The sequence below is a fragment of the Megalops cyprinoides genome, chromosome 5, assembly GCF_013368585.1.
Source record: "Megalops cyprinoides isolate fMegCyp1 chromosome 5, fMegCyp1.pri, whole genome shotgun sequence".
NCBI lineage: Eukaryota > Metazoa > Chordata > Actinopteri > Elopiformes > Megalopidae > Megalops > Megalops cyprinoides.
This window is the reverse complement of record NC_050587.1, coordinates 17,606,726-17,672,143: the sequence shown is the minus strand read 5'-3', so window position 1 is coordinate 17,672,143 and position 65,418 is coordinate 17,606,726. Positions and strand designations below refer to the sequence as shown.

Below are 65,418 nucleotides of genomic sequence, written 5' to 3'. Positions count from 1 at the left end.
ATATAATGACATCAAAATATGTTGCTAACAACCTATTGGCATGGTGTTTACATTGCCAGCTATGCAAAGCCATATCCCATTAGAAATGTTTATGGTGATTGTGATGTGGCTGGATGTAAACGATGCCTAATCCACCATTATTGTTCAATTTACTTTAATTAATATAATTAATATATGTATGACTAAATAACTAATTAACTTGAGAACCCATTAATTAAACAATTTAGTCAAAAATATAATAATAATCATCATCATAATCATAACACTCCTGTTTCTGTTGAGTTCTATTAAATGCTTTCTGCTGAAAGACATACTGAGGGCTGAGGAGCTGAGGAAGATCTAACAGTTTATTTAAGTGTGTTTTCTCAACCAAAGGATTTATTTTACTGAGGAAAAGCGTGTTGGTGATAAACATTCAGTCGGCCCTATTCAGTGTTTTGAATTGCAAACAGCTTTGTGGCAAACGCAGGCAAGCTGAATGTTCACCTCTAATACCACAGACAGGCCGAGGTGGAGGTTTCTCCCGAATGTAAACGCTCATTACGGGAGTGCGAGCCTGACAGAGGTGAATGGGTTTATGCGCCAGGGGAAGGTGTCCTAGGGTAGAAATCTGAAGCATGAGAAGAACTTTTCTTTTTCTTTCTTTTTTTTTGGGGTGTTGGTTGATGGTGGTGGTGGTGGTGGTGGTGATGGTGGAGGGGGTTTTGTTTGAATAAGCGTTGGTGGGTGATGCATTTCACAAGTTCCCCTCATGTCACCGGGCATTACGGGATAGCCAGTGTGAGAATTCTCAGCTTGTTCACAAAAGTAAAAGAATCGGTGAATAGAGGGAAAAAATGAAAAGCTCCAGTCTGAAAGCCCCTCGCAGCACCAAGGATAGTCATTATGAAAACTCTGAAAACATTGAACAGATTAATGGTTTAAGGGGCCCTGGGGTTCAATACAGAAGGAATTCTAAAAAGGTAGATTAAACATTTACTGCAGCACCAGAAAGGGGCCCGCTGTCACGTACCTGGAGATTTCATTCTGTCTCAGAGAAACACAAAACTGCCACTGCTCTGGCGGCCAGCACACACCGCGCACTGCTCACATTGCATTGCTATGTGGACAGCAAATTGCAAAAAATAACAAGCAACACATAAAGGTAAATAGGAAAGTTTGTTCATCTAACATCTAACATTTCTAACTAAAAAAAAATTTAAAACTAAAAATTTTAAGGTATGTTCTACTCTAAAAACAAATCTACTGTATAATTTAGGAGTTTGACTGTGGTCAGACTTTGTTAATGGCTAAGTATAAAGAGAAAGAGCTGTAGGGGCTTATTTTCTGGGTATAACGATATACGTTTGTGATATTTTAAAATCTCTGCATATGACCAGTAGAATGTAAAGTATTACTTGTAATTTCTAATTAGTCCACCATGCGTACGAACAATGAAAGTTAGATTTTCCTTAGATGCATATTTATATGTAACTACATATTTTAGGTGCAGTGTACCATGTTTTCCCAAGCTACTCTTAAGAAAGGTTAAGGTTGAGCATGTTCAGTCTGTGTGAACACATCCAGACTGTGTAACAGTATCTGGTTTTGCACAGGTGTGTGTCTTCCAAGAGCGGTGGCATGAATGGGGTTGAATTCCTCACCAACGGTCAGTTTTAATTTGTTTTTTTTTTTTTTCCTTTTTTGGGTGGTAGTTGCTTGGTTGGTTTCCCCTTTCATGGTGCTGTTGTAGGGGCATACATTAGCAGTAGTATCCTCTTATTGACATAAAGGTAAATTGTATGCCGGTTGCATGTGCACACCATTTTATGGCCTTCGGTGGTTTACCATGATCACATTTGAGGCCTGTCTCAGACTGTGGCAAAAAAAAAAAAACTTGTAACAGACGTTCATCAAGTGAAGGACCTGCATGAAAGTGAAAAAATTAACTGAACCTTGGCCTTTAACGCCTCCATTGGACCTGGCCCAATGTCAATGCTAATGCATGTAACAGAGAGAAAGAGGGAGGGAGAGAGAAAAGTATTCTACCATCCCCTGATGGGAAAGCACAACATGTTGATACCTCCCTGTGGCCAGGTTTAAGTAACTGAGTAACAATATCTGATCGCGCACAGGTGTGTGTTGGCCAAGAGTAACACTGCATGAATGGGGTTGAATTCCTCACCGGCAAAGATGTGAGAAGAGAAGAAAAGAGAAAAAAGGAACACAATCCAGGGACATTGTGCTTGTGTAAGTTAAGACTAAAAGGAAGGCCCCAGACTGTCGTGCACTTCCCTCTTGAAGTTTAAATAGAGGCTGATTGTGCAAGCCAAAAAGAACATTTGGATATGCAGGAAATAACGTTAACCATTGACTGCTACAAGAATTTTCTTCATATCCCTTTTGATTCGTATGTACGTATGTCTATCCGTCTCTCTGTAAACAGGATAACTGAAAAACCCATGGACGGATTTGATTGATGGTTGATGAAAGGATTGCTTATGGGACAAGTGAAAAATAATTTGATTTTAAGGTGGCCATGACAACTTTTAAGTTTGTTTCAGAGATGCGCATTTTTGTGGCCAACTCTAGTTTTAAGCTCCAGTGTTACCACTTTGTTAATTGTTATGAATTCATCACGAATGCTTTTTCCTTCCTCTTAAGCCCCATGTCATCTGCCACATTCTTCTTTATGCTTTATGTTAATCCACTATTTTTATGTACTCTATATAACCCTCTCGCCTGCCATCAGTCTAAAATATGTTACCAAAAACATGTCAGTGCTGCACAAAATGAAATTCAGGGTGAAGTTCAGTCCAGGGTCTAACATATTCAACAAAATGTGAAATGTATGCAAGTGATGAATGGAATCCAGGACTTATGATTTGGCGGGGCTAACCCAAATCTTACCTCTCTGCCCTAACACATGTCGGCCCACGTGCTGTAGTAAGTGTAATACAGGGTGGTGGTTTTCTAAGTCATCAAACGCAGTCACGTGTGGAATTAAAAGAAATGTACAAGACAAGTCTGCACATATTTCTCAGTAAGAGATTCCACTGAAATTCCACTGAAAAAGATATGCAATTAATGCAAGACAGAATTATCTCTGCAGTATTGCATTTGCACTGCCAGAGGAGCCAATAGCTGAGGTGTGAATTTCATTGGCCCTGCCACATAAACGCTAAAGAACCCTTAGACACAGACAGGAAATGGAATTCATTCAAGGCTGGGCTGTGCTGTCTGAAAACAGCAGTGGACTTTAGACAGCCCTTAGGCTAAAACATTCATGCAGCTACTGGCAAGATGTTAGTAAGGGATATGCAGCCTCACTCTGTCGGGGACAATGCTGGCTTCACACAACTGCTACAACTGCATGAACCAAGGTTTAAAATCCCATCACATTTCTTTCTGACACAATAGTAACTGCCATGCTAAAACATAGTTTGGGAGTGTTACTTTTAACATTATTTTGTTCTTCATGTAACCATAATGCATTATGCTATGTTACTATAATATGTGTGACAGTATAACATAGCAGGTAACAGTTGTCGATCATTTGCTGAGTATGGTTTTTAGCAAATATCCTCTACAGACGAATACTGTCTGAAATATAAGTAACGCAAGTCCTTACATTGAGCCTGAAGAAGATGATCTATATCTATGATGCAGACCTGATAAGCCATACTCCCTTGGGTGTGACACACAACTGTACACTATCTCGCTTTCACACACACTGTGTTTAAACATCAGGCATTTCAGCAAAGAGGATAGATTAGCTTTTGTTGATCGTAAAATTATAGTGTGCTATTGTTAGATTAACAAATGCAATACCGTTGGATCTTTTCAGGTAATTATTTATTCAGGTAACACCTGTGATTGTGAAAAAACAGCTTGTAATTTGCTTTAACTGGTAATCATGGATGCTGAAATTGCACAAAACATCAGAGTACTGCCAGGATAACTCAGTGTTGAAGTCAGTATGCCAACAGAAATCAGCAGTAAGTCTGCTGACCCTTGGAAGAGTGAACAACATGTAAGTTCATATGCCAGTATGAGGCCAAAAACCCACTATTCATTGCATAATGTATCAATAAGACTTATCCTGTGCCTATCAAGGTAAAAACTGCAAGCAATCAACAAACACGTGTGGTTATTTTCATAGGTTATCTGAGCCTAGACTGCTAAATGTAGTTTATGAGTAGATTTTGTTTACCATGTAACAGTTGGAATGTAATTCATTTCTAACTGTAAAACTTTCAAGCGAAATATTCTGGTGTACACAATTATCATCAGATTCGATACTGTCACTTCTAGACAACACAATTGGCTGCCATGTTCCTCCTTACTGTGTGCCTTGAAAAAAGAAATGGTGCTGCATGTTGCAAAGCCTAGTTAGTTAAGGAGCCTGGATGATGTGTTTGAACTTGTGGTGGTATGGCAAGAGGAAGATAGGAGATTTTCATAGATGCAAACCTCTGGACATGTTATCATACCATTTCAACATAATCTCCAAAGTATTTTACTGAACTTTATGGACATATTTGCCCAGCTAACACAGAGAGCCTACAGTATGCTGGTACATTCAGTTCAAGAGATAAAATAAGATAAGATAAGATAAGATAGCAAATAGATGGATAAGCCCTTCATATAATGACAATAAAGAGTTTATTCAAAGAGAAATAATATGCTATAAAAGCAGAGCGAGGCAGCAGAGATGACTGACAGGAAGGCTATAGCATGAAGATAAGGTTCAAAATGAAGGGCATGCCAAAACGGGGGGGCGGGGGGGGCGGGGTTGGGGGATGTTGCAGGTTTTTTTTCACATGCAGGGTCTAAAGCCAATTGAATGATCCTGTACATATCGAATGATGAATCTGATTTTTCCATCATATCGGGCAGTGTGTTATACTGTAGTTTGCAATGTGATTTTGCATGATCGTCCAATGGATTTTTCATCAGGGCCCAAGGATTCAGCACATTGATGAACATAAAAGCCATCTCATAGTAAGTCACACTAAGCAGTATGTCCCATACATTCCTCATCCTATTCTCATCCATTTCTCATCCTGTTCTCGTCCATTTCTCCTCCACACCAGCCACACATATGCTCTGCCTGCAGCCAGCGATATTCTTTGCCTTTTTTTTAGCCTATTTGCACACTGGAGACTTTTCTGAAACACATTTCAACAAGAACATGACTCTAAGGCTTTGCTTGCTTTTGTGAAGCCCTAGAAATGTGTATAATGGAATGGGGAGACATTCCTTGCTGTGTCGTACCTTTCAGGCTTTACTTCTGTCATATGTCTACCTGTACATGCCACACAATGTTTGTTACATAATGACAGAATTGCATAATGATCAAAAGTAGTGCCCAATAGACACATATTAGCTATCAATACCCAATAGCTGATAATGCAGTTATTTTCAGTTATTATGAACAAACAGTTAAAGCATTACATTTTTCTTTCTCATCTTGCCCTCAAAGTTATTCTCAGGACTCATTGCTCAACAGGCTACACTGCTTGTTGAAACATATGTGCAGGTTACCCCATCAGTCCATGAGCTTGAGTGCATTTGAATCAATCAGCTCATATAACCTTTTTATATAGTCCCTAGGGCCAATTGTTGTAACTGAACCAGAGGCAGTGCATTGCTGCTAAGGAGAGCGTTGACTGGCAGCTCTGATAACAAAAGGCCTCCCCCCATGGGCCACATTTTGACAACATTTTGAGTGGTGTACTGGTTAAAGAATTAATTGATTGAGGGTGAAAGGGCATTAAAGATCTTTCAGGATATTCTTGCATTTATGTGTGGAACAGCAAGGTAATTTTAAGTTGACATTAAGAACATACAGGCCTTCTTATACAGGCCTTATACATTCTTATACATGTTTAAACCTTGTCATTGTAAATTTAAAAGACACAGACCTGTCCTGCTTTGCTGTAGTTATTCATGTTTTTCATTTTTCCTCAGATTTTCAATTACTGACAGGAGGTTCATAATGTACAACCAAGTGAAGAGAATTTTCAAAATATTAAGAGGCAAGCAATTTAGAGCTCAACTGAAACAACAAAACGGGGGTAATCACAGACCACACTTGCTCTGGCTCTTAAACCTCTTTGTTTTTTGGGCAGTTACAAATCTCCAGTCAGTATGGCTCTTGTGAGAGAAGGCTTTTCTCAAATTATAAGTCTGCACAAAATACCAGCTGTGGGTAACTCAAGGATTACATTGGTGATACCAAGGTAACTCTATATTGTATTTTCAAAGACATATAGAATTAGATGCTTTATTTTTGTCAGAATTCTCTAGATATCCATGATTAATCATGATGAATGATGCTTATTTATACTCTTAAGCCATGGGAATGACTGACATAGCAGTAGAGCCAGAGGAGCTGTTATGTGGTTGGTTGCAACAAAAATACATCTGGTTAGTAAATTGCTGCATGGAGATTTATAACACGTGCATGTATGTCATATTTCCTCATCATCGTTCCCTGACAGCCACACATACACACAAAAGTAAATGTTTTGACATAGGAGAGGCATAAAAATGTAAATATAATTATGAAATACCATCTTACTATACCATCTTGTCATTGGACAGCATCATTTTAATGATAAACAGTGCTGCATAACACAGAATATCTTATATATTCTTGGTTATATAAATCTGATGAATAACCACTGTAAGGTTTTTGATGGTGACCTCAGATAATACTATGCTATGAACAGGTCACAGTGCTGGAGATTTCCTGAGTAAAACCCTTGGTCCAGACAAAGACCAAAACTACTGCAGTTGCACTGCTTTGTGAAAAATATTTTTAGTCAGACATTTAAGGTGTATGTTTGAATTTACTGACGTAAGAGTCAGTAAAGAGAGAGTAAGAGTTTTATTACATTTCGACATATGCAATAAGAGCTTGATGTACTGAAGCATGATTTCCTCATTCTAGTACTTACTTGATAATGTAACCATCTTGTGCACTTTAAGCACACTGATAATGGTGGTTGGTAAATGGGACAACAACAACAGTGCCGCTACTAATTATAACCAAAGGAGTTTTTTGAAAATATACACCTTAGCTCACTGTTGCTAAAACAAAGAGCTCGCCAACCCAAACACTCAGACCCAAAGCCCCTCCTGGCAGCAGGCTACATAATGTATACGTTAAAAGCCTTGGGGGTGCCTTTCTGTGAATCCAGCAAGACAAGTCATCCATGTCCCAGATATGGATGGAACCTGACACAGGGTTAGCTAATGGGATTTTCAGTTGCGGGATCTGATTCTCTTATAAAAATCACTTCTGACGTGCATGGGAGGATAATTTTCTTTCCCCAAATGGAATTAACTCAATTTCTTTTAAGAGTCCACTTTAGAACGTTGCTGGAACTTTTGTGTGGCCGCGTCGCAATCTGGAGCACAAAGCTCGTAATCTGGGATCTGCCGTCTGCTCCGGATCCTGGGGAGACAGTTTAGTTGTGATGAAAGGCACATTGTGTTATTTTACACTCAAAAATAGACACTGGGTATATCATGGCACTTATATCAGTCTTAGACTGGTTTTGTGAGCTCCCATTTTGGATACACAAAAAGCAGGGGTGGCTGTGTGTACTTAGGTATATGGTGAATCTGTATTCAACACCAGTGGAGCCTGTGATTTTCCTCAATTACCCCTTCTGTATTCATATTCTCTGGGTCTTCTATATAACTGAGTAGCATCATAGCGCTGCCTCTATATAACACCCTGTACCATGTCAACAAATACAGTATGGTGTGATAATTTCAGAAATCTTTTCAATATACAATGGTTAATTTTATGTTATGTGTATGAAAAATGAAATAACCGTAAACAGAACACAGTTTTATATGGCTACTATCCCCATGATTAATATCCAAACCTTTTTTATGTCACACTTTGTTTGGTTTCAAGTCAGATAAAAAGAAAATGTCCATGTTTATGTTACAACACATGTTATAAATCCACAGTGGGCACTAATGATTCTCCTATGATCCTCTGATGTAGGATAGGAACTTTACCATATTCCTGTTCCTAAATTATATATTAAAATGCTAATGCTTAAATGCTGACTTAACACATGCATGCAGCCATACTCCCTTTTTCAGACTGGCCATGTGATGTCACCAGTTAGTGGTCAAGAGCGCTCACATAAACGACCAGCTCAGCAGACAGAGGAGATCCTGCAGGACAGATGATGTTGTGGTCAGCTTGTAGAGCCCCAGTATGTAGCTGCCAACTTTATGGAAGATCGGAAGCCACTTTCAGAGATTGCCATCTAAAACAGTTCAACAGTTAAATGAACAGGCTATTGCGGTAAAACAAGCAGGACCTCCATTTTAAGCAGGAGCATGTTTCTGCAGTGCCCATCTCACTGTGTAGAAGACTAAGGCCATAAAATGGAGAAAGAAGTGCTAGAGGTGAACACAGGTGAATTTTTAATCAGTGAGTTTCAGAATGGAAGCATGTCCATCACTATCTGATTTCTCATTGTGCAGTTTTGTTTGCACAGGTAGACTGAACAAAAAGTTTAGTGGTACATCTGCTACTCGCTGTCAGTTGGAGGCCACAAAGGCTAGCTAACCAGGCTAAGGATGTAAAGATGCTGATATTCCTTGTAGCTCCTGACAGCTCTAGTTCAACAGGAATGTTCAGATATTTTACAGCAGTGAATTGTGCATAAATGGTACAGCGATTGTGGCAATGTCAACATATTCATCGGGGATCAACACTGCAGCAGCAAACCTTTATTTCATGTGTGTTCATTTTGCAGTGAGCACTTACATGTATTTGATAAGGTCAGCGAGCTTGCAATTACAAAGACAGGTCTCTTTCACCCATCAGTCATAATAATAAACAGTTAATTATATTAATTTTCACCTTCACACATTCACATACTTTTGTTCTGGATGCTTTTCCCCTCTCTGGTTGTTACCACTATTTATCACCATGTTTGTCTTTTTTTTGTCATCATAAAATATCACCATTCTCATTTAGTATAACAAAATATTCAAAGTACATCCTTCGATGATGTGAGAATATGACTTTTTCAGCTTACCCCATCTGTTGCCATGAATATGAGGAAGGCTTTCTCAAAATGCCTTTTTAATAATACATAACCCAGGGCGGCTTGCACCCCTACTGTATATTAATGCCAATGATAAAATTACATGTGCGTCCTCTATCGGAAACCTCAGTTCAGTAGTCAGTGTAGCTCTGCCTAATATTCAAAAGTGTGTTGATAAATCATAGTTACTAAAGCCATTCACCATTTAGTCCTACGTTTCTGATCATGCCTTTTAGACTTCAGTCTAATCCACATTCATCTGCATTCTGACCTTCTTTGACCGAAACAAACTGGGCAGAAGTTTGTCCACATACTCTTGTAAATACAGTCTGGCCAATTTATCACCCTTCTGCTATGGCTGAGCCATTGCAACTTGCCTAACAAAGCCTTGCAAATGGGAATAACTTAATGGTTTATTTCAGGGATGGCAGATGGGTCACCACTGCCTGATTCACTATTTAATCGAGGGATGAATGTAGGGATTATATGGTCTAGTGGTTCAAACATTCGTTTTCATCAACGGGGATAGAACTCCAAATCCCACTTCTGCCTTTCAATTAGTTTCCAACCCAATTTTCCTTCCTCCCTGTGTATTTTGAATTTGAATGAATTAAAGTTTTCTGGCTGAGTGCAACAGTATATGGGCGAATGTCTTACTTTGACCATAGACCGCAACACATCCAAGCCCAACAAAAGAGAAAAGAATCACATCAGATACTGTAATGGGTTTAGCTACTTGGAACCGCTTTTTCAAACCATTTCAATTTCAAACTGCACCCCTATGAGCAAATACCATGGCCCTTACAAAAAGTAGTGTATTTGTCAACTCAAAGAGTAAATGCCTAAAGACAAGATTTTGTTAAAAAAAATTACTTACCATGGATGTTACTATGACAAAGCTTCAGTTTTCAGATTTTACATCCTTTTTTATTTTATAGGAAGAATAGCTCCTACAAATTAAGAATTTTCCACTGACTATAAGTCTATAGGTGGATAGATATATACAGTAGATGGAAATGTATGTGTGTGTGTGTGTGTGTGTGTGAGAGAGAGAGAGAGAGAGTGAGTTAGAGAGAGAGAGAGTGCAGTAATCAGGTTTTGAGTCAAAGTTGACCAAATGAGTGCTTTGACGTGCAAGCATTGAATTCGTGTTGGTATTGCAAATTCTCTCTCAATTACCATAGAGCGCTCCCTCACTAATGTCTGTTTTTCTCTGCTTTCCTCCCCTGAAAGGTGGTGTCTTTTGATTTCTCCATGATAGTGTATTTGAAACGCCAAGCACTACACACAGCTGCTCACAGCTACTTTAGACAGTTTGGACTGTATGCTTGCCAGGGGATTTCTGCGGGGTAACTTCCCCCCCATAATTAGGCCACCCACAATCGCGGTCATGTGACTGGACTGTGCATTCTACAGGATTCCTGCATACTCCATATTGAATGCTGCCATACAGAATGTTACGGAGATTAAGCAGTGAGTCTGTCGCTGAATGCCTCTATTGAGTCTGTACTATTTAAATTGCACCTGGAAACTTGTATTGCTAGTTACTGTTGAAATAGTAATTACATCTGAAAGTGGAACGTTCTTCAAGGGCTTTTGCAGCCTCCTATTAGCACAAGTATCTGTCTGCCTGATTAACTGTTGCAGGGCTGTGAATAGCATATATATTTTTTAAAAGGTATCAAACGGAATAACCAGCTTTGCTTCCGTTTGTTGTAATTCACTGTATAAAAATATTAAGAAAAGAACCAACAATTTGAGAGTAGAGTACAGTAAATGTGAGAGGGGGTGAGGCAATTGACACTTGAAGCATGGGTACATTTTTTGCTGCACAAATGGACCTCAAATCTCAAAATCATTTTTTAAAAAGGAGTTAATGCTCTGCTCTTTTTAATTACATCTCACCAATCGGGCTAAAGGACAAGGAGGAGTCTGAGTCTGGCATTACCCTGACGTGCAACAAGAAAACAAGGTAATCTATTGATGTGATCCGTTGCTTCTCCAGACTAGTAATATATTGAATGATAGTAGCATACGCAAAAAAAAAATGGAAATGTTACAGGTGTTGAAGTCCAGTACACTGGCCCTTTGTGAAAATGTACATGCAGTTTCTGTGGGTTGACAGACTGCAAGATGTCTTGTGACTGCAAAAGGAAGGAATGTGTAGTAAATCAAATGGAGAACCATAACTGCACTCATATCAAGATATGCTGATGTAGTGAAAGAGTTCTGCAACCCAGCTGTGCCATATACAGATGGACACATATTGCAGATATTATTTAACGAAGGACTTTTACCCAAGATGGACAGGCAAAGGTAGATAAGAAACAAATTATGCAACCAGGACAAAGTTTCATCCCTCCCTCATTTCTTCCTGGGAAATCTCTAAAATGAATAACATTTGACTTTGATTGCTTTTATTTTTCTTTGCCTATGTGAATAAGAACTCTGCACTAAGCAGAACTTGGGACATATGTTCAAAAAGACATCTGCGTATCCGGGGAACATTTGCTGTCATCATGTGGAAAGGAAACACACACCAGTATTTCTTTTTATTGTTTTAAAACTTCAATAAACATATGTCCTGTCTGTTGCCTGAAGTTCATTGACCTCAAAATAACTAGTTCTTCCCTAGAAATGCATGTATCTGACACAGTCAATCATCCATTAAACCATTCATCCATTAAACCATCCATAAAATCCATATAATTCATTAATCTGTTTTATTTGCTTGATTTTTATTTTTGCCAGGATTGATCAAAACAAAAGCAACAATTGTGCTTTTCATCTTTAAATGTTGCTACTGATATGCAAATATGCCTGCATCAAACAAACAAAAAAAAAATGCAGTTTCAAAATGATGCGTCTGTTGGGTCAAATTAATGTTGTGATACATTCCCACCTGTGATTTATGATATCAATGCATATTTACAGTTCAGCTGAACAACATACTGAGAAACAAACCATTTGCAACATTTTATCCTTTTGTAAAATTCCCCTGTCTGTTAGAATAGACAGAATGTAGGGCCCGATTCAATCTAACTGCAAAGCATGTTATCCTTTACTTTCAGAAAAGAAAAAAAATGAAGTGTTGCTGTTCTCATTTCCTATACGACATTATGAACTCAGCAGAGTACCTACCGATAAATGTTAGATAAGAAAGGAGAAATGTAACAGTTGCTTCAGTTTGTTACGCAGACAGAACACATTGTGGTTAGATTGAATCTGGAGTTTATTGTGCTCCTCAGTTCTTTTTCCTTGTTAAATAGAGAAAATGCTGTCGAGTAAATTATGTTGCTTGTGTTATTCAATTTGTTGTTCCCCTTAATTCCTTTAAAATCCAATAAAGCACAATGGATAAAATGTGACCCAATTAAAATTGTTTGACCTATGCTCAAAAGAACATATTTTCCATAACTCGTTTATCCTCTTCAGGATGTGAGAAATTAAACTTTTGGAAGTTCCCCCGCTAGGTGTAGAATCTTTTACATGAATCAATGGCATTTTTAAACTCTACTGAGAGCTCGTTGTGTCATAGTTCTTGGAAACATTATCAATTTATGTTGCTACTCTGATCTCTGGTCAGAGCAATTAAAAGGCATAATGTGATCTGGGTAAGTAAAATTGAAGTGAGACCCTGCAAAAGAGTATTTAATGGAAAAAGAAAATGAATGCATACTTTTTTTCTCCATGCGTACTGCTTAGAGATATTGTTCATTTACGACCATGTGGCTGCCTGTCAGGGAACTGCAACTGTTCAGTTGTCAAACTCTGTTTGTTGCTTTGGCTGTGTCACGAGATAAATAGTTGGCCCTGCAAAATAATTAGTTTAATGCATTAAGAATGTGCAGTTAAACACTAACGGATCCAAATGTAGCTGATAAGAAACCAAGTAAGGAAAATGTGCTCGCATTAATTTCTCTGGGGAGCTTCTGATTTGTTCCAAAACCGACTCTGCTGTAGAGGTTTTGCAATTTATGTGATGCAGACTTAAAACCAATGAACAGTGTATCTATTGGCAACCATTTATTATGTGTTTATCATATAATCTGAGCACTGACATCTAAGAATTATGTTTTGTTGCTTCTAAATGAGAAACATCTTTTGGCAAGTTGGCATGTGTTTGGTAGTAGGATTTATTGTACCTTTCAGAAAGAAGAAAAATAAAAACATTTGTGTCATGTGGCCATTTGCTGGTCAGATTTGGTAGTGATTGTGAAAAAGAAAAACAATATTGCTAAAATATTTGGAGGTGTGTCTTGTATGTTTAACAAAATGCTTTCCACCACTCTCGAGTGACAATATGAAGCAGAATTCCCTCAAAAGACGCTTGGATACTCTTAAAAAGAGTACAAAGGCATACTTCCAACTTCATTTTACTTCTCAATCGTCACACTTTAATGTAATATTGGGTCACTCACATACTGGAAAATAGTCTGGGAAGAAATGGTATTAAGGCCATAAGTCTATCAATCATCTACGGTCTGGCAAACAACTGTGCTGTAGTTTGGTGTTCTCTTTCATGAAAATTTTATTTATTTACTATGAAATGGAGCATAGCGGCAAAGAGGTCCGAGCACAGTCTACACGCAAGCGTTATATAATGCTTTCAGGGGTTGCTTCGCATGCTTACGTGCGAGGGAGCGAACTCAATATGACCACTCACACACACTCGCGTCCTACAGCTCGCTCCAGCCCGGGGGAAGGGGGAGGAGCTTCAGTGACGTGGGCGCGGTTTTTCTCTCCGTTTGACGCTTACGTAGTTTGATTGACACGTCTCTCTGCTAGTGCGCATGCAGCTGGGAGTTCCGACTCCGGAGTTCTCCCGCAGACAGGGGCTCGTCCGAGCTGAGTGTCGCCGAAGAAAGTGGCGGATCGAGGAAGCGAGTCAGGGCGTCGAGAAGAGACGGACTTTTTTTTGGTTAAATTATTATTCTTTAGCAAAAAACGTAAACCTTCTCAGTTCAGAACTGTTTAGGAGATCTTGATACGGGCAACTGAATCGCTTCGTCGCTGTCAGCAATTTTTTTTCCATCTCGCCCTCTTTTGTGTGCTGCTAAGCTAGCTTTGCCGAGCTAGCTGCGGCTGAAATCGTGCCTGCGCCCTATCGTTTTACGGGAAGGAAGGAACATTCCGTTCTCGGGCCCCTTCTCATGCAAGTGAGTTGCAATGTGGCTTGTGTGTTTCTAGCACAGTTGCCAGAGCTTGGTTAGTGGTAGTACAGTGCTACCACAGTGGGGATCGGAATACTATTTCGATTTTTTTTTCATTTAATCAATTTCCTATTTGTTAGCAGAGTAGTTAACTGGACTTGTTTTTTTTTTATTTCAAACGAAGTAACGTTAACTAACGGTAGCCAGTGTGCTAATTTGATCCCGCATAGCTAAGCTGGCTATCTTGCCTAACGTTTGCTAGCCAACTATCGTTTATTACGGTATCTTGCTTGCTAACAAGCAAGCTATATTTCGCATCTAATTATTGCTAGCGAAGGCGGCCTGATTAGAAGGTTGGTGATTGTGTTTAGTGATAATGCGTACCTGCTGCAGTTGGATAGTTTCTTATAACTTGCTTTGCAGAAAGGTTTAATGTGATAAAGTAACTGAACTACCGCCTATGTGATGCAAGCACTAGCTAGTAGCTATGTACTAGTCAGCTGCTGACTAAGATGGGGTGGCTAACTGGCCATGCACATGAACTCGAAGGGGATAAGGGGAGTTCAGATGGTCATTCTACGGTCTTGTAAAATAATCCGACGAATTTAGATAACATGATAGCGACGTTTAATTATCTAGCTCCCAAGTCACAGAACTTCCCGGTTAGCTCGTTAGGTGGTCCGCTGTTGGAAGTGATTTGCTGGTTAGCCAGCCACCTAGCCAACTTAATAATTGCTTAGTAGTGAAGCACTGCATTCCGCGTTAAAACGACTCTGCAATCGAAATTGCACACCTGTTTTTATTTGCTATTATGTTTTAAATGATTACTGACTGCAACAGTTAAATGGTATTATGAATGGGGCATAGCAAACGTCGCCATCGTAAGTGCCTTATGGCTTGACTGATCTGTGTCTAGACTTGGAGATTGAAATTTAGCTGGTTGGATAATCTTGCAGCAGCGTTGATTTTATTTAAATTGAACATTTAAAGAGGAGTAATTTGCTAGAGGCAGATAACTTACATTTTATCTAGGTGTGGTACTGTTCCATCAAACAGCAACAACAAAAGGTTAAAAAGGGATTGTTCTCTTTTTATCCAGAGTAGCGACTGCAAAGGCTGATAGACACGATCCATTAAGTACGTCGTAGCAGGAACAACAGTAAAGTAAATGGCCTAAAGAGTATGTAGAAATAACGTACTGTGTTATATTAGTAGCAGTGGGAGTAGCATCCATTATCTAGCTGTATTTAGCTGTATTAGCCAGGAAGTCATCTGCAAAATAAGGGATACTTTAACGGTTATATGAATATCCTTTGGCCATTGAATACCTCTGTGGAGTGCTGTGCAATAGCGTTTTTTTACATTGTGCGAGATTTAACGTCTTTGTACTGATGTAAGGGGCTTCTTACATTTTTTGCAACAAAAATGTCGTGAATGTCTCAAGTGTAAACATGCTTTATTTAATGTTGAGTATGAATGATGCAAAGGGGATAATCCTTGGGCAGTCCTGTGTTGAAATATTGCTTCACATTACACATGCATTTCAGTGGTCTCAGCAGGGCTTGCAGAATGAAGCTAAAAGGGCTTGAGATGAGATGAGATGATGTATTTGCTCAGCAAACGGCTGTTAACATGGCAAGTTGACAGAGCTCACATTATTATATATTATTAATTTCTTAAGCTGCTTATTGTGTAAAGCAGTTTTGGGTGTAGGACAATGCTCAAAGGCGCAACAGCAGTCTTCCGATTGGGAGTGGAACCTGTAACCTCCTGGCCCTGGGCCCAGTTCCTGTACCTCTACGGCACAGCGCTGCCCCTGATAGACTGTCTCAGTGGAGATTGTCCCACTTTCGCAACGTGTAGTAAATTGCTTCCGTTCTGTTTTTCAGGTCAGGGATGTTTTCTCCGGGCTACCGTAGAAGGCCGTAGACAGATGGGAAAAGTGTGCCAGGAGCACCATAAAGGTGCAGCCCATTGCAGAACTTTCAAAACAACCCACTCTCTGAAGAACTGAGGTGAACATGAGCTACCAAAAATCTCTATAAAGAACCATCGGGAGGACTTTGAGTATCAACAGACAACAGCAAAAGAAAATTTGCATGTGGAGTTTTGTGCGTGTGAACCCAAGTGTCTCAGATCGTGTCTGTGAAACAAGGGTACTATAATAACAGGTTGTAAGGTTTTATAGTTGTGGTACCTCGGGAATATTGATCGCCGACAGAAAAGTTAACAAGATGAATGCAGAGGGGTACCAGTACAGAGCGCTCTACGACTACAAGAAGGAGAGGGAAGAGGACATCGACTTGCACGTGGGGGACATACTGATCGTGAGCAAGGGGGCACTGCTGGCCCTCGGGTACAGCGACGGGTTCGAGGAGCGCCCGGAGGACATCGGCTGGCTGCCGGGCTTCAACGAGACCACGCAGGAGAAGGGCGACTTCCCCGGGACCTACGTCGAGTTCATCGGGAAGAAGAAGATATCGCCTCCGACGCCGAAACCAAGACCCCCGAGACCCCTCCCTGTGGCGCCGGGCTTGACCAAGGCCGACTCAGACGCAGAGCAAGGTGAGTGCAGAACCAGCAGCCTCTCTGGTACTATTTGGTACATTTCCACTTACAGCCAGTTATATCCTTGCATTTCAAGAGCACTTCAGAAGAACTATTTACATTACTTTTCCCTATTACAAACAAGTCCACAGCTGTGGCTGAAGTTACCAGAAGGTATGAACAAGTTACAGTCATTATTCTGATTTGGGTCACTGTTCAGATTTGTGAAAATCGGGCACCATCGCCGCATACGCAGCAAGGGATACGGCGCATTCTTATTAGCCGAATGGCCGACTTGTCTGGCCTGTGGACTTGCTGCCCAGGTGCCATTTTGTCACCAGCCGTGAGCTTCATTCGAGTTGTGGAGGGTGTTCTGTTTCCAAAACCTCAGGCTTGTGACGTGTGGAGGATCCTTTGCAAGAGTGACAACGCATCACATGATCTCGTGACCGTTGGCAAAGTTCGGGGCTGCCCTGAGAAAGGAGAACTCTGCGGGAAAGCAGCACTTTTCTAACAGGGCCGTCGATTTCGTCAGAGCACACGTTTTTTAAAAAAAAAAACCCTCAAAAGGCCACTTTATAATGAACATTTGAGTAGCTGTTGTTTCCTTCTGCCTGGAATCGCGTGAGCGTGACCCACGGCCAATGAAATAGAAATAGCGGCGGTTGCTTTTCCCAACGTCGGAGCTATTTCAACCCAAAAAAACCAAGATTTCGTGACTTGGCCCTCGGCCGTTGGGAGGTGGCACCCCAGCAGAAAGCTGCCACACTTGAGCAGGGTCCCTCCTGCGGCTGTGTACATGGGCCAAGTCTAAAAAGTCTTACTGAAATTTCAGAAGTTTGGCAGGTCTTCTCACAGCTCCTGCTGTGTGCCGTTTGCGTAATGTACAAACCAATGTTGCACAACGAAGGTGAAAAATGCCCTCTCTTATTTACCTCCCTTGGCGAGAGGTCCTCACGGCGCGCTATCATTTTGTTTATTGCATGGCTGGTTAAGATACAACTGTTGACAGCAACTGCTCTTAGAAGTTAGAAGTTAAATTGCCTGCAGGTTTGCAAATCTAATATGATCAGGAATGAACAGAGCAGTGGGCAGCCATACATCTGAATTAGGCTTGCGCGGTTTTCAGTACTAGCTCCAAGCCTTTAGTTCTACACATCACAGATCGCAGCTGAATTGGAAGTTCCAGGAATTTCAAGTGTAAAAAAAAAAAAAAGGTGAAAATGTGAAACTCAAGGTCTCTGCTGGTGGGTAGTCTGAGTGAGGTAACCCATTATGTAAGCGCTTACAGTATTTTCCACATTCCGCCCAGTACGTATTTAATACAATTAAAAAAAGTCTGAAGTGGAGACAGAAGGATGTCAGGCTACACGCAAAAACTGGATTATGTTCCACCCCTTATACACCCAAATAACACTTCAAAGATTAACCTAAACCCAGTGGATGCCTCGTAGATTAGATCTTTAGAACTCGAGTGACTGCATTTTGTTACGTAAGTACAGGAAGAGCCTACAGTATGGATACAGTAACCCTGCCATGTTATGCGTAGGGCAGCCAATCATTAACATTTTGTTCATTCTTCAACAAACCAAACAGTCATGTTCATTCCAGAGCAGCATTTCTGAATCTGAGTAGGTCTGTCAGGGAAGTGCTATGTTCCTATTGAAGTTTTTTTTTTCTGAACTCCCACAGCTAGCCATGTGTTCAACGCTCAAAAAAGGTTGTCGGCGAAGCTGTTGTTGTTGTTCTTATGTAAGTATTGTAATTGGATATTGTAATTTACGAATGAGGGTCAATGAAAGAACCCAACCAGCATAAAGCACACTGTTAAATAACTTGAGTAGTCATATTGGCTCGCGGTCCTGCACAGTCTCCGCCTTCAGCGGTTGTAGTGGGACTGCTCCTCCAAGGGCTGCTCAGCGAACCATGTTGGCTACATGTGCGGTGCACATGTGCAGTGCACCTTACCAGCTGCTGCCGTTTGAAAGCGCCCCCTCAAAACCCCTGCATCTCATAGGGTTATGCTAGATTGATGTGTGCGCCGGCAGGCCTCTAACTAAATTGTCTGTCAGCTTCCTGCTCTTGCACCAAATCGGTTACCACGAAAAACAACGAACTGGAGGTTGAATTTCAGTGGAATGGAATACGAATGTATTTTTTTTTTTTTTTTTTGGTTAAGACAATGACAGTAAGGGTTTGAATGAGTTTTTTTTCTGGTTGCACATTTTCAGTGAATAGCCTACTTGACATTCTTTGTGATGTTTGAGGGAAGACACTATATTACGATTATGGGGGAGAAAAAAACAAAAATGGACGCAACTGATAGGACACTCAGGCAGCTCAAACAGACTGTAGTGGTGCAGCTGGTTGATCAGTTTTACGTCTGCATGGCCCGGGGGCAAGACTTCAGATTCAGACCATGAGCCCCTGCACTGACTTTTAATATTGTAGCGTGGGAAGGATCGTGCCAGATGTACAGTTCAGGCCTAAACTTTGCAGGGTGCTGGGAAGCAGAAACGGCCACACAGCCACTGCACTCTGGCCCCACTGAATGCTAACTAGCCCTGGAAGACAATACCCCTTGGCAGCGTTCCAGGGAGCAGTGCATTGTGGTCAGCGCGCACCGGGCACCAGCCTGACATCACACGGCCTCAGCCGTCCTTTTTTGTTCCCGCCGCAGAAAAAGAAAATAAAATTCCATTTCTGCCGAACACAAAGCGTTTCGCGTCTGTCATGGTATTTTTCTGCGGACTAATATGCATGTGACATAAACGGCTGATACCAGTAAACCCTTGGACATTTTTAGAGAGAGGAATTCCCCTACCATGACCACTGGAATGTTGCCCGGTAGTTTTGCCGTTTAATCTGTATGTATGTTAACGCCATTGCCCGAGATACATATTCCTGTACAGTGTACTCATGGTTCCTTTTAGTCAAACAGTTGTGAAATACCATCTTTCGATGATGAGTACTAGTCAAATAACAGATAATTGCGCCTGACGTGGAAGGAGTATGTAACCTTGGTGATCGGTAGGTAGATCTAAGCGGCTTTTTCCCCCCCTAGTTTTCCCACACGTCCAGTCACATGCAGCCGAAGGTTCAAAAGACTAAAAGGCAGATTGATCGGATAGGAAAAAAAAACCTCCTGTGAAACTATCTTCAGTCGCAGTGCCCGGCTCCCTTTCCTTTCCCAGCGCATTCTTTGTGGCGTGATTGTGAAATTCTGAGCCGGGTGTTCGGGGGTTCGACGCCCGATGAAGCCCGGCAGTGTTTGGCGTGGGGGGGTGAGTGGCAGGGCCGGGTCCGGAGCTAGCGTAAATGCGGAGCGGAGAGAAGAAAGGGGCCAGTGTTTCCCCCCGGCAGAGAGGCCTTGCAGCCGGGGGGGCTGGGTGTCGGAGTCCTGTTGCTTCAGAGTGCATGTGATTTATTGCCATAGCCACTGAAGGGTCTGGCAGATCCCTCTCTCTTTTTTTCTCTTTCTCGCGCTCTCTGTCCCCCCCCCCCCCCCCTCCTTTCTCACTCTCTCCTTCCGCCAGCATTTTTTTAATGTTTTGATAATGCTCCTAGGGTCGCCTCTGGCTGGAGGAGGGTGAGCGGACGAGGGAGGGGTGCGGGGGCAGGGGGGGGGGTGTGTGTGGTGGGTGGCACACACTCGGAGCCACGGGGGTTTGACTTCAGAGCAGCAGATGTGGAGAGACCCGGGGAGGAATTCCAGCTCCTTCTGACTTCTAGGCTTTTAAACCCTGCCTTTGCTGTTTGCTGGGGCCCTCTTTGCGCAGGTCTGCTTGAGCAGGCCCCCGCCACGCCGTTGGAATCTTTTTGTGCAAAGGAAGCAGCAGAAAAGGGGGACGGATTTCTTTGGCCGCATTCTCCACTAGCTTTTTCTCACGGCTTCTTGTGTCTTCACGGCGAAGCTTCAAACTGGTAACGGGAAAGGCATTTCGAACGGAACCGTGTTCAAAATGCACAACTACCATCATTATAGGAGCAAGGCCGTTATTTTTCAAAAATAACGAGTCGATATAGCTCTAAAATGCCATGCAAGGTCAAGCATCAAACCTAAGGAAAGCTCCTTCACAGTAACAAGTAAAAGGCCTGCTTCTTTGAGCCTTTGACGGTGTTGGGAGCTGCATGCCTGTCCACAGTCCCCCCCATTAGTGATTCTACGGTGCGGCTGAGCTGCCCTGTGGTGAATTGCCGGCTTACTGAGAGAGCCCTTCAATCCGTCCGCTCACAGCAGTGCCAGCCTGTGTTGACACTGGCACGCATTGTAATCTATTGTTGAATGGAAACACGGGGCGTAAGCCATTAGCTTTGCTAACAGTACGCTTTCAGTATTTTCTTACTGCCGTGCACTTTGAGCTCCAGATGCATTGTGAATACCCCCCCCCCCCCGCACCTCGTCCGGCTTTGCATGGACCCGCCTTCTTGTTTCACACTTATCCTTCCCTCTAAGCCGCTGATAAGTTGGGGCGATTGGATTGTGTGATTTTTTTTTTTTTTTTTTTTTCTTCATCACGATTTCCTAGTAACACATATTTTCAGTGGATTACCATCTTTTCTGGATTCCTAGTAGGAGGAAAGCAGAGAAAACCAGATTAAACATCCAGATGATTATGCAAGATACCATCGGTAAAAAATAAATATATGAAACCATTGTTTAAACTTTTTCCCACATTATGGGACTAAAGATGAAATTAAACACGATGGCATTAAAGGCCAAACTGTCTGAAAATGACCGGAAGCCTATAGGTAATTCACACCGATTTGATTGGCTGGTGATGTTCAGGTTTTGTTCAGATGAACAGCCCCAAACTTGCACTTCTTAAAAAAAACTCACTCAGGATGGAAAGTAGCTCAGCTATGTGGACGGGGTATGAATTCCATTGTGGTTTCTTTCATGCAACTGTGAAACTGTGTTAGAAGGAATACGTGTTGTGTCTTGTTTAGGAAAATATTTTATCTCTCTCTCCCCCAGATGTTTTTAATTCCTTTGCCTTTTCATTTGCTGGGGCATATTGTAGGCCGCTCATACTTTTAACATGTTAAATGATTTTTTTTTTGGTTCCTTTAAGAGTTATCTCGTTTTGATCACATGGAAGGACATTGGTGCTATACGTTTCCTTTTTTGCTTTCATGTGTTTTTTTTTTCCTCTCACACTAGATGCAACATGTAGGTTATTTCAAAGTCATTGCATTCGCAGAAACCTTTTTTAGGACACTCTTGTTCATCCGGAAGGACCTGGTGTTTATAAAGTTTTAAACAACGCTGACCTTTCGAAAAATTTTGATTTTTGCATGCCATTCATGTTGTAGTAGTCTTATTTTAAATCTAATAACACATATGATGCAAAAGACATTGTCTTTTCTTGAATAGTTTGGCGTAAAAGCAGAAATGTGAAATAGCTGTTTTAACCTATTGTCTGGTCTGTGTGCATCTTTATGAAGCTGCAGCATAAATCCTAGCGATGAGACCAAAAAAAAAAATCAATCAAAACCAAACAGAATTTACTGTCTGGTTGTATATGTGTGAAAATTCAAAAGTAGAACCACCAGCCTCTACTGAGAGAGTTATCTGTGGGCATACTTGCCGCACTTTACAAAACATTGGAAATAGAAGTAACGTTTTTTTTCAGTTATGTTAGCTGAACTTATTTGCAGTAATAACAGATTACATCAGTGAAGTGGAAATAGTTCCCACATGCACGAAGCCCGCAAGTACGCCCAAAAAACAAAGGCTGTGGGACCGGCCGCCCCTGCACACTGAAACTCGGGCCCTCCCGTGCAACATTCTTGCTTGTGCCTCGATGCACGGCTAAGTGCGACCGTGGGGCCTTCCAAAGGAGGCTGACACGCAGGCCCCTGAGAGAGGGGCAGAGGGAGGGAGGGAGGGAGAGCGAGAGAGAGAGAGCGTGCATGTTGCATAGCTGGAGTTTGAGATAATGTTCCTCTCTCCTTTTCCGGGCCTCTTCTGTGCTCAAGCTAACATCTGCTGCATTGAACAGTTTTCTGAAGGGGACCGGTTGCCTGGCTTCACAAAGAATGCGTGCTTTTGCTAACAGGGTAACGGGCTGCAGGAGGGGGCTCCATGTTCAAACGTGCCTTTCTTCCGCCCGCGACACGTTCAGAGTAGGGTACCTTGCGAAAAAGGAAAAAAACCACACAGTGAAAAACCACAGTGAACATGATATGACAAAAAAAAAAACCCAACATGCTTAAAACCCGTGGCTTCAGCAGGTCAAGCTGCAGTTTGTGGTCGCACGCGGCGATGCCCGGCCAGAACTGTTGTGAGGGGCTTTTTTGTGCCAAGTGGACTGATTTAGCATTGTGATGAATCAGTACAATCGTTGTACTTAGTGCTGATCGCAATGACTTGGAGCACAATGCGTCAGAACAATAAATCGCCTTTCTGCGGCGGGCCTGAATGGCTGCTTTATTGCGTCCCCAAACCGGGACGGAAAAATTAGGTCATCGGAGCCGTGGTGTAGGACCGACGGCACCACGACAGGAACGGCAGAGGAGATGGCTCCGTGATCCCTGCTTAATTCGTTAATGGTTATTTTTGTTTGAGCCGATTTGCTTGCCCATTGCAGCTACGCAGTAGTTTTTCTGTAATGGGTTTGTCGTTCTGTATGTGCGCGAATGAATTGGACTGACCCTCATTCATGGCAGTGAAAAAAGGAGGGAGTGTCATTCATTTCCTGATGGAGGTGGCTTTTAGGTCATATACTTTTAGGCCCTATATATGTGTATAAGATCTGGTTTCCATGGCACTGTCTTCCTCATTTCTGCTTATGAGTCAAGCTGGCAAGATATGAATTTCCTGCTTGAAACCAAGAGCACATTCTCAAGCAGCTTGCAAAATCGGTGAATTGCCTTCAGCATGGTGGGGTTGACGGGTCCATTTTTGCTCGCTGAAACTGAATGGCTAAAAGGATTGCACTGTACACGTTCAGCTCTGGGAGTTATGGCTGCATGCAGTCGGTTTCATCATTGTACCTTGTCTTATTTATCCCCCCACCCCCCCACCCCCTTTTTTTTGTTTTGCACCCAGAAATGGAGGATTGTGCTGTGTTTCTAAGCAGAATAATTGGATTAGTTAAGCATTCTGTGGAAATGACAGAAAGCACAGGCTCTGCTTGGAGTGTGCTGCCTTTCAAATGCACCTCTGAGGAAAAGGCTCAGGAACAAGCTGTTTTCTGGAACTTCTCAGAACCTGCGTCCTGTAAGTTTAATCGATGATCATTGAACACAGCCCTCCTCGTGTAGATAATCTTGGCAGTTTGAAATACCTGTGTGGATTGTTATATTGGATTCCAGTTAGTTTGGCCGACACGCTTGTTCAATGTTTTGAGCAAATGACATCTGACAGCTGAGAACACACAACTCAATTGCTATGCTACTTTACAAAACAAAATAAACACAATTACGTTCCAGGAAAAAAATGAGTGATTCAATCGCACAGAACTGTTTTATTTTTTTTTTTCCCCGAACGCATTTGTTAATCCTCTGATTCATGAGTTCACTATTGGTGATAATGATTTCCACTAGTGGTTCTGTGTTGCAAATTTGAAAAATATTTTACTCTGTGGAATATTCGAGTGTCACACATGAGGTCATACACAACAAGGCTTTGCAACTTTTCAGTGACACAATATCTACTACAAAATTTGAAGGGGGGGGGGGGGGACAGGACTTGGAGCTTTACTTGATTAATCTCGTAGTCATTACAGCCATGAATGCATCCCATTATTTCTTTTCTTAACCCGGGTGACATCCATCAGACATCCATAAGACTTTGCTCTAAGGCACAGAGGCAGCTGCTTTTCCAGGAGTTGAGCCTGCAACCCTCCAGCCTCGCGCCGCGCCCTTTCCACCCTTGTGTGTCGCCGTCCTGCGGTCATCCCAGCGCAAGGCCGCCTTATGATTAACTCCCTCGTCAGACATCACAGGAACCTTTGAGCCGAGGTGGGACCAGGCACCCCTGCACAGCTCCGCACCGCGTACAGCGCGTGTCTGACGTGCGGATTTGCCCCCTCTGCTGCAAAATCCACAAAGGGGCTGACTGAGCAACACTTTTTCCCCCTCTCCAGCTGCCACGGCACTGTCTGAACACCTTGCCACCGCGAATATCGCCAACTCTCTTTCCCATTTCAGACGCAACACAAACCCGTCTGCATTGTATCCGTTCTCTTTTTGGAACTTCCCAAAACATGGCGGGGTGCACCGTTCCAGTAATTGCCCGCAGTTTTTTTTTTTTTTTCTCCCCTTCTTTTTTTTTGAAAGGCTTTGTGCGTGAGAGCTTGCACATGTGTGTTTCATTACTTGATCGCCTCAAGAGACTGTAGTTTAAAATGGCAAATCTTCTTACTGGAAGAAAAGCATGTCTGCCCGGTGGATTAGCAGCACGTTGCGAGGAAAAGACATTTCAAGTATGTGTTCGAACACCGAAAGCTGCAAAAAAAAAAAAAAAAAAATTCTAAGCCACATACACAGGCGGCTAGGTGTGGCGTTACATAATATCGCAGATGGGTGGGTAGGGTTCCTCTTTCGGTCTAAAAGTCCGGATGGACTTTTGCAGTCTATGAGTGTCTCTCCGCAGTTCATTAGATTTCGGGTTGAACAGGCCTGCATTGATCAGGACTCCGCCTCTCTCTGTGACGCTGGGGGAGGGTCCTGTGGGGGGGGGGGGGGGGGGGGGGGGTTGTTGAGAGCTGCAGAAACCCACCTGACCCTCATTATCCAAATAGAGTCATTTGCTTTCCCGATCGAACGGCAATGGATTGCGTATTGATCTTCCCCTGATAGATGGAAAGATAGTTACATGCAGGCACCGGACGTAATGTGCTGTACATCATGTCGCAGGTTTAACTAAACTACCCTGAAACTTCACCAATCAAAAATGCCCCCCCCCCCCCCACAGTGGGTTTGCTTGGTTCCAGCTTTTACGAGCGCAGCCTTTCAAAGTAATTAACTGTACGGGGACTCTGACTCGTAATGCAGTACCTCGGAATGCCCTAGCTGGTGCATCAGGGAGCAACAAACAATAATGCCGGTGGTTCCACAGTGGTGCTATGCACTAGCTCCTCTGTTTGAAACCCCATTAACGCAAACATTTCCCCCAGAACCTCTCAGTAGCTGTCAGCGGTAATCACAAGATTATCGTCTCCTAATCACAAGATGGCTGTGCCGTGGCATTTCTAAGCACTCCTCGGTGAACACGTGCATTAATTATTAAAGACGCCTCAGAAAGCAGTTGCTCCTCAGACATCTGAACACTTGCTTGTGCAAAAAAAAAAACAGAAAAATAACAGAAGGGTGCATCTTGCTGATCAGAATTACCCTCTCCCGCGGCACTAACTGCACATTGAAGCATCGTACAATGGAAGCAGTTGTGCAATGGAAACATCGCTCTATTTTGTTTATGTGAAACCCGAGCTGATGGATTAAAGAAGAATTTGGGGCTTTTTACATATTACTGTAGAAGCCGAACAAGGGCAGGGGGAAATGGAACTGATTTCTTTTTGAGGAAGTGGCTGAAACTAATACTTCCTCCTTCAGATAGTTTGTATACGTGAAGAAGAAGTACTGTAGAAGTTAGATACTTGAACAGTCTGTAGAATACCCCGGTTTGTCACAAGCGTAAAAGCAGCAATCGGTACAGAAACCCCTCAGGAAGTGAATTAAGTGGTAAACGCACAGGTGAGCATAAGTTATGTTTGTACATTGGAGTTGTAGCGAATTACTTTCATTTCCCTCTAAGACCAGACTGTATGAAGAGCACAAGTATATAAACTAAGTTGGCTGTCAGCATTTGAAGATCTTTTTGTCTTCACCAGCAGCCTCACACTCACACTCGCGTAACTGTCCTTAAAATTGAAGCACCAAGGAATGCGTGCCATCGACTGGGTTTCAAGAATTTTAAATGAGTTTCTGCTATACACGATGCCATCTGTAGAGGGCGACATTGTCTCCCAATTCACCGTGGAAAAAACGCTTGCAACTCCATTTTAACATGAAAAGCCATGTTTTGCTTTTGACTCAAGAAAGACTCAGGCAGCGTGCTTTTCTGGAGAATGTAAATATGTGCAATGCATAACTAATTCTTAACTCAACCGTCTGCTTGGCCACATTGTTTTCTATGGGCTGTAGCTTTCAGTCAAGCGTATGATTTTTGTTTGAAGAAGGATTATTACTTGTTCTGCCTGCTGTGCAATGAATATAAGACTGTGCCGTCAGCCCGGCAAACATTACTTAAACGTTGAACCCCTTCAGGATATTATTGCGTAGTTTATTTGGAAAGAAATGGGATGGTGTCTGTGTTTCAGGGTTTGTAGTCTGTGCTTAGTCTGCTCTGTCTACCCCGTTGCCCAGAATCGCAGTTTAGACACGTAGCAATCTCTGTAAATGACGGTTGGGGAGGTAGCCCTCTATTTTTACTCCATGCGCCCTATCTTTAGTCCTGCCCGTGCCCTGGCCACAGTCTGAACTCGGTCCACTTCAGATGCACCGTCTGAACCCGGGAGTTTTTGCGCCCCGCTCCGCAGCGACGGCTGCTGCCCTCTCCTCCTCCACTTGTGGCGCAGGGAGAGGCTCAGTTGGACAGCGGGGAGAGGGCTGCCAAGCTTCAAGGTGCAGGGGCAGGCGTGTGCAGGCTCGCCCATGGGGCCCCACTCCTTCCCCCCGGTTGCTGGGGTAACCGAGCGTTCTCACTGGGAGAAAGTTTGAGCGGGGCGGCCTGATTGGCGGAGAGCTGCAGCTGCGGCAGAAAGCGCTCGGAACGTATTCTGTTCCACTTTGTGGCTCGGTTGTTTTTTTATGGAGATGGGGAAGGGGAGTTTTTTTTTTCCCCCTCCTTCTTCTTAAAGCATGCCCTGACTTGCAAACCAAAATAATTCTAATGTTATGTCAAGCCCTTTGCCTGCAGCGCTGTTTGAACGAACAGAGAGCAGACTTGGTGACATAAATGAATAGTGGGAGAGCCTCACCTCACCCAGTGTTGCATTCAGCGGTTAGAAACGTGGCAGGAGTTTTATTTGGTGCACCTAACACATCACAAGATACAATTGGCCAATTAAAACTCCATAAATTTCATTTATTTTGTTGTGATTAGGGGCTATTTGTAGCACATGTACCCCCCTCCAACCGGAGCGTAATTACGGTGGGGATTTTCAGTGTCTCGTCGAAACAGGACGAGGCACGCAGCGATCAGAAGAAGAATCCAGAAAATGGTAGACATAAACGAAGGGAATGCTCGTTGCGGTTTCCGACGTAATAAGAGCGCCTGGCGAGCTGCTGATTGATAGACGCTTCCAGCACTTTCTTTAGACGTGCGCTCGGGGCTCTGCATGTATGTTATGTGTATAAACCCCCACCCCGCGAGCGGTAATCGCGGATCTGGATGGCAGACGTCTCAGGGGCGGAGGATTGGCAGGGCCGTGCCCGTGTGCTGCAGGATTAATGACTCCAGCCCCCCCCCTCCCCCCCACGCCCCACCGCCCGAGGTCCAGCCATTACAGGAATCCTCTTTTGTCCATTCGATCTCGCGTCTGCGCCCCGGCGTTTCAAGGAAACCGTTACCTGATAAGCCAAAACATTGCTGCCATTTTCTGGGCGTCATTCAATCCAGGCCTACCGGTGCCAGAACTATCGAATCTCCCCGGCGCTACTGAGAAGCAATTCAATCCCGCTCCACTTTGTGTCACTCAAGTGAAGCACCGGCTTTGATGCAAATAAACACACAGCTCTTGGAACCCGCCTTTAAAAAAAGCCCCTGCCGTGTGTTAAGTGTGCAAGCAGTGCTGAATATGACGGCTCCACCCTGCCCACCACGCGCCACACAGACCTACAGCGTGAAAACCAGTTTCCTCGAGCTATGCATGCAGACTTTTTTTTTTTTTTTTAGCACCCACTAGGTCTTGAACATGTAAGTAGGGGTAGGAGTTGCTATGTGTTACTGTCAGAGAAAGAACACTGAAGCAGTTAGTTTGTGTTCGTTTGATATGGTCTATGGACTATCGAATTAAAGAGATCCACCAGGCTGTGGTCAAGGCGTTGCACACAGTTTTGATGTTGACGCATCTAAATGAGATGTGCGACATGCTCTCTTGGCGGGGATTTGTGTGCATAATGATATTAGGAGTTAGTTTTGAAATGCTTTGGGTCATGTTCAGTCGCAGGCAGTAAAACTGAATTTATTTGAAGACTTCCAAGTTGCACGCGGCGTTTCTCAGAAACGGCAGACCAGTTTCTGGCAGAAGGGATGGCAGCCGTGGCTCTGTGTATCTGTGTGAAAGGGTAACCTCGCAGAGAGCACCCAAGTGACACGGAATGGCATGCGTTCTTTCTCTCTCCCCCCTCCGCCCCCCGCCCGCCCGCTCCCTTGTCCACTTTCAGCCAAAGCCTCTGCGTCAGGAATCCCCCCCCGCCCCCTCCCAGCCGGTCTCTCTCACCTACCCCCCCCCTTCCGAGCCGGTCCTCCTTCCCTTCCAACAGCGCTGTGACGGTGATCGCTGCTAATCGAGGGGTGTGGTCCCGTGGCGGGGTGCACGTGCGACCGCAGAGATTCATCTCGCCGCCCCCCTCACGGACACACCTGCTCACAGCATCAGGCTGACGATCCAGCCCGGTCGCGGCCCTCACAGACGAGCGCGCGGCATGCGCTTCAGATCAGTCAGATCAGCGGCGAGTGAGAACGGGGGGACTAACCGGGCAGCGGTCGCGCTGCCTTTTTCTGCTCTCTGTAACTAATCAGATTATTGCACTAGATGGCCTGCTCCAGAAGGAATTATTCAGGGGCTGAAAAATGTAGAACGATTACCCCCACCAATAATGCAGTAATTATAAAAGCAGTCATTATATGTTCTCCCCTTAGCTTGGCTGAGCGCTGGATCAGGAAGGGAGTACTTATGCTTTTAAACAGGGGGTCCATTCATAATTTAGCCCAGTTTCAAACAGCAGCCTTCACAGTTCAGCCTTTGAGGAGGCGGGGGGGGACCCTGGCAAAATAACCCTTTCGCGAAATCCAAATAAAGCTCTTTCATGTTCACACCTGGGGCGCTCAGATCTGAAAAAAAAAATCCACCCCAAAACCTGGCAACCGCTCTGGTATTAGCGGCTGTTTGCACAGGCTGACGGTCCGAGCCGGCTCTCCTCAGATCGCGTGCCACCGGCCAGCAGCCCCGCGTCTGTTGAAGCCCGCCGGACGTACCTGCTCCTTTGGTCTGGCGGGGCGCTCTGATCCTCCCCTTCCCCTGCCACACATGCGAGGCAGAGGCCGGGGATGAATTCGCCGCCGCAACCCCCCCGCGCCCCCCGCTAAGCTGCTTAGCGCATTTCACCATGGGCAGAAAGCAGATCAAGCGGAGGCTGGCCAGGCCGCGTGAGCCACACGCCCCTCCGGCCGACACAGGTTCGGTGTTGCCGGGAGAGCCGCGAGGTCCACTTCGCAGGCACCTCGGGGTTTCCCCTCAACCAGGAGGTCAGGGGTACGACCCCTCAAGCGGCCGTACATGAGCCGCCTCACGCCGGCCGCTCGCCTTGGGTTCACGCACACTCACACCTTCTCTGTTCCACCCCCTGCAGGCACCACCCTGCCAGACCTGACAGAGCAGTTTGCCCCCCCAGAGCCGGCCCCGCCCATGCTGCTGAAGCTGCTGGAGGCCATCGAGAGGAAAGGTGAGAGCTCAGAGGTCGGGGCGCACTAAATCACGGGAGGGGGGGTGGGGATAGGCACGGGGGCGCAATGATTTGTTGTTCGTTTAAACCTTACAAAGGACAGAGTCTGTTTTTGGAATGCAAGTTCAGGAATCCTTGTCCTGCCACTGGGACTGACTAAAAGCTGATGACCCCCTTCTGGCTCTCGTAGGTTTGGAGAGCCCCACACTTTACAGGACTTTCACAGCTGGAGGCGGACTGGAAGTCAGACAGTGCTTTGATAGCGGTAAGTATGTGCGCGCACAGATGTCGCGGGTACACCCGCTGTTTTCAGAGGCATACCTTGTTTTTTGCTTTTATAGTCTTGCTGTGTATTTAATGGAAGCACCCCTTATTTGGCTTAATGATCCAGTGACCCAGTACTGTACGGGCTGCTTTTTCTGTAGGCCTTATTTTAGAACAAACGTAGAGCAATTCAGGAGAAAGCGGTCGCAGAAGGAAAATCTGTGTGTCGTATAAGTGTTGTGTTTGTTTCCGTCCTTATCTCAAGCCCGCAGTTCTGTACTGTCCAGGGCAGGGTGTTTGCGCTAATGTACACACAGAGGGTGATTTTTATAGCACAGGCGGAATGCGTGCGTAGCGTGCGCCGGTAGCGTTACCTCGAAGCGCGCGCTCTCTCTGAGCCACCTCCCGAGGAGCGCTTTGAGACGACGCGTGCATGATCGCTGCCTCCTTTGCTGCAGACTGCCCGCCCCTGGACCTGGAGCAGGTGGAGCTGCAGGCCCTGTGCGACGGGCTCCGGAGATACCTGCAGGACCTGCCACACCCGGTCATCCCCACCTCCGTCTGCGCCGAGATGGTGCGCGTCGCCCAAGGTAAGGCCCCGGTGGCCCGCACCCCGGGGGGGGGGGGGGGGGGCACACACGGTTGACTCGGTGATTGGCAGAGGCATAAACTACATGGCCATTTCCTCTTCACTCAGACAGCACACCGAGTTCCAGGTAATGAAAGTCTAAAAAAAAAAAAAAAAAAAAAAGTTACCTGGCAAGTGTTTTCGTTTGGTCTTTGAAAGCCCCACGTGCAAAGACCGCAGTATTGACACAGCTACTGCCTTGTTGCTCTGAAGGGGCATGACTGGCCCCTTTGATCTAGCATTGAATTTCTTTAGCTCGTATGGTGAAATTTCAGGGGTGTTCCATCAGCTGCCACAGGGGGGTGCCAAGAGTTTACAGGAAAGCATTAAAGCTTTAAGAGAAAAGCAAAGTAATTTTTCCGTGTTGTCTAAAATGCTACACAGTTGCCATGGATCTAGTCACTTTAATTAAGCCTGTCACCCCTCTCTACAAATGCATAAGTGCATTTAGTTGCACGTCTTTTTTATGCATTTGGTTTGCTACAGAATTAACACAGTACAATGTTATTTGTGTAAGGTCGCATGTCAGTTGGGAATTTGCTGGTGTTGTGTTTCAGTTTGTGTGTATTCAGCAACGTACACGCAGGGAAATTTTCATAAATTTGAATATCTGGTCATCTATGAACCAGTTCTGCTTCTCCCAGAATAGGGTCACAAAGCAGTCTTCAGTGATATCACCAGTTAATGATTACCCCAGACCAGAAACGTTAGCCTTGTCTGCCCTCAGACTGCTGCCGAACGTTGTGTCCTAACAGTAGGGAACCCAGAGTACTCTGAGGTAGTGACTGTGTGTAAATATCTCGGTTTCATACAAAGCAGCTTGCAAAGTAAGAGAGCAGACCTTCTTTTTTTTTTCTTCTTCTCCTCCTGAGCTGAAGCATTCAGTTCTCAGTCACATGGCCTGAAACAGGATATCTGTGGTTAATAGGAACTAAAGTGAGCCTGAAAACTTATCTCTTGCATCTGTACCCAACCAATCACCTACGAGCGTACCTTACTCTCAGCCCTCTTGTCACTTTGTGATCTGTCTGTGGTTTAAACCAACAGTGTGCACATTTTTCCATCTAACGGGGGGGGGGAGCCTTCTTTTTTTTTCTCTCCCAGTGAAATGAGCTAATCCATAGCAGGAGAGAAAGGAGTAATTGAGAGTTTTTTTTTATTTTATTTTATTTTATCTGTGTGTGGGAGCGTGGGGCTGGTGGGGAGGAGATATCGCCATTGACCTCTGCGCTTATCTCCGGCCCACAGAGGTGCAGAACCCCGAGGAGTGCGCCCAGCTCCTCCGCGGCATCGCCGGCTCGGCCAGCCTGCCGCCCCAGTACTGGCTCACCCTCCACTGCCTCGTCAAGCACTTCTGCCGGGTGTGCCAGAGCACGGGCAAGAACCTGCTGAGCGCCCGCACCCTGGGGGAGATCTTCAGCCCTCTGCTTTTCAGGCACCAGTCTGCAGGGTACGGCTTGCGGAAAAGAAGACAAAAAAAACCTTTTTAGCGCACGCTTGGGATTATAATGTTAGATGTCAAGTTAGCTTTGTTATGTCAGCATTGTCAGCATTGTCCTTAGTTACGAAGGCCTGCTGGGTTGAGACTGCTTACTCATTTGATGGTTTGTCATCCTGTCTTTTTCTCAGATGTGAGCCCAGCCCAGATTACCACATCAAGATCATAGACATCTTGATCAGCAGTGAATGGAATGAGAGCCAGGCCACCCCAGGTAATTTCACATTTCCTTGTGTATAGCTTGGGGGGGTAACACATTCAGAAATTTTGAGTGTTGCTGTCATGCAGCATATTTGATGAAAATTGAGATTTTTTTTTTTCCTTAAATGTTGTGTCTCTTTTTCAATGAAACCTCATGGAATGAAAGAAAGGAAATGGAAGCTAACACTTAGCATTAGGAAGACCTCGTGTCTTCACTTGTTAAAGAGGGGATCCGTTGCTTGTGTTAGTATGCTGTGCTATAGCACAGAGATGACTGCACAGCTGTGAGTGGTGCAGCATAGTTGAGCTGCAGTACAGTGTCCGGTCAGTGATAGCCAGGCCAGTGGCCATGTAACAAAATGACTGGTGTTATATGTTAGCTATAGCAGCCATAGTTTTGGGTGTTACACGCAGGAGCAAGGGTGTAGGGATGGCATGAGTCCTCCATTTGTCTCCCCAAAGCATCAGCTGAATGCTTTCTGTCACACTTCTTAAGCAATGCTTGCATGAATAGAGGAACTTGTGTGCGTATTTTGTATCATGCCGTCAGTTTTCATGCTTACCCCCCAACTTGGTTGTGCAATAATGATCAGGTTAGGAAAGCATAATTAACCAAACTTCCTGTCTCATAGCTCAGGCTAGACTCTACAAATTAGCGAGGAGGTGCTTGTGCGTTGGTTGTCAATAGCAACAACACCACAGTTACGTCATGTCAATAGAGCAGTATGCAGTCTTAAATTCTTATGATACCTCCAAGATTGCAATTAACAAAGATATTAAACACCCTCACAAGTTCTGGATTTAAATGTAGGTGTTTAGCTCCTACTTGTATCTAACCAAATAGACCTGTTAACCATTTATATAGTTTCAGTTGTCAATAGATGAAATTGCCAGTGCTCAGCTATGGATAGCCTCTTAAAAATGTATTAAAATGTTCTTGTGTGTGATTGTGAAAGCTGGCGTTGAGGTGAACTTGCATAATTTCAGTGGGTGGGGGGGGAAGTGGAAGTTACAGAACTGGTACTTGACTCGCAAATTGTGATGTCTAAACATACGTTTGCAAGGGCACAAACGATGAATAGATAAAAATGTGCAGAATTCAGACCACATAGTACGCCTTACTTCTCTCTAAACTTGGCACCATCTATGTTTGAGTTGAAGACAGATATGGTAAAAGAACATTGTGTGCACATGTTTCTTGCCAATTGGAAAAAGGTTGCATTTGAAGTGCATGGGGATGAATAGTTTTAAATAGAGGTCTGTGTATTTCATGCTTCACTACACTGTGCGTTTTGTGCCTCGTCAGTGTGAGGATCGAAAAATCAGCAGCTCTCGTGTCTGTAATCTCCCATGTATGTGACTGCTTAAAGCTACAGATTAAGACCATCTTGGCATCCAACAGCTGAGTTCCTGTGATCATGAGGGGTTGGGATTGCTAATCTGTGTGGGTTAGACTTGAACAATGCCAATCTGAGCAATCAACCAGCACAGTATTGTTTGAGCCTCTGCTTTGCAAGCATTCTGTGGCTGTTGTTGAAACTCCGTGGGTGCCTACTGGATGCACACTGAGTTAACAGCCTATTTATTGTAATGCATTAAATGCTTACCAACCAAAATGCACTCGCAAGCACCTTCAGATTCTGGCATGTCTGTAAAAGTTTGCCCAACTCCCATTGACTGTCCAGGTTTCACAAACTGACCTTATTAAAGACAGCCATTGAAAAATGGCCATTTGACAACCTGATGTGCCAGCAGCTGTTTCTTGCAAGTTGTTTGTTATACAGCTAAAATGACCTGTGTGGGTTGAGCTTTGGAAGAAAGACTTGATGCTAGGAAGCCAAGCACACCAAGGCGAAAGCTTGTTTGGAAGATGCGAAAGCTCAGGATCTTACTGAACTGTGTGGAGAATATCAGTATATCAGTATCCACCATCTGCATCCACAGAAACCTACCAACGCAGACAGCAGAACTGGAAATTGCCAGCCAGCTGGTAGCTTGTAAATTTGTTTGTTCATCTTATTATTGTGACTTGGTATCATCATCTGCAATGCATGCTGGGAAATTCAGTATGTGATTTCGCATTTTACTGTTTGCTTGCTTTCAATATATGCGAATGACAAGATTATGCAGTAGAAGGCTCCGTTGTTGATCATGCATATAAAGATGAATGTCTGTCTACACAGGATTTATATATCTATAGAAATGGTTTGCTCATACTTTATGTGAACACATGAAATATGTCACCACTTGGTAACAGGAAGTTTTTCCTGTGTCACGAGAACTTGAGAGGAAGCTCAGATGCGTGACTTTAAGACTACAGGTGGTTAGCGAGTATTTCCGGCATGAGCCTGCTACCTGTTAATGTGACCTACATTTTAGTGTGACTGAGGTCTGTATTACAGAATTATCGTCTCCGGCAAACTCAATGCCGCATAGCAATTTTAGCTGTCCCTTTCTGTCTGCGCATTGACAAAAATAAGGGTTGTGGTCCACTCTATGATCTAAAGATGGAAAGTATACAATCTTTTTTTGAACAGTAGTTCTTGTAGTAAGCTAGCAGTTGAACTGTGATGCATTAATATCAAACAAAGATGTCTCAAAAGCCAGCTTTTTAGCTAGCTCGTTCATTGGGTTAGCTAGAAAATCCAGCAGTACTATTTAATTATGTTAGGAACAGTACTACTACTATTCAACAGCATTGTTACAAGCTGGATAGTTTGCTATTCTGTGCTGGGTTCATGCGATCAATACAACCTGTTAAAGTAATAAGATGGACCCAATTTATGTAGCTAGATGGGTAACCTTGAGTTCACCAAATTATGGATCTGTTCTATAAAAGCCTGACGGCATTCATACCTGCGTTATATTGTGAATATTGATATGACTTTTGTAAAATTTCAATTGGTACGAATAGGAAAGAAGGAAAGAAAGCAAATGTTTTCATCCATGTTATATTTTTGTTTTCTTGGGAGCATTGTTTCATGATAAATTCATATTCGAAGTTCTATTTCACGACATGTATCAGATCATGAGCTGAATGTGTCATCTCATGGCCTGTGATAATGGGGCTGTTGGAGCACTGAGAAGATTGGAAGGAAGAAATTGCATACGTGTATATGTGTCCGTCGTTTTTGTTTTTACAGTCCCGTTTAAAGAGCTTTCTTCAGGGTGCTTAGGGGCCGGGTCTGGCTTGTGGCCGTTTAAACGTTTTATTACCTGTTAGGGCCTATTTATAGCGTCCCCTGGCATGGGCCGTGCTCAGCTGTCAGTAATTCGCACCTGCAGGCAGGCGGGAAGGCGGGCAGCTCAGCGAGGTGAGTCCAATCACAAGGCGAGCTTTGATTCTATTTTCTGCTGAACCAGCCAAGTTCCTTCCTGTGCACGGCAGGTTGGAGGTGATCTGTTTGACTTTCAGATGCTTCATAAAATCTGATATGTTAGGACTTACCCTCAGAAAGAGAGAGAGAGAGAGAAAGTGTGTGTGTGTGTGTGTGTGCGCGTCTGTGTGTCTGTGTGTGTCTATGTCTGTGTGTGTCTGTGTCTGTGTGTGTGTCAGGTCCCAGTTACAGGGGGGCTATTTAAAGAAAGTTTCAAAGAGCCCCACTTGGATTTGGTTGGCTGGAAATCTAAATGTCGGCTCCACAGTGAGCACTTGTTAGCCGACGACAGCTCTCACTTCAGAGAAACTTCACTCCGTCCCCCCTCCTCCCCCCTCGCCTCAAACCCGCCCCCCTCCCCGTCAGACACCAACCGCTGCCGCGCCCACCTCTCCAAACCCAAAGTGCCCAGCTCAGCAAATGTTTGAACCTGTGTGAGTTAATCATAAGACCGAGCTGCCTGCAGGAACAGAAGAGAGAGACAGACCTGCCACTGCTGGGTTTTGCCGCGGGCTGGACGCAAGGGTCACTCCTGTAATCATTAACTGAAGGGAAGGCTAAGTCTTTGTAGCATCCACAGAGACGAGCCAGAGTGGCTTTATATCGTTAACTCAAGAAGCAGGTCTTCCAGTCAGCACGTAGCACCTGCTGCTCCTGTGGATTACCGCGATTTTATTTGACGCTCCGCAGTCACCTTTTAAGCTTCAAAGGTTGTACTTGGGAAATGGGACTGTCGTTCTGGGCACGAGAATATCTGTTGGATTGAATTTTTTCGCACCTTTTTAATAAAAAAAAAGAAAGAAAGAGGAACTTTTGGCGGATAGGTCGGAAGGGTTTTCTCTTCAACGTTTCAGAGGATGCACAACCTGCAGTGTAAGTAATGCGTCAAGCCACATCTGTGTTGAATAGCTGCGGGTCCGAACGCAGAGGGTTAACACTCCCCTTTTCTGTAACTCGAGTTTGAACTCTTGTGCTTTGCTGAAGGCGCAGAGTACATGGAAAATAACTGTCTGAAAATAACTGTCGTGGTTTCGCCTGGGCAGTGTGGGTAACGTGCAGAGGAGCGAGACGAACTGGTTTCGGTGACTGATCTGGCCACGGGAGCTGTCGGGGCATGGGTTCGCTAAAGCTCCTCTGGGGAATTTCAAATTCCTCACCTACCTTGTTACTTGGAGGGGGAGGGGGGTGCTGACAGAGGCCTATATTTCACCCCAGCTCTATATATGCACTGTATGTGCAACTCATGTTCGTTCATATGCGTGCCTCTGTGGCCATAGAAATGTCTTAAAACACTGAAAAGTAGGCGGGATTGCAGCCCGCAAATATGAGGAATGCATTTTAAGCAGTTTACTTCTGTGCCTTTCGAGGACTTCAATAGGGCTTTTCAGATTCCATGGTTTATTGAAAGTGTTTCTGTGGTCCTTTGATTGTATTGAGAAAGAATTAATACTTTTTTCATATCTGTTAAATCTTTATTTTGGGAGGACATTAACTTGAACTGTCCAACCTATACCAACACGACAAATGGTATATCCAGTGGTGTGTATTATATATATATATATATATATATATATATATATATATATATATATATATAACAGTTTTTATTAAATTTTATCTACATTTGTTGTTGATGCGTTTAGAGAGGTGTAAGGTCTATTTTCTTATGCCTGTTTCTTTTAGAATTATGTGATTGGTCATTCCATTTAAGTATTCGCAAAACCTTTTCGGTACCGTTCTGGAACGTTACAGAAGAAATCAGTGTGCTCCCCGTCCACGTCTGAGAGGAGATGACAATGACAGCATTCCTCTTGCACCCCCCCCCCCCCCTTTCCCCCACACCCCCTTTAAACCTACTGAGAACTGGAGCTATTTTAGTGCGTCAGACCAGGAACGGCAGCCTCTGGATTTCCTAAGTGTCACAGCGCGGGATTACAGTAGTATTTTAGAGCTTTAGCGCTGACCCCGCCATGCATTACACGTCGCAGCCTACGTGCCGTAGCAGCACAGCGGCTCCTGTCCCCGTGCCAACTGTGGGACGGATGAAACCGGAACCTAGAGAGGAGGGGAGGAGCGAACCCGCGGGAGGGGAGAGCGCTAGAACGAGCAAGACAGAGAAGGAGAAGGGTGGCCAGGCTCAGACTCGGATTTTCATCCCTCCTGCCTGCCGCTGATTTACTTCTTCCTAGATGCAGAGCGGTCAGCGCGCATAACTTAAGATTGCCACAGTAGTGCTGGGCTGTGCATGCAGATAGATAAGGCTCAACGCAAGAGGGGGAGGGAAAGAGAGAGAGACAGAGGGAGAGAGAGAGAGCGCAGCAGCAGCGAGCAAGAAGGAAAAAATGCCAGTGAGCTTTCAAAATGACATCATTGCTCAGAGGAAATGAAAGATGCAGCAGCAGTCAGTGAGGCAGGAGTGGCCTGGTGACAATCTCGCCGCGCGATTGGCTGAGGTAAGTGATGTAACGCGTTACCGAGCTCTCCTCCGTGGCTTTTAAAATGAATTCCAAGACACCCGTACAAAGAAATAGGGCTCCTTGTGTGCGCACCGTGCCTCGTAGCCAGGACACCTATCTTTTCCCGCACCGATGTACAACACGGTTCCGAACATGGATGATCTGGACACGGAGTGTCTTCGACCCGAGCTGGGTTTGGGGATGGAGCTGCTGTTTTACATAGAGATGGATCCTCCAGGTAACGCTGCGGTCCTCCTGTGGGCTCTGGGAGCCTGTCGTCGTTAAGGCTTTTGTCTCCCGCTGACAGCTCAGGCAGCGGCTCAGAAACGATCCGCTGGCGGCGCCGCCGATCAGACGGCGTTTGCAGATTACCCGGGATTGCGCTCTGCGCGGCTCGGCGCCTGCCGTCGCTTTGCATGCGCATGAGGCTTCCCGACAAGGTGTCGGCATTCTGTGGCTCTGGGGCTCGCGCTTTGCAGAGTCAGTATATTCGAGCCGTGCGTGCATGTGCTACCGTGTGATTAGAACTGGAGCGTTGTGGCATTAGATGACCAAGCAGAGCTTGGCTTTGTTAAGCCCGGGCTGGCGGCGCTGCTGCGGTGCGGTGCCGCGGCGGTAATGCGGAATGACTGGGGGAGACAAAGGGAGGGCAGATTTCTGGGTTAAAAATAGCCTGCCATTTGAGCCACCTCACGTTCTATAGAACCGAGCTGGCCCCTGCAGGTAACTGCCTGTGGCGTGATCAGCAGATCAAATGCGGCTATTATGGGCGTCATTGTGGAGCCTTTTATGTGAAATGACAGGCAGAGAGGAGGACTCATAACCTATAAGTGAATCTACATGCTGTGGTGCCAAGACCTATTGAAAAGTGTATCAAGATTTGGGCAGCGGGTTGACATTTTGCAGTTTATTTTTCCTTGTAAAACAAACTTCATCTCTTCTGTTGCAACAGTTCTGTTATGTTTTTGTTGTTGTTTTTGGACGATAGGCTGACATGATACAGCATTCTGTTATTATCTGTAATAGCGCTTGCGCCTCTGTTCCTCATTTCAGTTGGGAGGGAAAAAAAAAAACTGACAGGGTGTAATTATGCTTGCAGAATGTTAGTGATAAGCTGTGCAGTTTAATCCAGCAACAGATGGAGCTTATTTCTCATTGTGATTTATGGCAGGCATGGCACCCAGGATCTCAGATAGCGAAAGAATGGTCCTTTTTTTTTTTTTCCTGAATGAAACGCATTCCCTCTGACTCAGTCTCTCACAGCTCTCGCTCGCTGCTGGGGCGCTGTAACATTCTTTCAACCTGATTTAATCAAGGGGAAAGGAGCCAGGAGGGAGAAAAGGGGGAGGGGCTCTCGCAAACCGCTGCAGATATTTGATTTTCACTTTTACGACATCTCTCTCGCTCTCCCTCTGTGTAGCAATGCCTCAGATCAACTTTGGAAGCCATGTGCAAGCGCGCTCGAATTCCTGGTATTGATAGTTCATAAGAATTTGTCAGGCCATTTTTCTGCTGCACGGCGCTGGGGCATTTCTGCACCTCCCGTTAGTGTCCACCTTAAGAACGAGGCGTCAGCGCATTGCACAGCGCTTCAAAGGGCAAATCTGTGGCCAGATTAAATATTTTTACACCAGACTCGCATAACTCATTTTACCAGAAGGTAAAGTGATGTTTCTTTTTAGTGATGTTCTGTAAAATGGCACAGAAATTAGGGTTAGGGTTGGGCGCGTGTTAAAAGAGCAGCGTTTGAAATTAACCGGCTCGTGTCTGTCTCTCTCGTTTCCCACAGCACTGCCTCCTAAACCGCCGAAACCCACCCCTGTCACGAACAACGGTATGAACAACAACATGGCTCTGCAGGACGCTGAATGGTACTGGGGAGACATCTCAAGGCAAGTGGAACCTGCTCCCCGACCGTGTTGCTATCAGTCACAGCCTGCCAGGCAGGGGAGAGGGGGGTGGGGGAGGGACGGACGGGGGGGGGCATTGTATGACAGACTAGGTGACCGGGACAGAGAGAAAAAAGCTATGTGAATGGACTCGACCATGAGTAATTTGTCACCAAAAAAGGGGGAGGGGCCCCCGGGGGGGGCGAGTCACATTATTAGGGTGTTCGTAACAGTCCTGTCAGACCACACGGTGGGCCCTAAATGAAGACTAATGCGTCATGGGGGAAATGGTTCGTGGGGTTGATCATGAGGGAAATGGTTATCAGGGCTCGTCTTTCAGAGGCGTACAATTTACATGTCTGCACATTAATGAAGACGCGTTTTAACAGAGGCGAAGATCAGAGAGGGGGCGTGATAAACCAAAATGGCAACGACCCTCTTAACAGTTTCTCCACTGCACGCATTTGGTTACACTAATTTTTGTAATTGTAATACGTTTAGGGTTGCACTATAAATGTCCTTGCGCCGTTTACAAACCTTTAGCTTTATGTACAATTTCATGAAGTTGTCTTCTTTGTTTGCATAATGCAACCATATATAAAGGATTTTTGCTTCAAATTAAATGAAAATGTTGTTTTTCATCCGCTGATACTGTGCGATGATTCAAGATCATAAAGATTTAAGTTTGCGTAAATCTAAGCCTCTAACGTTGACCCCGCAGGGAGGAGGTGAACGAAAAGCTGAGAGACACAGCTGATGGTACGTTTCTGGTCCGTGATGCCTCCACGAAAATGCACGGAGACTACACGCTAACTCTGAGGTATGCTTTTACTCCTTTTCCCCTCCTGTAATACGCTGCTCGCATGAAAGGCCGCTTTGTCTCGATTTCTAAGTCGAAAAGGTCCTTTGTTCAAACGGCTCCTTCTGAATCCTCACAGGAAAGGGGGCAACAACAAACTCATCAAAATCTTCCATCGAGACGGGAAGTACGGTTTCTCCGACCCGCTGACTTTCAACTCTGTGGTGGAGCTCATCAATCACTACAGGCACGAGTCCCTGGCTCAATACAACCCCAAACTAGATGTGAAGCTGCAGTACCCAGTGTCAAAGCACCAGCAGGTGAGAAGCGTCACCATATAAAGACACAGCCCAGTGCTTGAATACAAAGCGGCTATACATTCCTTCATTCACCGAAGGAAAAAAAAAATGTTCTGCCCGTGTATGTTCCTGTGAAATCAGATGTGCAGTTCTGAAAGGTTCCTCATGTGTTTGCCCCACAGGATCAGGTTGTCAAAGAAGACAACATTGAGGCGGTTGGTAAGAAGCTCCATGAGTACCACCTGCAGTACCAGGAGAAGAACAAGGAGTACGACAGGCTGTACGAGGAGTACACAAGGACATCACAGGTACGTCTCCAGCGCGGCCCCACAGCCGCGTGGGCTGGCGGAATGAGAGTGGCCGGAGGTCAGAAACATCGCCGAGCTTGACTCGGGGGGTCACATCTTAACATTCCCTGCTCCCCCGCTCTAGGAGATTCAAATGAAGAGGACGGCTATCGAAGCCTTCAACGAAACCATTAAAATCTTCGAAGAGCAGTGCCAAACGCAAGAGCGATACAGCAAGGAGTACATCGAGAAGTTCCGTAGGGAAGGAAACGAGAAAGAGATCCAGAGGTAACATAACTGCTGCTCTAACTACATAACTGTCTTATAATTTCATCTTCAAACATGGGTCTGAAAAACCCAAAACACAAGTACTCCGCGTTCTAATAGCTCCTCTGTGCTTCCCCACAGGATCATGGTAAACTATGAGAAGTTGAAGTCGCGCATTAGTGAGATTGTAGACAGCAAGCGACGCCTGGAGGAAGACCTGAAGAAGCAGGCGGCCGACTACAGGGAGATCGACAAGAGGATGAACAGCATCAAACCAGACCTCATCCAGCTCCGCAAGACCAGAGACCAATATCTCCTGTGAGTGCTCTGCACCTTCCTGTTCGGATCCCGCAGTTCTCGTTTTTTTTTTCCTCTCGCATCTAACCCCTGCCCCTCTCTCCTGTGTGACAGGTGGTTGACCCAGAAAGGAGTCAGGCAGAAGAAGCTGAACGAGTGGCTTGGCATCAAGAACGAGAACACAGAGGAGTAAGTGTCTTCTCGCTGCGCCGTTAGTGATGCTCCGAGTTTGGTGCCGCAAGGAGCGTCCCTTTCGCCTGCTCTCCCCTTACGCCTCTCTCTTCGCCCCATTACAGTCAGTACTCGATGGTGGAGGACGACGAGGACCTCCCGCACCACGACGAGCGCTCCTGGAAGCTGGGCAACATCAACCGGATCCAGGCCGAGGCCCTGCTCCGGGGGAAGAGGGACGGAACATTCCTGGTGCGGGACAGCAGCAAGCCGGGCTGCTACGCCTGCAGCGTCGTGTACGTATCCCGCAAAAGGCGCCAGCCTTTGAGAGCGCACCGTTTTCCACGCAGCGCTGCGAGACGCCGCCGCGCTGATTTGGGGTCCATTCCATTGCAGTTCAGCCAATACAGGCAATGGAATTCAGTCCGTTCGTTGAAAAGTCTTTGCAGAAAATGATGGAATTGAATTAAAATTCATTCTCTTAATTGACTGAGCTGAAATGGAGGTGACCTCAACTCTGATGTAGTGTATTCTCAGACGCTGTAACGAACCCCAAACACACAATTTGTTATACTTCTTTCTGTTGTATAAAGTGAAGCACATTCTGACCTTCCTCTCCTACTCTCTCGGCAGTGTGGGCAGCGAGGTGAAGCATTGCGTCATCAACAAGACGCCCACGGGGTACGGATTTGCGGAGCCCTACAACCTGTATAGCTCCCTGAAAGAACTGGTCCTGCACTACCAGCACACATCACTTGTACAGCACAATGACTCTTTGAATGTCACGCTAGCATACCCAGTGTACGCGCACCAGAGGCGATGAGAACCCGAGCAAACCGAACCTGGGACTCGAGACCGGAGACTGAGAGGGCCTCATGGGAAGTGGGAACGCCTTGTTTGGCCTCAAGGAGACATAAGGCTGCGATCCGTGCTTTCAGAGACTTGCCGGAGAACTGAAAAGGAGAGAGAACAATTTCGCAGCAGACTCTGGGCAGTGATGAGCAGTGAATGTAGTTTTCTCGCTTGTGCTTTGACAAGAAAAGCACAAAATCAAATGGGAAACTGCTGAACTATCTCCCAAGCGGAGGACAAAGAGGCCTTTTCTTAATGGTGCTTGTTCTTTTCAAAGCTTTACCAGCTGGAATGTCAAACGCTGATCAAACGCATTTTTTGTACAGGTTGTTTTACTTCCCTCTCCCATCCTTGTTTTTATTTCTCTGTCCTTTTTGTGTGTGTGTGTGTGTGTGTATGTCTGTGTATGTCTGTGTGTGTGTGTATGTCTGTGTGTGTGTATATGACTGTGTGTATGTGTGAGCTAGCAAGGGAGTGTGTGCGTGTGCGTGCGTGTGTGCGGCCAGACCTTATTCAGAGCTGTTTGGTCAACACACTTGTGTTAACTGTTCATTGACAAACCTTGGATCAGCTGATAAAATGTAGCAAGATGGCACTTTTTTACACAAGATTCTCTTGAAAAAGAACTTTCCTTCGAAAGTATTGCCGCAAAGAAGACACTCATGGCAAGATTTTGGCTTTTTTTTTCTTTCCTTGGAAGCATTATAGTGCAGACTTGAACATAAGGACTGTAGGACTGTGGACAGGCAGAGGCAGGACTAGAAACGGATATGGTACATTACACCTTATACATATTTGGAGGAGTTGTTCAACTTACAGTTCAAAACCAAAAAACTTCAGTTCCTTTTCAGTTTTAATGGTAATTCTGCTATGCAATTCTGTATCTCCCTTATTTCCACAGAGCTGTTTTATTTGACATGTAGCTACCCATAATATAAGCTTGTTTTTATTGCTTGAAAGTTTAGTTTTTGTTTCGTCATGTCAGTGTCCAAGAGGATATTTTAAGTGTCAAAATGCCAAGAAATAAACTGTCATCACAGTTTTTAAAAGGAAAAATATACTTTATTACTAAATTTTCTTTATCAGCAACTGGTCTGACGTCCACTGTAAAAAAAAATTGTTTTATTAGTTAGTTTTTACTTCAAAGTCATTTCTCCTAGGCAGAGCCTATTGAGGATTGAAAGCTGCTTCAGTCAATAAATATGAAATTATTTCAAAAGAGCCACCCCTACTGTTTTTATCAATGATTTATTCCACGAACTAGAGCACTCTGAGCAGAGGATTATGGGAACGTTCTTAGCTATAGATGAATATTGTAATCAGTTGGGTGCATGTCTAATGTATGAAGTACTCTGGTGTTCACATGCATTTAGATCCATCTCCATGAAAAAGACAGTATAATTGTTTTATTTTGTAATATATTTTTTTTACTCACGGAGAGTAAAGCAACTTGGTGTGTTGGAGTGCCGCAAAATGTAATTAAATGATCAGTTAGGAGATGAAAATGTTACCTTCTCATTCCTAGTTCACATAGTATTTTTTCTGTATCAGAAAATTCCTTATGAGTGTTTACATGGATGGAACAATTCATGTCTACTAGTCCTGAATTTTGATGCTAAAATCCATGCTATGCCAATAAATAGTAGTTCTGTTACTCTGAGAAAATAAAGTACCAAATTGAATTTAGCTGCCAAGTGAATACTTGTTTCTAACAGTACGTTTCACTACTGCTGTATTTTCATTGAATGCATTTGTTCCTTCCATCTTTTTTACATTCAGACCACATCTCAAGCTTTATGGCATGCCGCATGCCTGTAGCCCTGAGGATTCACCATAAAGTTATCACCCCACCGCAGTTCAAAATATAAGGCATTTGATATGAATCTAAATTAATTTGTAACACAGACAGCTGGCTTGTGAAGACTAATTTGCCAAGCAGGCTTGCTCTTCTCAGACATCACATCTCAGTTGCTTGGTGCTTTTTAAAAATGTGGCAAGTTATGAATTTGAAAGCAAATCCAAGGTAGATTAAGCCTGTCACTACATAGTGTTTTGGGGGGGGGGGGGGGGGGGGTATAAGAAGTTTCTGACCTTTGTTTAAAGAAGGCCTGTTTGCCTTAAGATGATTTAGATGGTTTGATTTAAATTTACTTCCCTCGTAAGTTCGGTTTTGAGTTTAACCAGTTATGTTTACGTTCCATTATTAGACAAATTTTATTAGCATGAGAATAATAAGTTAGAATTTATTTTCCCAATTCCCATTGTCTTCTCGGAAGAATTTAACATTTTTCAGGTTTCCATATTTAGTTCTAACCCAATAATACCTCATTACATCCTGTGAGCAGAGTATAATTTTCCCCATACAACCAAGCCTGGCAATTACAACTGATGAATGAGGCCCAAGGCAAAGATTTCATTAAATAACAAATTAGAGTGGCCCCAGAACAATAATCTTATTTTTTCTATTCGGCAAAAAGGTTCCTAAGTATGTGCAAATGGTACAACACAGGTGAAGGCCCTTCTGCTCCCTGAGGTGAAGTTGTTCACAAATTTTATTCTCCTGTGTAGAACACGTGTGACTTGTGCTGCTCTGGGGGCTTGGGAATTGTGCTAAGGCAAAAGACAGAAGGTTTGAGTGCACGTGCCATTTGCTGTCGTGCGATGGAAAGATTAAAGGTTATTTTCATTCTGTGGTTTTTTTGCCCCGGTGTCAGACGAGTCCCTCTCTGCTATCGTAAATGCTGTCGCCTCTCCAGCCCAGTGGATGCAGGCCGAACGCTTGCAACGCATGCACCATTTTCGCAGTGAGAACTTTCCATTATGGTGGGGGTAATGACGCCAGCTGATGCGTTGCAAATAACTGAGTATCTGTGGCTTTAAGCACGTGCATGTAGGAGCCTGTAAACTATAACAATGGCCGGCGTAACATGCACAGCACACGATAATCGAAGGCAACTGTTACACCTGGGGCGAATATCCAAATGTGTCCCCTTTCGAAAGGTACTGGTTTGTAATGGTCCCGAAGCTTATGTGACTGTGGTCCTGTTTTGTTTCATTTATTCTTTCAATATGTTGTTGTTGGTTCCTCAGTCACTGTCCCTGTGAAATCTGGCACTGTTTTTGATGGTTTGATCATGCAAAGAAAAAAGGAACAGGGCTTAGCAGCCTTTGTAGGCAGGCACCTCTGAGATGATTGTCACAGATGTTATGAGATCAGTTTAATCAGTGTTTCCCCTTGTTTTAAAACTGCTTCAAACCTGTAACGGGCTTTGTTAAAAGAAAATAAAGCTGTTTTGTGGCGGAAGTCTCTCTTGGTTTTTTTTTTTTTCCGTTTCCCTAGCGCTGTGTTAGCGAATCCCATGCCGCTGACTGCAGCGATAGGAAATGCGTTTTATTTCAGCAGAGCTATCAAACCCCTTGATAAAGGGGGCGTCGAAAGGCCAGCAGTTGTTTGACGTTTCTGTTGCACTTTGTTTACAGTTGGAGTGTCTTTTGAGGTTATGCAAATTCGGTGGTACAGCATGCTGGCATGCCGTTGATGTCGTCAGTGAAAAGAGAACACGAGGTGACAGAACTTTGTGTTCTAATAGAGAGTGCATGCTTTTTCCATTTCCTCCCTTCATATGCATTATATATATATATATATATATATATATATATATAGAGAGAGAGAATGGATACTTTTGTTCATTGCATTTCTTTCTTTCTTTTTTTAGCAAACATTGCTAAAAGCATGTGCAGCATTGCTAGTTTTTTTTTAGATACGCATACATATCTCATTTGCAGTGACTAAGACCGGTAGGGATGAGCAGAAATTGAACAGATTATGCAGATTGTGCCCTGTTATGAGACAGTGGAAAACTTTCTGGGCATCAGGCCTGCAACCTGTTGAATATTCATCCTTGCGTGCGCTCTGCGTATCTGAAGAATTCTGCTGCTTGGCACAGGGAGACGCAACCCAATTGTAATGGCGCGAGGCAGAGAAGGCCTTTCATCTGGCACGTCAGCCATGACTGAATGTGAAGAATGAGTCCTTGTGCTGGCTTACGTAACCGTTTGCCCCGCTCTCAGAAGCAGGTTCACCGCGGGTTATTTTCATACCGGAGGACTTGATTGATCAGCTGCAGAAAGACGGATCATTCAAGCAATGTGCACAGAGTGCAAATATAGACCGCGTCGCCGTTCTGCATTGTGGTTGCTTCCGACAATACGTTTCTCCTGTCGGCCCTCCCATGCTGCCTCTGGGAGACCTCCATGTTGTTAGATGTGTGACAGTGCAAATGGCTGTACACATATATATATATATATATATATATATGCAAAAGGACACCTTCTGTTCAAACAGATTCAAACTGCACAATTAACGCTCTTCAAAACTTGACCCCCGAAGCAACCTCTCTGTGCCTCCACCCCCGCGAGAGGCAACGTCTGCGGCTCGCCTCAACACCTTGCTCGAGTTTTGCTTTCTCTTTAATCGCTGTGGCTGGCTCGCGCAGCCCCTTTGATGCCTCTGATGCTGTGCGTTGCAATGGCGTCAGAAATGGAAAATGGAAACCGCAACCTGACTGACCCGACCCTTTTTGATCTGCTCAAAACTGGCTGAAACCCGATCGGAGTGGAGTGAGCCATTCACACAACTATTTCTGGATTCTTCAAGAAAACGTTGGCGGGTGAATATCTCTGTGTATGAGATGTTTATCAGTTAATGAAGAAGTACATTTTAGGCACAAGAAGTACAAGCACTACAACATAGCAGACCACAACTTTATTTCACAATAATTTGCAGAACATCAGTACCAATCCAAAGTGAATATGTAATGTTCATGTTCACCATATGAACCAAAAATTTAAAGCTTTTTTTTTTTGCTCAGCTTCTACAATATTTAAAGTTTGCTTAATAGAAATAACAAGCTAATCACTCAGCAAGATATGAACAATTTAATATATTCCCTGATCAAAAGTAGAAAGAAGAGCGTTGTTGACTTCATGTTTTTCTCAGGCCGTTGGTAAGACTTCCTGGCATCCCAGGCAACATGTCCAGGATGTTTGCATTTAAAATGGTTTGCTTTTGCTTGTAGGATGCACTGAACCATGAACACTGAACAGTGTAGCCTGCCATAAAATGTGTAGCCTCACCTACCAGCTGTGCGTCTGGTTTTCCTTGTTCAGCTAGTGTGCTGCAAGCCTAGTGACAACGGAGCACTTAACTGCAGGATGGCGTGTTACTTGTTGCCCACTTAGCCCTAAGCTTCATGAGAAAAGCCAACTACACACTGATAGAGTGGATGAATCATACAGTGCTTTTATGCATACATTATCTCAGTTCAGAGCACAGTTGTCACCAAACATGCTGTCAGGCCTCATGCTATGTCTAGTGAATGGGATTACAGAGAATCACACACACAGATGTCAAGCAGGCCAATGAACCAGCCAATTGGGATTGAACACCTACCATCCATCTCACTCGACTCTACTGATCTGTGTTCTATCCTCAATGGGAGAACTGTTGATGGGTATCTGGTATCCAGAACAAGAGCTGTTTCCATACAGGAGCATGCAACATAACAACCAAAACTGTCCACAATAGCAAGAGGCCATTTGAAAAGAGGTTATCTTACTGATGTTGTACAATTCTGTAATCATTACAAATCTGTGGGCAAAAATAAAATGAGACATCACACTAAATAATTATTTAATAATTCTGAAGTAATATTGCTCCAGGGAGAGCTGTAGTTCAATCCTTGTAGCGTTTGTGGAATTGTGCTATATTTATGTAACCCATGTTTTATTTTGTATTTTGATTTTCATATTTCTCAAAGCCACCATAATCAGACCCAGCGAGCAGCTGTGCAAATTTCCTCAAATAAAATTTGGTTCAGATTTACATCTAGGGTGGTTTCCACTTTTTGTGCACTCACCCTTACATAAATGATACACAAGGCGATTAAGGCACTTGGCCAAGCATGAATTCGACCCCTTAAAAATAGCAACACACAAAGATTATATCTCAAATGCTAACATATACTAGAAACATCAAATTTATGCTTTTCAGAAAAGAAACAAGCACTTCTATACAGTTTCTATACATTTCTATAACAGAACAGGGTCATGTCATGTGATAACACAAATGCCCAGTAACATTTACTGGTAATGGCGTACATTTATCACGCTATGTTGCACTTTATAATGTTGAAAATATTAAATCAAACATTGACAGGCATATGAATAGATTAAAATTGGTAATCTGCATATCCAATTAACAACTTTCAGTTCCTATTAAATACATGAGTTATTTTTAGCGTGTATAGTAGAATTTTAAGCTTGACAGCCGGATCAAGAATGTCAGTGATTCTTCATGTGATTTCTCTCCACCTCTCAGGTACAGAATAATATGAAATAATTTGACTGTTCTGTTTTTGCCTGGTCATTCATCTTGGGTAGAAAGAATGCTCTGGAGGGGCTGGCTGGTGTTGAACAAGCCATGGTGTTGGTTCTTCTTTTTTCCATCATAGATGCACTTCACTCTGCAAGAGCTGCTTCCCACTCTGCTGTTACGATTCTCCCAGACTTTTCTCTGGCCCTTGAGACAGTGTAAAAGCATGTGTTTTCGCCATTTAGCCTGGTAAGGGGCATCTGGGCCTCTGGCCTTAGCTGGATGTGATCCTACCTCTCTCCAGCTGGACTGGAGCGAAAGCACCCCTCATAGCCTCTCAATGGGTGTTCACCGGGGCTCTGTACTTGGCCCCCTTCTATTGTCACGTGGCATAGTTATTTGAGGGCAGTTTAGCATAGTGGTGAGGAGCAGGACTCGTAACCGAAAGGTTTCCGGTTTGTTTCCCCGCTGGTTTGCTATTGCTGTACCCCTGGACAAGGTACTTAACCCAGAATTGCCTCAGTAAATGCTCAGATGTATAAATGGATAACATGTTAAAATTGTAACCTATTTATGTCGCTTTGGATAAGAGCGTCTGCTACATGCCAATTATGTAATGTGATGTAATTTCTTCCCATGGTTTCTCACATCACTGTTATACTGATGACACTTGACTGTTTCTCTCTTTTCCCCCTCCTGTCACTCGGGTCTCATCACGCAGCTCGGCTTGCTTAGCTGATGTCTCTTTGTGGACATCCAATCATCACCTTGACCCAACTTGGCCAAGCCTGAGCTTCTCCACATCCCAGCCAAGTATTCTCCCTTTCAGGACCTCGTTCTGGAAAACTCTGCAGTGTCAGCCTCTCAGACTGCCAAGAGCCTTGGAGTGACACTCAACAGCAGACTGACCTTCACTAAGGAAAGGAAGGTTATGCCGTTCTACAGGTTCTGGATGCCTGGCTGTACTCCCACCCTTAACTGGACGTCCTGGTCACATCCTCTGTCTTTTTTGGCTTTATTGTGCTGGATCCAATTGCTAGTAGTGGTTAGTACAGAAGAGACACAGGCTGTCTTTCATCACAGACTGAAAACCTACCTCTTCAGACTGTACCTTAGCTTTTCCACCCAGGCCTTTTCGATAGTTTTACTATAGAATATCTTAAAATTTTATCATGGGACATATTATAGCCTTTCTCTAGGTATGTTGTTGTTTTCTTGTAGGGTATCTTGTGGTGATACCCTATACAGTAGGTACCCTATACCCTATAGGGTATCTTATGTATCAGAGACTTTATGTACGTGTCAGCATTGTGTTCAGTGCCCAACAATGTTCAAATGCAGTCATTTTTGTCCTTTGTGTACAGTCTTTCATGACACTTTATTAGTTGCCCATTGTACTTGTTCTTTGGCAGTTACTTTGGATAAGAGCATCATGCTAAATGACAAAATATAAGTGAAATGTAATGTTATTTCAACAGATTGCTTTGTGTGAGAAAAATTGACGTGGTAAAGACACCCTCTTGGTAAAAAGAAATGCTCATTACCATATTATTGCAGTGTATGGCCCCTGCCAGAGAAGCTTTACTTTGCATATACCTACCAGGCATTTACTTGTTCCGGTTAAATCACAATTCATCCTGAAGTTGTAGAATGTTTAATTTTATTCCACACACTTACCTTTGTTAAGTGTTTTTTAAAACTTCAGAAAACTCAGTGTCAGTGTCTTTTAAAATGAATTTGCTCTCTTATTTCAGTTTATTTTTATTTCTAAAATATCAAATGTTTCTACAGTATTTTATGATATGGTGCTATTATTCTGACTTGATGTATGTAGCATATTTGAACCTAGCACTTCAATTTTGCACTGATTACAGGCTTTTGATGTTAGTGTGACTAGTTTGGCTCTTCAGGTTTACACAATAGCATAGTTTTGAGTATTGAGTCAAAGCAATTGTGAAATAAGTCAAATGAAAAATGAAAAATATTTTGACTGCACAGGGACAAGATTGCCTTGCTATTGCTATGCTTATTGCTAGCACAACTTTCAATTATAAACATCAAAAAATTGTACATACATTGGACAAACAGTATAAAGTAATGACCTAATTCCAGAAATATTTGAACTAGCATCATTTTTGGATAACCACAATATGATTACTTTCACCACAGAATTATGGAGCTTCTGTAAATTGTAGTTATACACATAGAAACATGTGCTCAAATGTATAGTGTTACTATGGAGATAAATACAGCTAAAAATTGCTCATGCAATCTTTGGGAAAGGACAGAACAGTTTTGCTTCTTTAATTGTAACTTATCTATATATCCGAAAATATAATGGGCAACAACCTGATAGAGGTATTTAAAAAAGAACACACAGATAAAATGAAACAGTACTTAAGACCAAACGGAGACACTCAAATGGAGAAAAACACAAATTGCAATGATTTATTATCTTGAGCTAATTATTTCTGATTACTTCATGCAGTCCTTTTTTTTAGTTCTAGTCTCTGAGGCACTGTCTTCCCATGTTATCCTCTCATGTATGCCTACGTGACCTCACAGACATACGTGCTTCCCCTCCCATCAACTCATGAGTTTCTGATAAGATAACGCCAGTGCAACAGTATTGCAAAAACAAAACAAAGAGAATAATGAGATATGCAAAATCTGAAGTGCCTGAACAGGCTTGTAATGTGATATGACCTGTCTTACAGAGAAAGAAAAAAAATATATATATACAATACCAAGCACTCCACTGATTTCTGGGAATGTGCTCACACATCACTACACAAACCTCATTTGCTTGCACACAGCAGCTGTCATTGTTAGAAATGTGCTTTGCTGTCATTACATTAAGCTAAGCCCACAGACCATCAGAGATCTAATAGATTGCTGTAGACATACTAAGCCATCTGTGTGTGCGAGTGTATGTACCTGTGTATTTGTGTGTGCGTATGTATGTGTGTATGAGAGTGTTTCTGTCTGCCTGTGTTTGTGTGTACAGTATGTGAATGTGAGAGTATGTGTATATTACATCTGTGTGTATAATGTGTAAATGAATGTAATGTAAATACAAATTAATGTAATTATACATGTACACGTGTTTTTACTTGCGTATTTGTGTGTGCTTGTTTGTACTTGCGTATTTCTGTGTGCATATATGAGCTTGTGCACCTGTGTGTTGGATGCTTGTGAGTGTATCTGTGTGATTGTTCCCCTTTATTTGTGTGTGCCTGTGTGTGTGTGTGGGGGTGGGAGTGTTAGTGTGAACTCACGAGCTCGGAACCATCTGAGACAGTGCTATAAACAGAGGGGATAAGGCCACGGTAAAGCAGGTCAGCTCCAGGCATTCACTGAACTCAGTGACCGTGGACAGGGAGCAACGCTGCCTGCTGCCGGGTCAAGCGGGAGGCCTCTAATGCGCTGACTGCTGTGTGTGCGCACGTACCTGTCTGCCGAGAGCAGCTCCTAATGCCTATCCAAAGTTCAGTTGGTATAGAGGATGGAAAAGATATAAAAAAGATATAAAATGTAAATTTTATGTAAAGCTGTCAACGTAGTGTATTGGCTGCCTGTCTAGCTCTGGGTCATCCAGCTGCTATAAACTATACTGGAGGTTACAAGATGAAAATCTTTTTTCCAGTCATGCTTTCTGTTTGTGATAATGGAAACGGCTTGAGGTCAGAGCTACAGTTAGCTAATTGCCTAAAGAGGACTGAGGCCTTGTTCATACACGGTCCTTTTGGCTGAAGAGCCTAGCAGAAACTTGCATGCAGTTCTGTTGTATATTTGTTCACATGCACACATGTATGACTGTAAGGTGAGTGTTGCGTGTGTGGACACAACTCTTCGCAGCTCAGTTCTGGCATTAAGGTTGCTGTTATAGATAAACTTGAATGGCTCTTTTTTTTTTTTTTTTTTTTTACTTTTTTCCTTTATACAACAGACTAGCTGTTTTTTTCATGTTTATTCTTGAAATAAAACATCTTTGGTTGACAGCTAGCCACTAAGCTCTATCATATCACTTGGGCAATTTTCTATTGTACAGCTTGAAGCCTGCCTCAATTCCTGTGAAACACACGTGCAATAACATATTTGTGAGATGGACAACCATTGTTGCTACCTACTCTAGATGGACTAACATTCATTACCAGACTTAATGTGTGAATCTGAATGGATTAATGGTACTCGCAAGTGTAATTAGGTGGTGTGTGAAAGAAGCCTACGATGCACTAATGAGGCCTATGATGCCTCATTAGGACTTTTTCTTTTAAAAATACCAAGTCATGTACATTAGCCCTGACACGTGTGAATCTGCCCAGCGTCAAATGTGCACTTCTCACCAAATTAAAGACCTTAATGTCACATTATCGCTGAATGTGTTCCACAGTGGAAATATATGACATTCAAAGCAAAGACAAACACCACAAAATGAATAGATATCTAAGTGGCTTAAAAATACATTTTTCATAATTAATCCACAATCATCTCAGGCAATGGGAATTGTACTGGGTGCACACGTGCAGATAACTAGGTAAGAGAACCACACAGTGCTTTATGAAAGGAGCACAGCAATCGGCAGTGAAAGACACTAGTGCAATCTGCCAGCTCTTTCCCCAGTAATAATAGCTGGTTTAGATGGATTCCCATAGTGTTAGATCACCACTGATGACATTAATGGTTTTAAGGCTCTCACAATTCTGATTGATGGCCATAATCTGCAGAAACTATTTCAGGACAGAGATTTATTATTGTTAAGCTTATAAATGAGGCCAGGGGTCGCCAGCAGCTGATGATTTGTGTTATGACGCAACCATTATGGGCAAGGAGATGGACCCAGATGAAATCTTTTAATAAACTTAACCTGCTTGAGTGACTGTTGAATCCCTCTTTCTCCCTCTCTTTTTTTATTTCTCTCTCTCCCTTTCTTTTGTTCTTCCTCTCTCTTCCCCACTCTGCCCTTTTGCCTCCCAGCCCCCCTCCCCCACCTCCTTCTCTCCACACACAGTCTCTTTCATTCTCCCTTTTCTTTTGATCTCTCTTTCTTATTCTTCTCTTCCTCTTTCCCTTCCTCCCTCTCTCCTTCCCACCCTCTCCCTCTCCCTCTGCCTCTCTCTCTCTCTCTCTTGCTCTATCAAGCTGTCCCACCATGGACAGGGCAGAGCGAATGGGCTTTGTTACAGATCGCTGAAGAGGGAATCCAGCCTCCCTTTATTACTCCACACTCTTCATACGCGGCACAGCTCTCAGGATGTGGGCTGCGAACATTATGTCCTTATTAAATGTGGCTGGAGATGGAGAGCCGAGAGAAGCAATCTACTGTGGTCTGAGGCAGCCAAAGGCCCCCCGAGGGCTGAGGGCACCAGAACAGGACTGATATGAGTTTGACAGAGTAAAACCCTCACAAATCTCAATGCACACTTCATCGCAGGATTTAATAAATCAGGCGCTGAAGGGTCTACCTCCTGTGAGGTCAGTCACACATGACAGGCTTGTCATCGGATCGCCTGGGTCTGGTATTCTATTGTAATTATTTCTTATTTGCATGAAAACAAAAAACAAACATTTGAACTCCCTCAGAAAGTCATTGTTTGAATAGCACCTGAAAATGCCTCGTGTGTCCTGAGGAGAGAAGCATGGAAGAACTCAAATGCTCAATTTCTGAAAATAAAGCTAAACAACCTCTGAAAAGGATATACATATATACTAAACCCATGAAAAATCCATGTTTGGTAGGTGGAGCGAAAGATTTGTCAGGTTCACCTTTGAGAAAGTGGCTGTGCCATCTATGACATGGATCAATCCAAATCACTGTATATGCGGCAAAAAATGGCTGCAAATCCCTGTACTCATCAGTATTCCAACTATATGCAACACACCTGGTTTTAGCTCAATTAATGTCAAAAAACCATTAATGCATAACAGCCTCCATCAATATGCTAATTCCCCTCTTCAATCAAAATTCTCATTTTATACAGAATGATCCCAAATCAAGCTTTAGGCCTGTGGATCTAATTCTGATAAGTAAAATGTAGTAGGACATGTATGAACACAAGCCCCTCAGACTTGCTCCAACACATTATGATTAGATCTGAAGGAATTAATGAGAGTTTATTTTATAATATTAACTGCATTAATTCATTATTCAAAACTGTGTTTAGTTGTGACTCACCAGAACAAGAGACAAAAATATTTCCCGAAGCTACAAAAAAACATGTTGGAACTTGGTCTAGTCCTGCAGTCCTGCATGTGCCACATGAAACAAGATGGTTGTTTTAACCCAAGACTTCACAGATGGTATCACTTTAATGGATATTAAATTTGCATGATACAAAAACCATTAACCAATTCTTTGCATTTCATAACATAATTATGAGGAGATAATGCTCATTACTCTAATAATGGTAAAAATAATACAAAGGAGGTAGATAAAAAGATAAGAAGTAGAATCATTTTCTAATGAAAAATGATTAGAAATACAAATAATTTTACAGCCTTAAGAATAACAGTGCCCAACCGTATCAGTCATTTGTATATTACCACCAAACCATGACAACTTTAGCTTCACCTTTTTTGCATTGTGTAATGTGCAGTTCTGTGAAAAGTTTTATCAGAGACCTAATGGACTTTTGAATTACTATGATTACATGGAAAACATTCAGGCTTAAAGTGACTTTACTCTAATCAACCTGTTCATTGCAATGCTGTTGCTGGCTGTGTTTAGTGCATTCCACAGTACAGGATGTACAGGAGACCAGGATGCTGCAACAGTCGGTATAACACAAGCATGGGTTCATGGGAGTTACTGCCAGCAAATTTCCTGAGGTGTAGCAGTGATATCAAATGACATAGGAACTAATCCTGTGCAATTTTATAGGCCAATAAGCCATAGATGATGTGCTTTGAATTTCAAAAAGTCCTGTAATGTTCTGTCTTTGAGAATTGTGCATTCGTGCAAAACAACATTGATAAATTGTGTGGGGCTTGGTGGCCATATTTAATTGTAATGGTACTTTTTTCTCAGCAGATTTACTGGGAAGACGCCTGGCGATGCTGCTTGGAGATTTTGGAGGTCTCATGACATTTAATCTATGAAGAACGGGTATGTGCAGTTTGCATGAGGTTTGATGGTATTGGCACAAGAGGAGTTTTATACACTCCTAGTCTAGGGCTAGTGTTTAGTGTAGTTCAAGGTCACACTATGCTCAGGTTGTGCAAAATGCTTTTGTGTATGAAAATGCATATCTGGCCACGTGGGACACAGCAGACAACACTTCATGGCAAATGAGTCCATGTCATCACAAGATTCTGCCAATGACAAAAACACAATGATAATAATTACACTGAATTGTACTGGAACGAACAGCTGGCTTGGTGTGTAAGCCCTGTGAAGAACTACACTAATTACAACCGTTCGTCCTTTTTGGTGAACAGTATATGGCAGGAATTACTTACACTGACATGCTTTCATGGCTGAAGCTGCACATTGGTGTCTTGGTGAGTCAGAGGCGCTCCCTGCCAAGGTTTATTTGTAGATGCAAGCTCAGCGGGCTACCGGGGACATGAGGAAAAAACCTCTTCATGTTGCACCATGTGACAGTATGTCTTGTCTATTTTAGCAGCTCTATCTTTTGTTAGCACCTCACATTATGTGATCCATTTTACTGAAAAATTATAAATATCACACCTTGGCAATTGATCCCAGAAGTCTACAGGGACTGGCTCTTGAGTCCAGTGTATGGATACAACTCCATGTATGCATGCATGCATATACAGTTATATAATAATAAGCATTATTATTTTTACAGGAAAGCACAACTTCCTTGACTTTTTTGTTTTGCTGGTTGTCAAAAAAGTCAGGATAAATTCATGGCAACTAAAACACTGACCAAACTATGGTGCCTGTGAGTTGAGGTCATGTTCAAAGCTTTTTACTCTGTGCTAAATACTTTATATATTTAAAGGCAATAAGAAGTCATGAACATCCCAGCGTATGATAAAAAGCTCAAGAGTGTACATAGTAAGAACAAATGTACTGTAAAATGTGTGGTAGACTTGGCCCATGTTAAAATGACATGGGTTGCTAAGAGTAAGCGTCTGGTTGGAAATTCATGAAATCCTTCATTTGCGATGAATAGATATGAATCATTTACACCTTCCTGCTCTTTTATTCCATTTCAAAAACCTATGTGACTTTCTGATGCAGATATATGCCTCAGATCTGGCTCAGTTTGTACATGTAACTGAATTGAAATTCTGGGGAATACATTTCACTCATTGTGATACAGATGTACACACATATTTTCTCCTTGAAATTTAGATACATTTCATAAGTTCTTATCAGTTTCCATTTCATAAAGGAGCCCCTACTCTGTGCTGCAGCACCCTACTCAGATCCTTTGCTAAAATCCTGCTGGATGCTGAAATCCCTCTGCATGACCTTTCTGCCAGCGATGATCTTCTCTACATCTTTCACATTCAATAGGTCTTTGATGCCCTAGACATCCTTATACCTTATAACTGGTCTATAATGAGAAGTGGTACTGCAAATAATGGCAAAGCACAGTGGCACTAAATAATGACCTCAGTGATACTGGCAAAACAGTAAACAATTTAATTGTAGACATAGTCATTCACTTGCCTATGCACGGCATTGATGGACAATGGAAAAAATACAAGACAAAACAGAAAAACCTACTTTTGCACATTGTGCAAAAAGCCATTGTGCACAGAAACTATGATATCACACTGCAATGTAGTAGAGACAGTGTGGTATTGTGGATAAGGTGCTGGAATTGTAACCCGAAGGTTGCAGGTTCAATACTCAGATTGCTGTTATACCTTGAGCAAGGTGCCTAACCTGAATTGCAGGCCATTCAGTAAATATCCAGCTGTATAAATGGATAATATGTGATAATATGTAATGTAAAATGTCCAAAGTCACCATGGACAAGGCTGTCTGCCAAGGAAATATGTAATGTAATATGCATTCAATGGGGATTAATGATGAACTGGTCGAGACAGTAAGCCTGTTGGAGTTGACTGATACCATGTGATTGTCACATGATGGGTTCAAAATATGGCTCTTGAATGTTCAGACACTCCACCTTTTTGCATGAAATGGCTTTCATTTAATTTGCAAAGGCAGAGAGATGCTGCATGGTTTGCTGGAGCTGCAGAATTCTGGGAAAGTGGAAAGGATTGAAAATAACAACACAATCTAGAGCTGGTGTACAAGAAAACCAGAGCCAAAGGCTCTGTGGATTGCTGGCAATAAACACTGGGGCAACATTTGAAAAACCAGCGAATTTCATTTGACAGAGCACACACTTATACACCAGCTACATCCTGTGCTTGTCAATGCATTAAGACAGTTTTTCCAAAACTCTGTGAGTGGTTTTATAGTGAATTGGTTTTTAGTCATCTCTTACAAAAAGCAGCTACATTGCTTAAACTTTAAATGTTTTGAGAAACTGGCCAATGCTGCATGTACACTGATTCCATGCATGGTGCCGCTGACTGAGCTGCTCATGGTCAACGGACCAGCAAAAGGCACATTATAATGTTAATAAGCTATTAACATATTAACTGGTGATCTAAAAGCTGGAATTACATGGAAACATTAGAGAAAAAAATGCAGAGACATTCTTTCTTAAAGCATAATTTGGTAAATTCAATTGTCATTATTATTTTTGCAAAGTTCAATATGAATATAATAGTTGAAAGTACACAATGAACTCATTTATTTGGTTCATTGGCATGTCTCTTAAAAATTGTATACAAAAAAATATGAACTGTAAATGCATAAAAAGTAAAAGCCAAATCATTGTCTGTTCCACATCATACTGTTCCCTTGGAATACCTATTTTGGGTGACATACAACAAAAGAAAATCCAGTAACATCATCAACTAAATGAGTTAAATCATTTCTTTGGATACAAAGCGTGCTCAGCTGGTTCCTTTATTATATATCTGCCTATCTGAGCATTTTATGCTCCACCTTTGTCCAAAGATTTAAAGGTTATGCCCTGGATTTGCTTGAAAAGAGCCATTTGCTACTCGAAGATAAGATATAAAGAGAAATAAAATTAAAGGTCAATTCTGTGTCAACATTAAAGAAAAGCTAGTATGTCAGCTATTGCATAAGAGGATTATTCATTTATATCTAGGTTTGACTTACTTTTCATGGAAGACATATATGAGTGAGACGCACAAGCATGGTCTAAAACCTTTTGTTACATTTTAATATGTTTGTATTGATTTAAACTATATAACTGTATGTATGATATAAGAAACAAAATTTTTAAATGTTTTGGCCTCAAAAGTATTTTCTTCAAATTGGAAAGCTAAAAATTCTGAAATTTCCAACACCATTGCACCATTGGAAAATGGTACCGAGGACGTTGTATAAGATTAAACCTGTATGTCAATGTTAGGTTATAGATGGATTTGGATCAAACCTGATAGAATGATTTCCTATGGGACAAGAAAGAAATTATTTGATCTTAAGATTGATATGACAGCTTTCAACCAAGTTTCCGTCTATATTAATAATACAGCCGGAATAATTCCAATCACTGTGGAATTAGGTTTTTTTTTTTTTTTACATACATGACAGTGAAAGCTTGGGGTTATTTCAGATGTAATTTTCCTCTATGGGTGTGTTCTTCAGGGAATGTAAAGAGTTCAAAACTCAAAGAGTTCAAGTTAGATCCAGGGCCTGGTCCAAAAAGTCCCATTATACTGCCACATACCCCCCCTTCCACCTCATTCCATCACCTCTCACCCACGGTACTATTGTGTTCTTCCATGGATGCGTTAGCCTTCTAATTTCTCTGTGATAATGTTGCCCTTGAATGTACAGCACAGGGGAAGTAGTGTGGTGTGAGGGGCAGCAGTGTGTCGTAGTGGTAAGGAGCAGGGCTAGCAATCCAAAAAAAATACCTGTTCAATTCTCATGTGGGACATTGTTGTTGTACCCTTGAGAAAGATACTCAACCTAAATTAAGATATCTGGCTGTATAAATGGGTAACAAGTAAAAATGATAACCAATATAAGTGGCTATGGATACAAGCTTTTGCTGAGCAAATATAACACAATACAATAATTAATATGTAGCATAGTAAACAAAGAATAGTCCAGTGATGCAACTTCGATATATTTGAAGATCAAGGTTTGTTGGACAGTTGACCATATTGTTGAGCAACCTCTGATATGCTGTGGTAATAGAGAAAATAAACAAACACGACAGAGACATATGCATTATAAGGGTGCTTTGGGGTGTAATAAATAAACTTAACTGAAAAATCACTTAAGTACAACAGAATAAATACTTCTTTATGAAACTATTCCAAGAAACTGGATTTTGTGGATATTTTTCTTTCTTTCAAATTGCACTGACTTGAGACATTGCCTTTTCATCAGAATCAATAGAGTCCCATTGTGCAGTGAAGTGTTACAGAGATCATTGTCATTCCATCATCTGAGAATACACATAATTGTGTTTGGCCTACCCTCTGATTATAGTGTTTGTGCAATGTGTATAAAATGGTGTATTAGTAATAAGACTATTAGTATAAAACTGACATTTTTGAGGTACACACTGCTGTCAGAAGATACCAGTCAATGTATGGACAAAGAATGGTCATGGGGAGACAATGACCTCCTTCCTGGAGGAAAATCCCATACGATGCTGCATGTACGTCATACAGCCAATAAAAGGAAAGTGAGGTACAGTATATAGAAAAAGTGATAGCGTGCCAAACCATTGCGACCAATGTGAATCATTTAACTAGGCCCGTAAAATCCGCTGGGAGGAGGCAGTAGGAACAGTGGGCCATAAAGGTTGTCTAGGTGCTTCGTTAGCACTGAGCCACAGACGTTTGGGATTCAAATTTGAGTAACCGCTGGGCAGATTGAGAAACAACGGGCTATAGTTCAGAGTACAAATCAGACAGAATCAGCAGATGCAGGGAGAGAGAGAGAGAGAGAGAGAGAGAGACAAAAGGGAGAAAGCGCGGGCTCAGAATTACTCAACGTGCTGTTAATGTTTGGCAGACCTATCTGTCTGAGGGAGTGCACCAGGACCCATGTGGGCACAGGACTGGGAAACAGCCATGGACACAGCGCCTCCCTGCTCCGCGCTAGAAAGAGGCAGCACTCTTCGCGTGCCAACTGACATACATTTCACTGTTAATCCCGTGTTGGTCTGATTAAAGTGGGAAGAGAGAGGAAGAACAGGTTTGCTCCCTCTGCTCCAACATAAATTTCTCCTCATCTGCTCAGCCTCTTGTGGTCTTTTGTTATTGTCAGGGGCAATAATCCCTCTTGAGGAAAATATCACAACCAATCATTCTTCTGCACTTAGAACTGAGCCTCAGATATGCCTCTCACCCAACCCCCTCCGTTTTATAATGACAGCAAGCGATGTATACCACATACAGCCATTCTAATCCATTGCATTGTAATGTAGGGGATGGAAGAAAAAAAAAACCTGTGGCAATAGTCGCTTCTAGGAAAAGGATTTAGCGGTGCTATCTCTTCCAGGTGAAGACCAGGCTAATCAGCGTTCCACCTTGTGAAATATCTGCTCTACTTGATGTAATTGAAGTCCTGCTGCACACGTGGGCGGCTCAGCCACCGTTGCAGATAAAAATGGATCGTTATTAGGCGCCACATCCGTAGCGGGGGGGGGGGAGTAAATTAGAGCCCTGAGGAAATGCCAGGTATCTAACTGAGACGTGTATGACTCACAGAGCAGGGATAATCTACATTACTCAAGGCCAATTTTCCTCCTGTTTGTGGATATTCGTCCATAGGTTTAAAACTAGGTCAATGCCACTCTCGGTAACCATGGCTAAATGGAAACCCACTCCTTCATCTGCATATTCTGATGTCCTTTAGCACCATGACAGGCATAAGGGATCTGACCCATTCAAGTTTAACAGTTCTTTTGTATCTTTTTAATAAGTGGACGAGTTTCACAAATTTCTGCACCATGCCATTGAGATGTTGAACAGGGATGCTAATATGGGTAATGATCAGTTGGATTGGATTTTTTTTAACCATCTAATTAGTGGGCTTTGTCATGGCTTCATGTATAGCTGTCAAGTTGTGAATATTATTTTTAATGTCCATATAAATGCTGGTAACATAAAAAGCCCTTGACTGTAGTTTTCTAGTTTTAATAGTAAACATAATCTCATAATCTGAACTGAAATCTGATGGTCCAGTGATATTTGTCCCAAATATTCCAGCCTCGGGTTATGTTTACACATCTTCATCTCCCCCTGTCCCCATCCCCCCTCTCTGCGGATAGAGTAGAGGATGGAAAGGTGAGTGACTGAGGAGAAAGAGTGTGCTGAAATCTAGTAAAATTCTTCACTGTATATGAGCATCAACTAGCCCACAGCGCTGTTGCTAGCTATCATCTTCGTCTTCCATTTCTCTGAAGGTACTGAGGATGGCAATCACAATTGCATGGATTCCTCAGATGTCAAAAAGGTCATGGCCCATGAAAAACATTCTTGAAGGTTTCCCTGTACTGATGAATTGAGTCATGAATGAATTTCTTCTTTTCAGTTCCTTTCAATAACATGTATTCTTTTTAGTGACATGCCCCAGTCTTACATCTCAAACAGTTAAGATGTTGCTCCTATGCTAAACCTAGCTTTTGGGCAGCACTGTAGCTTTTCTTGTGTAAAATCATTTGGCAGTAAACCATGTGTATCTCATTGATGATTTCGGATCTCAACGGCGTCAGAGTCATTTCCTCACTTGACATGAGCAGTCTTATGTTTGACCCCATTTTTAGATGGTTGAATGCCACATGTCACATGATTTACTCTCAGTCATTTAACCACTGTTGCTCCTGCTAAGGTTTTTTGTTACTATTTCTGATGCTTGGAAACTAAGCACTCATGTTGTCGTCAGATTTCTGGTTATACAACGTAAACTTTTCAAGAAGGTCATCTCCAGTACAGAATTAATGAAAAACTACTACCTTCTTGTGTAAGTATTCAGTGTAGGGCTTTGGCTGCAATGGAACTGCTACAGACCTGGTTACTTAGAAGGTTTTAAATAGATTATCCCCTGTTTATGGGCAGGATTTACTGCATTAATACATCCATTTAAGATCCATTGATCCAAGGCAACTATGTCATTGAAGACAACAAGTCAGTTGGATGGGCAAGCTGCATTTAGTGATCCCAAGCCACTTCAGAGTATTGTTCCCTTATTACTCAGATCACATTTGATACTGAATTATATATGAGTTCATTAAACATCTTTAATATTGTCCTGAAGACACACCATCATTAGGTAACGGTACTTCACATTGTGAGATTTTACCAGCAGCAACAAAGGAGTATTCTTTTAGTTTTATAGACTGTAACAATGTGATTACAGTGCACATTCATCCTAGCATTGTTTCAACAACCTTATGCAATGTCACAACATTTATTTCCAGAGTTGCATTAATTTTTGGCCGAGATCTTGTATTGACGACGGGAGAGTCGACCCACTCTGTAAAGTCTTCTCCAGCACATCCCAAAGGCTTTCAATGGGGTTAAGGTCAGGACTCTGTGGTGGCCAATTCATGTGTGCAAATGATTCCTCATGCTCCCTGAACCATTCTTTCACAATTTGAGCTCGATGAATCTTGTCATTGTTGTCCTGGAATATGCCCGTGCCATCAGGGAAGAAAAAAACCATTAATGGGATAACCTGGTCATTCAGTACATTCAGGTACTCAGCTGACTTCATTTTATTGCCACATAACATTGCTGAGCCAACTGAAGCAACCCCAGATCATTTGCTTATATAAATCCAAATGGTGACTTTTTTTTGGCCAGGCAGTCTAAGTAAAACCATAATGCATTCATGCATTTTTTTTTTCAGATTTCAGGTCAATTTTCTGAGCTCAGCCTCATGACTTTGAAGACAGCTACAAAAGAACATACATTTGGATTGTATAAAACACTTCCCCCATACAACATTCCCCAGGAACAAACACCTGGATTCTCAAACATAAGAAAGCTCTTTTTTACATGATCAACTTACTTGATCAACTTAGTGAAACTTGTCTAGAAAGGCATCATGTTATCTCCAGTAGTCTTCAAAATGGCTCTCGGTGTTGAAAAGTGGTCAAGAAAGGCATTGTGTGGTTTTCAATGGTATACAAAATGGCTCAGTATTGAAACATGGGCAAGAAGGGCATTGTGCCATCTGCAGTGGTCTATAAAATGGCACTCAGGGTTGAAAATTGATCTATAAAGGCACAGCGTGGTCTTCAGTGGTCTACAAAAGGAGGC

General features: G+C 43.1%; 1 protein-coding gene across 4 annotated transcripts; it reads left to right on the top strand.

The window, feature by feature from the left end:
* The first annotated feature begins 13,896 nt into the window (after positions 1-13,896).
* On the top strand, positions 13,897-44,138 carry pik3r1 (phosphoinositide-3-kinase, regulatory subunit 1 (alpha)). Of its 4 annotated transcripts, XM_036528390.1 has the most exons (16): positions 13,897-14,227; positions 16,111-16,786; positions 30,353-30,445; positions 30,636-30,710; positions 31,168-31,299; positions 32,586-32,787; positions 32,967-33,049; positions 40,659-40,761; positions 41,480-41,578; positions 41,697-41,877; positions 42,039-42,164; positions 42,289-42,431; positions 42,552-42,728; positions 42,822-42,896; positions 43,004-43,174; positions 43,512-44,138. In XM_036528390.1, exons 2-16 carry the CDS (start codon positions 16,456-16,458, stop codon positions 43,699-43,701), a joined length of 2,181 nt encoding a protein of 726 aa, XP_036384283.1. In that variant the 5' UTR covers positions 13,897-14,227; positions 16,111-16,455; the 3' UTR covers positions 43,702-44,138. The 4 variants fall into 4 exon arrangements, with proteins under 4 accessions (XP_036384283.1, XP_036384285.1, XP_036384286.1 ...); XM_036528392.1 differs by lacking the exons at positions 13,897-14,227; positions 16,111-16,786; positions 30,353-30,445; ... (2 more) ...; positions 32,586-32,787; positions 32,967-33,049 and adding an exon at positions 36,865-37,286; XM_036528393.1 differs by lacking the exons at positions 13,897-14,227; positions 16,111-16,786; positions 30,353-30,445; ... (2 more) ...; positions 32,586-32,787; positions 32,967-33,049 and adding an exon at positions 38,756-38,866.
* Positions 44,139-65,418: the final 21,280 nt, after the last annotated feature.

What these genes read in the sequence shown, in the direction of transcription:
- pik3r1 (XM_036528390.1), top strand. Translation starts at nt 16,456, where the DNA reads ATGAATGCAGAGGGGTACCAGTACAGAGCGCTCTACGACTACAAGAAG. An exon ending in TGAGAGCCAGGCCACCCCAG is followed by an intron (nt 33,050 to 40,658) that starts GTAATTTCACAT and finishes CGTTTCCCACAG; the next exon opens with CACTGCCTCCTAAACCGCCG. An exon ending in ACCAGAGACCAATATCTCCT is followed by an intron (nt 42,729 to 42,821) that starts GTGAGTGCTCTG and finishes CCTGTGTGACAG; the next exon opens with GTGGTTGACCCAGAAAGGAG.